Source organism: Felis catus, chromosome B2 (genome assembly GCF_018350175.1).
Source record: "Felis catus isolate Fca126 chromosome B2, F.catus_Fca126_mat1.0, whole genome shotgun sequence".
In the NCBI taxonomy this organism is placed as follows: Eukaryota; Metazoa; Chordata; class Mammalia; order Carnivora; family Felidae; genus Felis; species Felis catus.
Genome location: NC_058372.1, coordinates 48,362,866 through 48,434,954, shown reverse-complemented (window position 1 = coordinate 48,434,954; position 72,089 = coordinate 48,362,866). Strand labels below are relative to the sequence as shown.

Sequence of the window (72,089 nt, the reverse complement as noted above, 5' to 3'; positions counted from 1 at the left end):
ATATGGCCTCCTTGTTGATTCGAAGCCATTGTTCACACCATCACTCCACAAGTAGCTTACTGGGCACCTAAGTATGTGTTCCATGCTGAGTACTGTGGAAAATACCAAAACAACAGTGCCACAAACAAAAGGCCATATACATATGTATGCATACGTATACATATGCATACATCATATATATATGCACTGCACACCTCTATTGGCTGGTTCATGATTCTACCCTGGGCCCTCCCAAGTCCCTCTCACTCAAAGAGCACTCCCCAGTGACACACCCACATCTGTACATTCCTCATTATATCATCAATAACTCCCTCTGTACAGGGAGATGCTGCTTTGCAACACTTTATATTCTATCCAAATTCCTTTAATAGTATAATCTCTTTCAAAGTTGCCCCAGGGTTTCCAATGTCTTCATCTGAACTCCAAGATGAACCCCTAGAATTTATTCCTGCTGCTAAATCTGTCTGTATTTCCACAGATTCCTTGGAGGGTTATACTTTGGTTGTACAATCTCACTTAGAATAAGATCTTAACAGGAAAACACCACACACACACACACACACACACATACACACACACACAATCTTTGAATATCTGTTCAATGCAGAGAACATAAAAATATCCCCAAATCTAACATTTTAGAGCCAAGACAGGTCACAAGAAATTATCTAGAATAAACTTTTAAGAAAGTTATTAGCTCTATTTTACAGAAGAGGTTCTGGGGCTCAATGAGAATGGGGCTTGTCCAAGTTTATAGAACTCTAGGACATTTATAAGTAAATATACTTATTTTCTTTTATTTGCACTATGAACATATGTAATACTCTGGAGAAACTTTTACTATTTATACTTACCATATATTTATAAAAGTTAAAATAAAGGCATAATTTTCATCAGCCTACTTTTCCTTCCACACTTCATAACTATTTCCCTGCTGTTTCTTTCTAAACATAGAACTACTGATGTTTCACATCACTTCCGATAAATTCAATGTAGCCAATATTTAATGAAGCTCTACATTATGCTAAGTCCTACAAAATGCCCATTCTATAGATTTTAAATACCTAGGTCTGAAAGATTCTGGCAAATGAAAGAGCTGACGATTTGTGAGTGAATATGAAGATGCAAATAACTGTTGCAAGTAATGCAGGTCATGTCTCTACTGACCATCTGGTCCGAGATTGTATGGCCATTAATGCATTAAGAATGCTTTGGAGGGGCACATGGGTGGCTCAGTTGGTTAAGCGTCCGACTTGTGGTTTCGGCTCAGGTCATGATCTCACAGTTTGTGGGTTTAAGCCCCCACACTGGGCTCTGCACCGACATCGTGGAGTCTGCCTGGGATTCTCTCCACCCCCCTCTTTTTGCCCCCCCCCCCACTCATTCTCTCTAACTAAAAACAAACTTAATTTTTTTTATAAAAAAAAAGAATGCTTTTGAAGATTCTAGTATATGTAGGAATTACCAAAGAAATATAAACATTAATTGACCCAATCCGTCTTATCACTACCCTCTGGAAACTTACATTCCAATTATTGAGACAAGATCAAATTACTTTAAACATCAGCAAACAGTAATAGACAGTATATAATGAAATAATACATTGAGAACTACAGACTGTCAACTGCTACATAAATACCAAAAGAGTGAAATGGTCTAACGATTCTGAGAAGGCTTTAGGGAATCAAGAAACATGATTTTAACAACAGGATGGATAGAATTAGGATAGGTAGAAGGGAAAGTAACACACAAGAAAAACTGCATGGTTGAAATCAGAAAGTTTGGGAGGCTACATTTCTATGAATAGTGTCATCTGGAGAGGTTACTTTTCCATGAACAGTTCCTGGATCCATCCATGTTTCAAAACCTAGAACTTTCCATTACAGTGAAATAATTGTTTCAGTGCTTTACTTCTCCTACTGGGTCATGCATGGAGTACATATGGAAATCTCCATGGACTCAAAATCTAGTTAGGATGAGACTCTCTTAAAAAAGAAAAGAGAGAAGGGGAGCACTAGAATGAAAAGTCAACACAAGAGTCTACAAACTTTAAAGATTTCTTAAAAAGGCTTTTTTAGGGGGCACATAGTGGCTCAGTCAGTTAAGCATCCAACTCTTGGTTTTGGCTCAGGTCATGATCTCAAGCCTTATGTCAGGCTCTGTGCTGACAGTACGAAGTCTGCTTGGGATTTTCTCTCTTTCTCTCTCTCTCTCTCTCTCTGTCCGTCCCTCGCTCATGCATACACTCCCTTTCTCAAAAAAAATTTTTTTAAGTTTTGTTTTGTTTTTTTTAAAAAAGTGCAATTATTCTGTATGGTACTGTAATGGTGGATATATGTCATTACACATGTATCATTATACATGATACATTATAACTGTATCATTCTGTGTAATCCACAGCAGGTACAACACAAATAGCAAACCCTAATACAAACTACAGATCTTTGTTAATAACACTGTAGCAATACTGGCTCATCACTTGTAACAAAGGTATTATATAATGCAAGAAATTAAGAGGGGATACTGTATGTGTGGAGCCATGAGGGGTTATATAAGAATTCTCTGTACTTTTCACTCCCTTTTTCTCTAAATTTAAAGCTCCTCTAAAAAATAAAGATTATTAATAAATTATTTTAAGTGTTCATCATCAATAAGCATTAGTCAAAATTTTGGACTCCTTCCATATTCATTTCTAATGCATGAAAAGGTACAAGTCCCCTAGTTATTTTTAGTCTTCAAAACAGAGCAGTCCTGACAGGCAACAAAATTCCTTCTTACAAAGAGTTTGCACTAAAATGTCTATCCATTATTATACTGTTTCTCTTCAAGAGGTAAATAACTGGCCCAACAAGCTAACTTACTGGTAAATGATACTATGAATGGGGTAGTGGGCTCATAAATGCTATCAATATGGACAACCTAGCTGGATCTCTCCCATCCAAGAAAATTACTTCTACAGCACAGATATCTGTCTCTGCTCATTTTATTTTTCTGTATTATAAAAGCAATTCATATTCATGGTAGAAATTTTGGAAAGTAAAGAAGAGCTTCTTTTTAATTGTCCATTATTCCATGTTTTGATAGTTTTCACTCTAGATTTTCTTCCTATGCATTTTAATATATTAATATTTTTAATATTTTAGTATGTTTGTGATTATAGTTGGCAGTTGTGATGTTTTTTTCATTATAATAATCTAAATAAAGTGCCTAAAACTCCATTTCTCTTGACTGTGTCTTTAGTTTCCCTGATACTGCCTCCAAGTTTCACTTATGAGTAAAATAGCACAAGGCAAATCATAGGATATACTACAAGCTTTGTGTAAATATGACATCTCTCCAGAACTGCTTAAGTCAACCTTTCAGCAATATACAAACTCTACAGCTGAACCCATACCCATATTACAAGGAACTGGCTTCTCAGGGCACCTGGGTGGCTCCGGCGGTTGAGCATCCAACTTCAGCTCAGGTCATCATCTCACAGCTGTAGGTTTGAGCCCCACATTGGGCTCTGTGCTGACAGCTCAGAGTCTGGAGCCTGCTTCGGATTCTGTCTCCCTCTCTCTCTGCCCCTCCCCCACTCGTGCACTATTTCTCTCTGTCTCTCTCTCTCTCTGTCTCTCTCTAATATAAATAAACATTAAAAATTTTAAAGAAAAAAGGAAAAAACAAACAAGGAACTGGCTTCTTTTGTCAGCTGGAAAATATTGTTTTACGACTAGAACACTTCTATTTTTAGTATATGAAGGCAGTTTGGACCAGGGCACAAATTTGGAACATGTCACCTCATTATTAGTTATCACCATATATTTTAAACCTCTAGCAAAGTATATACCAGGCATATAAAAATACAATACAGTGAACAAGTTTTTGAATGAACCAATGCTATCATGTTACAGAAACTGAAAAGGAAATGCAACAAGATCACCATGGGCCACAGTGCATCAGGCTCCAGACTCCTGCAAGATTGCCTGCACTAAAGACCACAGGTGTGGACAACCCAGCCTGGAACAAGAATTCTCCACCAGCTAGGCTGCTTTTCACTATGGTGAAGGCCTAAAAAGCAAAACTCATAAATGTACAAAGAAACAAAAGAATCCAATCATCAAAAATGTTAAATAATACAAAATGCCATGGAAGACCAAAAAGAGTATAGATTAGATTATGTCCACACAGCCAAAATATTTTCCTCTGAATGGCTTCTGTCTGCAGAACATTCCCTCAGAAGGCTACTGTTTAGGAAAATAAATGCTCTTTCCCCCAAGAGTCTCTGGGTAAGGGGATGAACGGAATCAGTCTTTGCCTTTCTCTCTCCTTAATACTGGTAAAGAAGGCGCAAGCTGACTCTGAAGTGTGGCATGGTGTGAGCTCAACAAAGCAGGGAAGAGGCACAGTAGGACCGGGGTCTAGCTGTCCTACTCACATGACCACAGGAAAGGGATTTCGGTAAAACTCTGAGACTCCTTTTTTTTTTTTTTTTTTTTTTTTTTGAGAGAGAGAGAGAGAGAGAGAGAGAGAGAGAGAGAGAGCGCAAGCGAGTGTGCTAGCAGGGGAGGGGGGCAGAGGGAGTGAGAGAATCTTAAGCTCCATGCTCAGCACGGAGCTCGACCCCACGACCCTGGGATCATGACCTGAGACAAAATCAAGAGTCAGATGCTCACCCAATTGAACCACACAGGCACCCCTTCTTTATTTTTAAAGCTTGTGTCATGCCCTATTTCCATTCCTCTCCCTCAACTCTCTTCACTGTTCTTCTAGCCACAGTGAACTACTTGTAGTTCTCAGAAAGCACCATGCTCTACTTTGGTTTTGCATCTACTAGCTCCATTGCCAGAAAGGCATTCTGTACCCTTCCCACCCCACCTCACCCACTTAGCCAATGTCTTTTCAAGATTCATGTCTCAAATTATACATTACTTCATCCAGGAAGACATCCTAATGTCCTGGTATTGGCCAACATGCACCTCCTCTCTACCTCTATCACAGTGTTCCCTATACTAAAACCCCATCTCATCCTCGCTGAAAACCTTTGCAAACTTGGCAAGGACTAAGCACTCGAATAGATACATGCAGAAGAAAGAAAAAGAAAGGGTAGGGAAGGGGAACCAAGTGAAAGGAAAGTTGCATTTTTCATCACACCAGATGAGACAGTGTTTATGAAAGCACCACAAACACTTTGTATATCAAGATATTAAATGAGACTTTTCCTGTTCTCTAGGAATTTGGAAATTTCTGCTGAGGCTGTAAGCTGGAGGCAACGGATGACCTAACTGACCATGAATCATTCATTCAGATGTGAAGCACTGTTCACCACTCCAGATACATATGTGAACAAAACAAAGACCATGGCCCTTGCAGAGCTTCCATCCATAAGAAGACAGATAATAAAAATAAACATGATAAAAAAAATACATAATATATTACATGGGGTAAAAGCATTAGAGAAAAATAAAAGAAGAAAATGACAACAGCATTAAGATTAAGGAGTGACAGGAGTCCACAGGTTAGTAATTTTAAAGGGGTGACCAGAGCAGTCTTCATTGGGAAGATGGCCTTTTAGAAAACTCCTGAAAAGGGGTTTAGTCACATGGATAATTGGGGGTGGGGGCATGATCATCCCTGGCAGCGAAAAGCCAGTGCAAAGGTCCTAAGGAGGCTACTTGCCTGTCATGATTGATTCCACAAAAAGGAGGGATCAGGTGATTAAAGAAGTAGAAAGAGATGAATTCAGAAGGGCAAAGAAAGGGGAAGCCAACCATGTGCACATGACCCTTAAAAAAAACATGGGTTTGAACTGTGCAAGTTCACTTACATGCAGATTTGTTTTTAATAAACACAATACAGGGTGCCTGGGTGGCTCAGGTGGTTGAGCATCGGGTGGCTGAGCAGGTTACGATGCCAGGGTCATGGGACTGAGTCCCACATTTGCTTGGGATTGATATTCTCTCTCTCTCCCTCTCCCTCTCTCCCTCTCCCCATCCCTCTCCCACTCACACGCTCTCTTTCTCTGAAATAAATACTGTAAATATATTTTTCTCTTATGATTTTCTTAGTTACATTTTTCCCTAGATTACTTTATTGTAAGCATATAGTATATAATATACATAACATGTAAAACATGTGTTAATTGGCTGTTGTTGGTAAGGCTTCTTCTAGTCAACAGCAGACTATGAGTAGGTAGGCTCTGGGGAGGTCAAAAAGTCACACATGGATTTTTGAGCGTGCTGAGGGCTAGCACCCCCATCCCCATGTTGTTCAAAGGTCAACTGTAATGCTTTGCAAGCCACTCTAAGAATTTTGTCCTTCACTACGAAATAGAGCCACTGAAAAGTTTAGAGCAGAGAAGGATCATTATCTGACTTATATTTCAAAAGAGCCACTCTGACTGCTGTGCTGAAAACAAACCTTAGAGCAACAAGGGTAAATGTAGGCAGCCAGAGAAGGCCATTGCAGTAATTCAGGTAAAAGATGCTGTGCCTGGGACCAAAGTAATATCAGTAGTGGTGGTGAGAAAGATTCAATTCTAAATACATCTGGAAGTAGAAACTAATTCTAATTCCTAATCTAGCCAGAGTCTTTAATGCTGCTGAAAGTAAAAGACCTGAAACATCTTGAAAGAACTCTGCCCAAGATGGCTATCTAGTAGACTACAGAGGTATGTAGCTGTAGGGTAAGGTCAGTCTTAAAGGGGAACCAACAGAGTGACCCTGCAGGGACTCTTCAGTGGACCTACAGGCCCCCCATATGAGAATGACTGCATTAGACTCTTAAAGTGCCAGAGGGTATTCAGCAGCCAAGAGAGTCTGTAAACACACAAGTGAATTAAAAGACATTTGCCCCCTTCCTAGCATTTTTCTCGCTGCTCTGCAAAAGTCAGAAAGCAGCTTAATGAGAGGGGAACAGAAATGGGTAAGTAAGGTAGAGCAACAGTAGAAGAAAACTCAATTTCTGGTCTGTATACATGGATCAGGCCCTGAATTGGGAGGCAGGGAAAGTCTGAACTGGATGAGAGGCTGATGTTCTGGACTGGACTACACTCTTCAGTACCTGAATATTAGGATGCTTTAATATATGTGAATAACTGGGAAAGGAATGGGATCCACTGGAGATGCAGATAAGGTATAAAGGAGTGAGATTTATCAAAGCCTGTCTGAAGACAATGGTGGAGGGCGAAGAAACATTTTCTATTCATATTCCTACCAATTAAACTTGGTTTATGAAATTAGTTCATTATAGATGTATACATTAAGATCAATAACAACTAATGCATACCATGTGCCATGTTCTTTTTTGGAGAACTTTTATATGCCTTTTTTTTTTTCCCTATCAGGTTAGTACTACTGCTATTCCTAGTTTACAAATGAGAAAACTTAGGAATAGAGAAATGAAATAATTTACACAAGGTCACAGAGCTAGTAAGTCACATTCTCTATGTAAATATCTCTAATTGATACCTGTATTAATCAGCTCAGGCTGCAGTAATAAAATACCATTCAATAGATTCTGAGACTAATTTCACTGGGGGCAAAGCAGGGGGCGGGGTTCCACACCAACAAGCAATTCAACAGACAACAGTAGGGTGTCCAAGAACTCAACTCAATTCCACTCAGTTCTGACATTAGCATCAGATTCCACAGGTTATAGGCTCAGTCCTATAAGACTGCTCCCCCAAACCCCTACTTCAGATACCAGTCATAAGCCCAAGTTGTTACCTGTGCTTCTGACCAAACTGCTACAGAATGGAGGTTCCCACAACCTCCTCCTTGGGTTCAATTAATTTGCTAGAGCAGCTCACAGAACTCAGAGAAATATTTTACTTACTAGATTAGCATTTTATTATAGAATGATGTAACTCAGGAATAGCCAGATTGGAAGAGCTCCCCATAGGGCAAGGTACAGGGAAAGGGCACAGTCCTTCCATGCCCTCTCCAGGCACCCCACTTTGCCCACATCTTCATGTGTTCACCAACCAGGAAGCTCTCTGAACCCAGCCAGTCCTTTTGCGTTTTTATGGAGGCTTCATTACAGTGACTGATAAAATCCAAGGCCATTGGCAACTGATCTAGTCTCCAGCCCCTCTCTGGAAGTCAAAGGTAGGATTCCAAGTTTCAATCACAAGGCTGGTTCCCTTGGCAACCAGCCCCCATCTTTTGGTTACCAAAGGGACTTCCAAAAGTCACCTCATTAACATAACAAAGGACACATTTATTGCTCTTATGACAGGAAATTTCAAGAATTTTGAGAGCTGTGAACCCAGAACTGTGGACAAAGACCAAATATATATTAGAAATACACATCTGGTCATCTGAATGACCAGATATACATGTTTTATAAATCACAATATTTCAACCATAGACAGGGTGGCTTATAAACAACAGAAGTTTATTTCTCACAGTTCTGGAGGTTGGGAAGTCCAAGATCAAGGTACTGGCAAATTCAGTGTCTGGTGATAACTGGATTCCTGATACATAGATGGCTGTCTTCCAGCTGTAAGCTCCCAAGGCAGAAGAGGACAAGGGAGTTCTCCGGAGTCTCTTTTAGAAGAATGCTAATCCCACTCATTTAGGTTCCACCCTCATGACCAAAACACCTCTCAAAGGCTCCACTTCCAAATACCATCACACTGGGGAGTAGGTTTCAACATATGAATTTTGAGGGGAGTACAAGCTTCCACTCTATAGCAATGCTTCCAGTATATTTCAAACAGCATTTTTTAATGTTTGTTTTAATGTGAATAACTTTAAACTGGGCACAACTCTTCAAGTCAGTCCCACCACTCCTTGCATTCCTGCCAACTTCATTTATATCACCCATCTAGCTCATAGACATTTGAGTTTACAACTTCTGCCAGTTAGCCTAATCTCATTCCTGTCCCTTACTATCTGCCTGTACTTATCCTTCTCAATGTGAAACATTATCCATAGTCTCTTTTCCAGATCAACTAAGATACTCAAATCTAGCTCAAGACCTAGCTTGAAGCATTCCCAGATTAACTTCAGTAAACAATAAACTTTCAAATCCTCTGAATTCCAACAGCACTTGCAAGTTGGTAATTATCCTCTGGCTCAGTTGCCTCATTAATGCATACCTTATCTACCCTCCCCACCCCCAACTACACCCATCAAAGTCTAAAAGTCATGTGATTGCTTTCTGAGGTGTCAATTTTACTAGGCTACAGTTTCCAGTTATTCAAATGCTAATCTAGGAGTTGCTGTAAAGGGATTCTGCAGATGAATCTGGAGGCCCTAATCAATTGAGTTTAGGTACAGGAAAGTGTCCTGGATAATTGAGATGATCCTGAATTAACTCAACTGGGAGGGCTTAAAAGAAGAACTGGGGCACCTGCGTGGCTCAGTTGGTTAGGCAGCTGACTTTGGCTCAGGTCATGATGTCGCAGTCCGTGAGTTCAATCCCCACATCAGGTTCTGCACTAACAGCTTAGAGCCTGGAGCCTGCTTTGGATTCTGTCTTCCTCTCTGCCCCTCCCCCACTCGCACACTGTCTCACTCTCAAAAATAAAACAAAAACATTTTAAATTTAAAAAAAAAAAAGAAGAAATGAAGATTCAGAGAAAGAGTCAGAGGGATTCTGCCTGTGGACAACCACCTTGGCAGGTGCCCAGGAAAGGGAGTTCTAGCCTGCCCTGCAGATTTTGAACTTGCTTAAGACAACCCCTCACAATCAGGTCAGCCACAATCATGTCAGTCTTTGTTTTACACACATACACACATCTACCCATCCTACTAATTTTACTTCTCTGGTTGAACCTGACCAATTCACACAGTAAGTAGAAAGAACCATCTCTTCTTTTTGAAACTAGATCAGGTATAACATACCCACACATACATATAAACTCACATTTGGGTGCCTAGTTAATACCAATGAATAAACCTAAGACATTAAAACTAAGACAATGTATTATATGCATAGGAATATATGCAGGATAAACTGGATAAACAAATGCTGAATTATAGAGGTGAAAAAGTATAAAAGTAAGCCACTAGAAGTCATGGACTTGTGGAAAGAAAAAATTTTGAAATAACATCATTAAGTGAATTTTGAATGTAGACTGGTAGTGATAACAGTACAAAACAAATGAGAAAAATACTTCTGAAATAGTGGCAGGACAAGTAAACAGTGTACTACTATATGTATATCCACATATATATCTGAACAGAGTTCCAAATAATTAAAATGCTACAAAACATGCATCTGTCTAGGTTCCCAATCTTTTAGTTCACTCTTCCACACTGTCACAATGATAGCAATAATTGATGTTTACCATTTTAATATTAAAGTTTTCTCACTAATGGTATTAGATATAAATGACTTTGGTTTGTGATTTTCCCCCAACACTATGCTTTTAGAATGCATAGCATGATTATGTATGAAATGGGAATTGAAAATTCCCTTAATATCCATGAGCATGTATTTATGCAGTCTTTAAAATTTAGAATTATGTAGGTTGCCTAAGCACTAGATTCAAACATTCAAATATAAACGATTACATATATATGGTAATCATCCTATATATGAAAGAATTGCAAGGAGCAGGGAAAGAAGCAGTTGAGTACAGAAGTTCAAGGTTATAACACTCTGGACATCCCACCATCTACACAGCATGTACATTTTTGAAAAGAGTTGAAAGCTTCTGGTTAGCTATGCAATGACTCAGAATTGCATAGCTATTCTGAGGCCAACATCACTAAAACCAAAGGATATGCTTTTGGTTTGAAAATTGGTTTCTTGTGTCAGTTAAAATTCAGAAACATATTTGCTACTCCATGCCAACCTCATTCTACCCCCCCCCACACACACACACTATTACGTAAAATTATTTTAATCAAATTAAACTAGGTAGATCAAGTTTAACTTTTCACCAAATTATAAATCCTGAATGCAAGACGTTATAGAATGGAAATATTGATATTCCACCAGGAAAAGTGGAAGAAGTCATTTTTTTATTTTATTATTTTGAGAGAAAGAACTCCTGCCCGCAAAATATTAAATTTAGTTCAAATTCAATTCAGCAAATATACATGAAGTGCCTACTACTTACCAGGTGCTGAGTTGACAAATATGAATAAAACACAATTATTGCCCTCAAGACGATCACTATGTAATAGAAACAACAGCTACAAAACATTGTGATAAGTATAGCAATAGAGTTCTATACAGAACATTATAGGACCAGAAAAGAGGGTTTCCCAAACTTCTAGAAAGGACAAGAGTGTCAGGGGTGACTTCTTAAAGTGGTCATCCCTGAGCTGAGTCCCAAAGCATGAGCAGAAGACAATCCAGCAAAAGGGAGGACAGCCTTACAAAGGGGGCCTTGCAAGTAAAGCAAAAAGCAGAGCACGCATGCTGTGTTTAAGCTACTATAGATAACTCGAGGTTGTTGGAGAATAAGGAGACAAGGACGACAGAGTACCACCAACACATGGATTTAAGCCCATACCAAACTATACATATGATGGAATAACAAAGCCTTTCTTGACAGAATAGATGAACTTGATATCTCAGTGTGTGGAGAAAGGGAAAGCCAGCACCCAAAAAGAAGCTTAAGACATTAAAGACACACATTGCTCCTTTGTAATTTTGGTTAGGAGGGTCCTAACCAATTGTAGAGACAGATAAACAACTTCCCCACTAACATCAAAAAATACCATCTACAGATGATTAAGCTTGCCTGCAACATAAACAACGAAGCCACAGACACATTCGGACAAGTTCAAAAATATCAGCAAAGTTATGCCTGACCAAAATATTATTTTGACAGCTGTATTCATTCTCATTACCAAAAAAACATAAAGGTGTATAATATCTCATATGCTGGTAAGTTATTTTAGTGACACATATATCCCTAAGGAACAGATTCCCTGGTTGCTTTCAAAGCAAACAAATGAAAACAATGACAATGGGTATAACAAGTAATGCTTTCTTCAAAAGTCCTTAACTGTTAAATCTGATGTCTACTAGTCTGGGAATGACCAGTGGCAGGAAAATCTATTTCTCATCATCTTAAATTCTGGTAACAGTCTAATGATGGATAGAACTGAATAGACAGTGATATGATCATGTTTACAAAAAGTTCCGCCAGAGATCAAACCCATGTCTGACAACCAAGCACCTGTGATGATTTTGCTTTCACCTACCTTCTTCTATCTTCTAGATTGGTGGTTTTGAATAGGCATGAGACTATCGCAAAGAAAATATGCAATGTAGGCAAATACTACAGCCTGGTAGTTACGTAGAAGGCCTTGGGAATCACACAGACATGGATGAAAATCCATCTTTTGCCATTTATTGGCCCTGTGATCAAAAGAGATGTACTTAACTTCCCTAAGCCTAGGGGGCAATGAAACAGGCATGTTTCACACAGCTCCTGAAAAGTCTTGGCAGGATCAAGCCCCAGTCGCCCCCCCCCCCCCCCGTGGCCAAACAATACTGCGGCCCATTGCATCTTTGGCTGTCCCCGTTCCTAGTGTCAACCCCTCTCCCGAATTCCGGGTCCCTTAGATGAAAACTCCAAATAAACTACCTCCATCCAAACTGCCACTGGCTCTTCTCTCTGGGGAACCCAGCTAAGACAGCGCCCTAAAGTGGTTGAAGCCTGTGGACCCTAACTACAGAGTAAAGTAAAAAGTTTCCGGTTTCTCACCAAAGCAGACAGGTGGTCCCCAAGAAAACTAGGTCCTTCTTCCACAGACTGGAAGGGAAAAAGCACTTCTGGATTTGATACTTCTCATAACTTTGGGGACATGTTGTGACCTCCCGGCGCGCCCCAGGCGGCCAGAAGAGCCGCTTCCGCAGCATGCGCTCTGTTTCCTTTCCGCCAGGCCAGGCCAGGCGGCTTCCACCCCGGGGCGCCCGGGAGGCACGCAGCCACGCCCACGCCCACGCACGCGCACACCTGGAGGGACCAGGTGATAGCCTCTCAGGAACTGTGAGGTCGGGAGCAGGAGGATGCGCGCTCCCTGGCTCTTCTTCATTGTGCACATGTGTGATAGATTCCATAACGCACCTTTCCATTGGCCTTCCCTCCTTCCTGGTTTCGCACCTGCAGTTCCTCACTCCTTTTCCTTGGATTTGCTTCCTGGGATAAATGACCCAACCAAGCCCTTTTCTCACTCAGCCTCTTTATGGGGGAATCTAGACTAAGAAAATGCCTGTCAGCAGATTGGACTACAACAAACACAGGTCTTGGCCTCAGACTGTACCAGGGGGTCGGCCTGTTAGACAATTAGATGGAGCTCTAAAATGACCAGGCCCATCAAGTGTCACAATTCTTTTAAAATACATAGCAACATGCCACAGATAGCAAAAATCACACTTACATTCCAAGCACAGCATTGGTGCCACACTCAAACTGTTTCATTTTATAATCGAGTTACATAAGCCAGATGTATACTGAAGGCCTCCAGTTTTCAGTTATGTTAGGGGTAACCTGTTGACCAAAGTGAAAAGTCTTATCATAAGTGGCATTAGTTTGGCCTCAGTGAGGTGTCATCTTTCCTACCTATTATCAAACAAAATCCCTAGCCAGGGGCCTATGTGTAAATGGAGTAAACAAGATATGTAACTGGAAAAAAACTGATAGCAATATGATTCTATAAATATAATAGTTTGCATATAGTTTTATATTGTTATAATTAATATCAAAATTGTGTAAAAGACTAATAAAGTCTTTAATTAAATGAGTTAGACAACAGAGTGAAGAAGTAATCTTGAAGTTTAAATACAGAAAAAATACACAAAAGGATAAAGTTCAGCAGGTAGTGGGCTCTGTGTTACCTCTGAACCACTAACTGAAGGCCCCTTGGAAAAAGTATTTATAAGCCATAACCAACAGGAGTTGAATTAGTTTACACTGCTCAGGGCAGAGATCTGAGGGCTGAGGAAGAAAACCAGAAGGGGCAGGTGCTAAAAAGAAACAAAAAGGCTCCACAAATTGGAGCCCAATACAGTGCACTGCTAATACACTCCTCAACTCAACCATTGCTAAGCACATAATTCCTAGAACACATCTCCTTTAATGTGAGCGCAGTTTTTATTGGGAAGGATTGGAGTAGGGGGGATTTCCTAAACAAATATTGACTTGAATTATGTAACTTGCCAAGCATTGTGCTAAGTGATTTATACTCCCTAATCATCTGACCATTCAAAATACTGCTATAAATATTATAAACCCATTCTGCAGGTGAGAAAGCTGAGGCTTAGGTCTTAAGCAGCTTTCACCAGGACAAAGCAATTCGTAAGGCATAGAGCAAAATAGGCCTGTCTAGCTCTAGAGTTGCAGTTCTTTTTCACTGTACAAGGCTGCTCATCTTTCTTTTTGTTTGCATCAGAGCAAATTATTGCCAAACTTCTCAACTGCCTCACAATTTTCATCCATGGTGAAGTAAACTGTTTTCTGTACAAGAATGCCAGGCGTGTTACATGTGGCAGCTACCTAGCTCGCTAACTAGCTAGGTACCAAGAACAAATCTATGTTCCAATATTGACACCTACATTTAGAAATGTAGCTGTGTTTCTGAATTGAATTGAATTGTATAGAAATTGACTGGAACAGGCCTGACTTACCAATTTTTGAATACAAAGAATTTGGAATTAGAGAATTAAACTTTTAATTTTATAAATTAAATGCTTTGAAGAGGAAACAATAAGCAGGGCTGGTATGTTTGAAAGAAAGAAAGAAAGAAAGAAAGAAAGAAAGAAAGAAAGAAGAAAGAAAGAAAGAAAGAAAGAAAGAAAGAAAGAAAGAGAAAAAAAAGAAAAAAAAAGGAAGAGAGAGAGAAAGAGAGAAAGAAAGAAAGAAAGAAAGAAAGAAAGAAAGAAAGAAAGAAAGAAAAGGAAGAAAGAGAGAGAGAAAGAGAGAAAGAAAGAAAGAAAACACAAAAAGAAAAGCATCATTTCCAGACAGAGACTGAGCAGGGAATTAAATTTAAGCCCAAGGTTTTCAGTGATTCTTTCTAACTATAAGACCACTCTCGAGAGAGTGATCTGGAGGGCTCTCTACTCTGAGAAAATCTCTTTGGACACAGGTCTGCATCTTCCTGCTCAGCTTCTTCCCTTTCTAAAAATGTCTCAGCTTGTCTTTGAAATATTTGTGACATTAAAATGCAGTTCTGCCTTTCCCCTTTCCTTTTCTCTGAACAGTAGTCCATAACTGCTCCCTCAACCACCACCCACAAACCCCTAGAATGTCTGCATGTATAATGTATCATGCGTGTGCTCAACAGAATGTTTTTTCCGTATAGAGGAAAACTTGAAAATCTGACAAAGACTTCAAGTTTCTATAACAGAATTTTAAGCACAGAATCTTTTTTCCTGCATTTAATATTGACCCCAGGCATCTTCTGTGGCTTGAAAATCTACAAAATTATTATTCAATTTACATTCTTAGGGTTACATGAATGTCAGTTCCTCTTGGGCATTGTGGTTGGCTTGTCCTGGCATACATGAGTTGCTTTATCCCCATTCCTCTTGCAAACTTAGTCAAGACTTTCAAAGTTCATGATTTTTATTAGCCTTTTGGATGTTGTGTTTCACAGAGTACTCATTCTTGCTCTGGAGTTCTAGAATGTACATAGTTACCTGCCTCATTGACAGAAGCAACTTTGCTTAGGGTGTTACACCACTTGGGAAAACTCCAGATAGTGGAGAATTTATCACAATAATAATATAATATGAAGTTATTTGCAAAGAAATATATTACCAGATAAATACCCAGCGTGGATATCAGGGTGGATTAGCCCTGCATGCCATTTAAAGAAAGAAAACTACTTTGTAATAGGAAAATTATTTTTATATCTCTGATCTCACCTGCCGCATTTCCCTTCCATTCTGCTGATAATTTCATACACTTTTATGAAGAGCAATTCCAGACTCCATTATTGTTCCAAGCTCTGACATTCTCGTAGAAAATGAAAAACTGCCATAACCTTCCCTCCTGCTCATAAAGTCCTAGAAGAGGTGGATCAGACCAGAGAATCTTCTGACTTAGGGTAAATTTTTTATTCTTTTACATAAATCCCCCAGGCAGAAATAAGGAAGAAGTATTTCAAACCCAATTCCAAATATTTCACTTGGAATCACTCCCTGAGAAGATTGGAGCAGCTGCCAATTAGCATATCTGTAGATCTCCTGAACAAACTCAGTAATATTTTCATTAATAAGTTGACTGAACAGAGCCCCCAGCTGTCACCTGGGTACATACCCCAACAGGAGAATAAAAAAAATAAAAGAAGGCCAAATGATCATTATTTCTTAAAATGCCTTTGTAAGGCATAGAGTCAGAGAACTAAAAGGGCCTATGAAATCCAATTGGTCTACCTTAGCTCTCTCCTTTTACAGGTGGAGAAACTAAGGCCCACGGAAGTCAGGGGAGCTGTACAGGTCATGTGGCTACATAATAAGGGAGCCGGCACCGGTGCTCAAGTATCTTGACCACTGATCTAGGTTTCTTCTCACACTGACAAAAGTAATCTCTAATATGCTATTCCATTATTCTCATAGTTTTTAAATTTAACATAGTGGATTCTTTTTTCTCAAGAGCTTAGTTATGCCAGTTGATCACATATCATTGGTCTTTCAGATATCCACTGAAGCAACTGTAATGTCACTAAAATATTTGTGTATGGTCCCATTCCCTTTTTTTCTTTATTTATTTTCTTTTATTTTCTATTTATTTTCTTTATTTCATTTTCTTTACTTTATTTGAAAAGTACTTATTGGGATGGTTTCCCAGTCATCGTCATACAGGGGGCTTTTAGTGCTGCTTCTAGAAGTACTGTTCTTCTCTACATCTTGCATTTCCTTCTGTAGGCTGGCAGAGGATGGTGGGGCAGGAAACACACAAAACTGCTACTTGTGCATGGCTACGGAGTGGTGATTCTATGGCATTGCTGGTGTTTCACATCCATGAAGTAGGAGTCGGTGTTCTGTGCTAGGCACTTCCTGTGTTTCCTCTTCTTTTCTGAAAGAAGGTGAAGGAGATCCTCTGTGAGAAGGATATTCTCCTGGGTAGGTCATCACTGCCAGAAAGCGATGGGACAACTGGCCCATTTTCTTGATGAGGAAATGCTGGCATCATAATCATAAGGCTTAGTCTATGCTCTCTCCCAAATTTGCACATTAAGGAAATGAAACTACATATTGGACCATAACAGCACTAGTTTTCATTGCTTCATATTGCTCTTTTATTATCTCATGGATGCAGCGTGTTTCCTCTTTTATCATGTCTTCATTTTTGTGCATAATCCTTGACCTGTAACAGGCATTCCTTTCCTATTAAAATAAATTGAATTCTTATACAAGACTTCCTTGCTGAGCAACAAAAAATAAAGACTTATATCCAAGAATGTCTGAACATCTCTTGAATGTATGAACATCAGAATAGATAGGAGGGGGCAGACACAGTGCCATGAAAGTCTTTGGAGTAGCCATGAGAGTTCAGCAGCCTCTACATCAAGCCTCAGAGCAGGCCAAGTTGGGGAGCCCATTTCAGATGAACCAGGGAAAAAACAAAATGAAGATGGTTAAGTGAAAGGAAAACTACTATTTGGGACAAGTTATACTGTTTTGCACTGTCATTGAAAGCCCTTGCTAGGAAAAGGAAAGGGCTTGCAGCCAAATCAATGTATATTGCATCCCCAACATAAGTCAAAAATAACTTTTTACCCTAGATAAACAAAAAATGGCTTCTTACCCTGAGTTTTCCAGGGCACATTGAGTGGCCATTGCTCCCTACCTCCAGAAGGCCTGTGACCAGAGGGAGAAGCCAACAAACCCCAGTACTCACCTGACTCTGTCAAGTACCTTCAAAAATAGTACCAGTTGAAACTGGTTATATAGTTTTATAATAGTTTCTATTTTTATATAGTTTATACAGTTACATGGTTATTATCATTTCAGATGAAACTCAGGTTGAGATCACAGTAGGCCAGTACTCAACAGACACATGAAAAGATGTTCAACATCACTCCTCATCAGGGAAATACAAATCAAAATCACACTGAGATACCACCTCACACCAGTCAGAGTGGCTAAAGTGAACAAATCAGGAGACTCTAGATGCTGGCGAGAATGTGGAGAAACAGGAGCCCTCTTGCACTGTTGGTGTGAATGCAAACTTGTGCATTCACTCTGGAAAACAGTGTGGAGGTTCCTCAAAAAATTAAAAATAGATCTACCCTATGACCCAGCAATAGCACTGCTAGGAATTTACCCAAGGGATACGGGACTGCTGATGCACAGGGGCACTTGTACCCCAATGTTTATAGCAGCACTTTCAACAATAGTCAAATTATGGAAAGAGCCTAAATGTCCATCAACTGACAAATGGATAAAGAAGATGTGGTTTATATATACAATGGAACACTACTTGGCAATGAGAAAGAATGAAATCTGGCCATTTGCAGCAATGTGGATGGAACTGGAGGGTATTAGGCTAAGTGAAATAAGTCAGAGACAAATACGATACATTATCACTCATATGTGGATCTTGGGAAACTTAACAGAATACCATGGGGGACAGGAAGGCGGGGGGAAAAAGTTACAGAGAAGAAGGGAGGCAAACCATAAGAAACTCTTAAGAGAGAACAAACTGAGGGTTGATGGGGGGTGGGGGAGAGGGGAAAGTGGGTGATGGTCATGGAGGAGGGCACTTGTTGGGATGAGCACTCGGTGTTGTATGGAAACCAATTTGACAATAAATTATAATAAAAAACAAAACAAAACAAAATAGGCCAGTACTATAAGGGGTCTTTCTGAGACCCTTAACTGAGCAGGGGAGTTAGGTAGGGACTGGTGAGATACAATGTTCTAGGTGTAAATTTGCCCGTAGTAGAAGGAAACATCAATTTGCACTCTAGGTTTAAAAAGTAAAAGTAGGGTTATCTCAGGGACTGTGTTAGGTCGGCCTGCCATAACAAAAATAGCATGGGCTGCGTGGCTTACAAACAACAGAAATTCATGTCTCATAGTTCTGGAGACTGGAAATCCAAGATCATGATAGCAGCACAGTCAGGTTCTGGTGAGACTCTCTTCCAGGGTGCAGACTGCTGACGCTTCCTTATATCCTCACACGGCAGAGAGCAGAAAGGGAAAGCAACCTTTCTCATGACTCTCACAAGGGTGCTAATCCCCCAGTTCAAAAGGGCTCCACTCTCATGACCGCCTTGAATCCTAATTACCTCCCCAACACTCCACCTCCTGATAATATCATCTAGGGAGGCGGGTCATGTTTCAACTTATGAATCTGAAGGGAGAGTTCCCTCACTTATGCCTATGTCATATGAAGTTTAAAGTACTACAAATAAACATAACCTGAGTAGTCACTTAAGTTCTTTGAAAGGGGAATTTCAGGAAATAAATGATCACTCTTTGGGAAGAAAATGTACTATTTAGTATTTCTTTGGATTTCATTAAATGTTTGTTCATGCTGTTTACTTCTGTTTTAAAACATGGCCAGATACATCCTTATTAGCCACTTTAACCTTTTGACACTTCAGACGTTACCCATCATCTCTTCAATTTGAAATACTCTTACTCGTACATGTCAGTGTAGCTAGAACTCTTTATCAATAAAAGTTCTTCTTTCTCTCTTGTTTTACCTCATTTGTACCTCTAGGACAGAAATTCTAAAATATTCTATGAATACCATAGCAAAACAATAAAATTAAATATGATATGGCTAATATCATATTCCCAAAACCTAGAAAAAATATGTTGTACAAATTTTACCACAATATTTAAATTAAAAATGATATCTGTGAATTCTAATAGTTTGCAAATTACCCTTTGATGATAGACTTCAGAGACTGAATCAATTGGATTTTAGTAGCAGTAGGGAGTGAGATGCTGTGTTAATAGGAACAGTAAAGTGGTCCCTTCCTTTAACAACATCCTCTCCTTTTAACTTAGTGCCAAATAAACACAACTCCTGGGATGAAGATTTAATAGGAAAAAAAAAGGGAAAATTTCCCAGCAAATAATAACAGCAGCACTTAAAGCACATGAGGAATTAAGATACATCTCTGCCACCAGATTAGTAATGAATAAATAGGGCCCACTAATTTTTACTGTGCTTGCAGTAAAACAGACCACACAGGACTTCTCTTGTGGAATCTGGAAGTAATGCTTTAAAATCCTTACATGGCTCTGGCACCTGTAATGACTGAGGATGTTCAGCGATGTCTAAAGGAAAAGGTACTCAGCATTTTCTTATATACACAGTTAAAAATAATTTCTTGACTGTTAGCTACTGTGACCCAAAGGACAGCTTCAGGCCCAAACACCAGGGGTATTATTCTCTACTCACTTATTATCTACATTAGTTTTTTTTTTTTTTTAATGTGACTCATCAATTACCCCTATATTAATACATCCTCCAGCCCTGATGATTGATATAAATGTTCCCCATCCATGATAACATAATTTACAGTACTAACTTCCTTTCATCTACAATTCTGCATAGGTTTTTTGACTCATAATAAGATCCCACATCACTTTAATTTTTCATATTGAATTCATTTCAAGAGCTGCACCCCGGGATCCCCTCACATGACATCTCATTTTCAGGACAATCTGTAAACACTATAGCAATCTGTAAGCCAACCTGATAGGAGGTTATGTTTGTAGAGACCCCAAGGAACTGCTACTGCTAAAGGGAGAATCTCTCTCACTGTGTTGCTGCCCCCACATTTGTGACAGCTCCTGCTAATGGCTGTGTTCTGACTGATGCTGGTACAAAGCTAACTCATATACAGTGGAAATCATTCTTGGGTAGAGGCTTGGATACTTGTACAACCTTTAATTCCCCAGGTACAAAGCAGGGATTGGGATGGGTATACAGAAGCAGAAACACCCCATTTTCCCCTTTCCCAGACCCCAAATCCCCACTGTCATTGGACTATCCAGCTGTGTCCCATATTATGATGGAAATTTGACGGTAAAAAATTTACTGTGAGAGTCCCACAGATTCTGTGCATTTGCTACTTTTTTCCTATAGCTCAACTCAAAACCTCCTAGTTTTAAAAACAGCCATGTCTTTACAGATTTTAATCCAGACCTAGGACCTATGTCATGGGAAACCCACTGAAATCACTGGGAAGCATGTATATATGACATATTTAAGTAGCCATGAAACAGTTAAACAGCAAAAGCCTGTGAAGGCAGCCAGTGAACAGCTTTTAATCAAAGGCTGCTGATGTCATGGGGCGGGGGGGGGGGGGAATGGGGGGAGGGAGGGTGGTGGTCGTTGATAGCAAAACACAAGAAGCAACAATAAAGTAAATGACTTCTAAGTGGTGGTGGAGATGATTTTTTAACTAGTGCTCATCCTGCAGCTTGTTCTATTTCCCACCCCTCAAAACCTCTTCCTTGCTATTACAAAGGTTAGATATTTTTGCCCAGGCAGCTATGAAATAACTAAACAAGTACCAAACCAGAAGATAATCACATTTCCAGCATTAACATGAATCCATATAGTAAGAGATAGGAAGTAATTAGCTAAAGTCATGAAAATCAGTACACAAGGAGTTTGCACTTCAAATACTAAAACAAATAGTAATACAAAACTTTGTCGTGGCAGATTGAGAGACTAAGAATTTTCTATAATTTGTATATCAGCCCTGACACATATATATTGTGTCTATATTGGCAACTATAAAATGGAATGCATCACCGAGAATCAATGGGACAGCAGGTGATTAAAAAAATAAAACAAAACAAAACACAAAAACAAAAACAAAATAATGGCTGGACCTAAACCAGGTCAGAGATGTTTTCCTAGCATGTCTGCTGCTTCTCATGGATTTGGTGAGAAGAAATTGAGAGATAACACAAAAGTACAATATCTTTCCAAATATAACAGAGTTTGTTTTTATCTACAGGTCATATTTATATTCATGACTTAGTAAACACATCTATTTCATTCTATTATGAGCATTGAATTGCCTTAATTATTATAATCCTTACAAACAATCTTTATAAATACTTTGAATAGGGGTGCCAGGATGTCTTAGTCCGTCAAGTGTCCAACCTTGGCTCAGGTCATGATCTCACTGTTCGTGATTTCGAGCCCCGCATCAGGCTCTGTGCTGACAGTTCAGAGCCTGGAGCCTGCTTCAGATTCTGTCTCTGCCTCTGTGCCCCTCCCTGCTCACTCTCTGTCTCTCTGTCTCTCTTTCTCTCTCAAATATAAAAAATAAAACATAAAATATTTTAAAATACTTTAACTCCATTTGATCATATTTAATTTTTTTTAATTTTATTTAAATCCAAGTTAGCTAACATATAGTGTAATAATGGTTTCAGGAGTAGAATCTAGTGATTCATCAGTTACATATGACACCCAGTGCTCATCCCAACCAGTGCCCTCCTTAATGCGCATCACCCATTTAGCCCATCCCCACACCCAACTCCCCTCCAGCAACCCTCAGTTTGTTCTCTGTATTTAAGAGTCTCTTACGGTTTGCCTCACTCTCTGTGTTTATCTTTTTTTTCCTTCCCTTCTCCTATGTTCATCTGTTTTGTTTCTTAAATGCGACATATGAGTGAAATCGTATGATATTTATCTTTATCTGACTTATTTTGCTTAGTATAGTACACTCTAGTTCCATCCATGTTGTTGCAAATGGCAAGATTTCATGCTTTTTGATTGCTGAGTAATATTCCATTATATTATCACATCTTCTTTATTCATCTGTCAGTCAATGGACATTTGGGCTTTTTCCATAATTTGGCTATTGTAGATAGTGTTGCTATAAACATTGCATCATTTTAAAGAGAGTAAACTCTACTAAAATATCCCAAATTAGGTTTTCAATCAAGCTCTTTATATCCAGGTAACCATTTTAAACAAAATGATGTCTGATCCAGGTCTAGCTCTGTGTGAATATATCTTATAACTTTATGCAGAGGACATACTATTAGTTAACATATTACAAATGTGTGAGCTATGTTGTCTGACCAACCTGAATCTTCAAAATTGTCTATTTGAATTTAACGTGAAGAAATATGACATTATCTGCAGTCAAATGCTGTACCACTGAGCTTTGCCCCCAGAAATATGACAATATCTAAGTGTGTTGCTCTTATTCACCAGTGAGAGCTGCTGAGTTGTTAGTTGTAGAAACACAGCCCAAATGCAAAATTTAATTTCCTCACCAACAGAAGGAGCCTTCTCTGAAAAGAAAATGCCTTCTCTACTTTAAAAAATTTTATGTAGAAATACTATCAAACTTACACTAATATTGCAAAAGTAGAACAAAGAACTTCTGTATTCACCTAGATTCAGTTTTACTGCATTTGTTACTTCCTCCCTCCCTCTCTCCTTCTCTCTTTCTCTCCTGAACTATTCGAGAATGAGTTGCACATACCACAACCCAATCTCATAGTACAATTACAAAGTCACAAAACTTAACATTGATGCAATACTATTTTCTAATACAGTAACCATGTTTATATTTCATCAGTTTCCTCAATAAATCCTTGTAGCAAATTTTTCTTTGATCCACATCCTAATATGGGATCATAATTTGCATTTGGTTGCATGTCTCTTTAGTCTTCTCCAATCTGAAAGAGGTCCTTGGCCATTCCTTATCTTTCCTGACACTGATACTTTTGAAGAGCACATACCACTTCTTATACGCATGACCCCTACATTTGGATTTATACGATGTTTCCTTGTTATCAAATTCAGATTGTGCACATTTTTTTTTGCTGGATGACAAATGTAAGTGACATTTCTAAGTGTATCACATTAGGAGGCACATAGCACTGGTTTAAGATGGTGCTAACCAGGTTTCTCCACTGATATGTGATGAGTCTCCACTGACTTTCTCCATTTATTTTTCAGTTCAACGACAGCTCTATCTCATTGTCCAAGGCACAAAGAATATATTATTAAGAATACTTCTCCTAGGGGCATCTGGGTGGCTCAGTAGTTTAAGTGTCCGACTTCAGTTCAGGTCATGACCTCGTGGTTTCTGAGTTAGAGGCCCACATCGGGCTCTTGGCTCTCAGCATAGAGCTGCTTCAAATCCTCTGTCTCTCTGTCTCTGTCTCTGTCTCTGTCTCTCTCTCTCTCTCCCCCCGACCCTCCCTCACTCACACACTCTCTCTTTCTCCCCCAAAATAAATAAACATAAACAAAGAGAATACTCCTGTATCCAAACAGTAAAAAAGTTGAAATCATCCTTTATACTTTAATTAAAAACCATTCATGCTATGAACTGTTTTACCGGTGTATTTGTTTTAAAATCTTTAATTTATAATAGAGAATTGAAAAACTTTGTTAAGAAAATTTCTGGCAGGGGCGCCTGGGTGGCTCAGTCGGTTAAGCGGCAGACTTCAGCTCAGGTCATGATCTCGTGGTCCGTGAGTTCGAGCCCCGCGTCAGGCTCTGCGCTGACAGCTCAGAGCCTGGAGCCTGTTTCAGATTCTGTGTCTCTCTCTCTTTGACCCTCCCCCGTTCATGCTCTGTCTCTCTCTGTCTCAAAAATAGATAAACGTTAAAAAAATTTAAAAAAAAAAGAAAAAAGAACATTTCTGGCATCAAAAATCAAGTAGAAGACGTAGGAAGAAGGAAGGAAGGAGGAAGGAAGAAGGAAGAAGGAAGACTTCTCTCATGTCAGTCGTAATAAATGTCTGACTAATTCTAATGTACACATAACATTTTAGGGTCTTAAATATCCAGACTTTTGGTAAGAAAGAACAATGGCATTAGTAGCCATTTCACTTGCCCATTCCTTAATCCATTCTTTATTTCTTCTTTCTTTCTATCTTGCTTTCCTTTCTACCCATCATTCACTCCTTCCCTGGATAATCATTTAATCTACTCTTGTCTTCCTATGCTCCAAACTTGTAATGGTTACATGCCAAGAAGCAAAGATATTTCTCAAAAATCAGTGCCTCTCTTTCTCCTGTACTTCTACTCTTGACCCGACATACAATGACCGCCTTAGGAACTAGATAACTGCAAACACACACACACACACACACACACACACACACACACACACACACACTTACAAGTCATCTAATTCATTATTTCACTATTCACCTAAATTATTATAGTCAAATTTATGTGTGTATTTTCTGTTACAATTTAGAGGACTCTAGTGTAGCAGGATATCTGTTGCCAGTTAGGAGACTTCCAAAGAATCAGCTGAGAATCTCTTCATTCCTTGTTACTGGACAAACCTATTAACTTTCCAACCTCCCTTTATTCAACCAAGTCTATGAGTTCCATAATATTTCAGAGAAATTGGGTGAGATTGAGTAAAACATAATATGTGAAGGCCCACTATAAAGTGTAAAAAGCTAAACAAACATGACTATTGTTTTCATTATTCTTTTCAACAGAAGATTTGTCTTCGAGTTTGTTTAAAGTCCCAATCTAATAGCCATGGTTATGCATTGGTTCTGAAGGTTAGAAGAAAAAGTGTCTCAACTGGAATAATAAAATTTCAAGATACTAAGAGTACATTGGGTTTCCTCTGTGTATATCTTGGGATCCCTACAACTGAAAATGAAGATTTAGTTAGCTCAGTGATTCTATTTAAAGGAGAAGAGGAAGAATGAAATGGAGAAGAGCATTTTATATACCTGTGTCTATGTATCTATTTTCATGTATATTTATATCTATATATAAAGTTGGGGAGGAAGGGAAAGAAAGGGAGAGGGAGAGCACATCTTGGCTTTATTTACTAAGTCTCTCTCAAAGAAGAAGGAGGAGCAGGAGAGGGAGAAAAGAGGAGGAAGAGAAGGAGAAGGAGGAAGAGGAAGAGGAAGAACTATAATATAGAATACCCCTTGGTCACACAGTTCTGACTAAAAACTCTGAGGACTTCTTATGCAATGGACTCAACTCTCCTGCTACTTCAATAGTATACATGATGACCCAGTGTCTTTTAATGAATGTTAAGAGTTAAGTTGCTTGTTTTTCTTCCCAAAGAAAGAGCCAAATGCATTGCCTGTGCTTTGCTTTCCTTAATGCCACTATTGTGCAGGGATTCGCTCAGCAAGCTAGAGGAATAGCATGTGGATATTGAATACAAAGAGGCAGCAGGTTCCAAATGCAGCCTCTAAAAGATGAGGCTATCCCTGTACCCTGCATGGGACAGAATGAAACTGTGTTTTGTCCAAAATTAAAAAGCCTGACCTGCGGGTCCTTAGAGCAGAAAAAGATTTCCTATGAAGGTGACATCTGGATTCTCTCCCTGCTTCTGCTACTACTGCTGTTTTTACCACCATTTTCTATATTCTCATTTTTTTTTTTTGCTGCAAAATTTAAGTTTGAAGCTATTTTATCCAATCCTCGTGTACTAAATAGTTTGGATGAGGGAGAAGCTTATGATTTCCCAAGCAGATATATTTTTAAAGAGTTAAAAGGCACCACCATTTCTTCCAGAAATTTTAATAAGCATATAGAAATAGCCAGCTGGCTAATCCTGGGAATATCCCTCCTCCCTGTTCATTTTATAGAAAGATCCTGTGGTCAGGAAATATAAAGCTTTCAACACATTGACCACAGCTAGGATTATAGCCTCATATGGTAGAGCTTTTTCCCACTGTCTTTTTCTGGGTGTTGGCAACATCCCGCCAACTTCTCACAGGGTGTTGAAGTCACCTTCACCCCTCACTCACCGGGGAGAACTTCAAGATTGACTGCACTAATGAGGGCGTCTGGAATTGAGACATTACATGTAAATCCATCAGTATGATTAAACTTAGCATGCACACTGTGTGTGCTTGGTACTTTCAAAGAGGCTGGCTATTAAATGGCTTCATATTTTTATACCTTTTGGCACCCTCATAAAAGGACTTAAGGAAACAGAATTTTTCCTCCACTACTACAGATGGACTAAGGCAAATCTATACTAAGAAGCGATAAAATAATTTGAAACATCTCAGGTTCATTGATAAATCAAGTCATTAACTCCGAGAATATTTTTAAATGTATAAAAACATATTAATAAGGTTACACATGTATGTAAAGGCGGGTACGTGGTAGAAAACTTATTACATTGCAAATAAAGTAAAACCTCATTAATTCAGACTCACTTAAATCAGAATTTCTGATCTAACAAAGATCTGGCTGAGCGAAGTTTGTCTTTATCATATCAATAGAGAAAAGACTTGCTGAACAAATTGCTAGTGTAAATAAAGATTACAGAGAGAGTATATAAACTGTTTAAGAGAATACACTGTTTTCAGTATCCTCAAGCACTCGGGGAGCACCCATTTACATACAAATAATTGAGAGTATAATTACAAAGCAATCTTATGTATTAATCAAAGTTAGCACTCTAAGGACTTCTAAAAGGAAGATTTAATTATTACGGGTCCACTTCTATACACTTGAAAGAGGTAATGCTGCATCCTTTTAAAATATTCTGTAGTTCAAACTTCTTACAAATGTATGCACATTTTTGTCCAGTTGATGTAAATTAGTAAGCTATTAAAATATATATCATGCTATTATACATATATGCTAGCTTTATTGTTTTTGCATTTTAAATACTATGAAAAAGTATTTGTGCACTTCTGTTGCATGTATGGATACATGCTTACCTTAAGTATGGCAGTATGGAATGATAGAAAGAGCATGGAACTTACACTCTGCCACATTCCTGCAAGGTGAGCTTGGTTTCTCAACCTGAGCTTAAGTTTCCTACCTGTAAAACATAGAGAGGTGTTTTAGTACCTATCTTACAACTCAGACTTGTTGCAAACCCAAATTAAATGTTGTTACTTAAATTAATGAAAATACCTCATAAATGAATCATTTGCATAAATGCAAATACAAATATTTTATCTACATAATTATACTTATCTTTGATTTAGAAGGAAATGTTGATGAGGCATACCATATTAAGATATCCAGATATAAAGTTCAAATTCATTATTATCTGAAAAATATACTATGTCCTGGCTTGGAGCAAAACTACAGTAATGGAAATTGATGCAAACACCTACTCATTCTAATTACCATCTACAGTGCAGCATTAGGGATTGAAACCATAGGTATTTTAGCAATTTGTAGAATTCTTTTAGATTTTAAAAATCTGAGGTTCATTATATAGGTAAGTGAAAATCTTACAGGTATACAGAGTTTAGGACACACAAGACGGGCCAATATAAAGAGAATATACAACAGTGTGCCTAAACTAAGAGCCTCTGCAGCCTGGCTCATCTACTGTAATGTAGCCCGGACCTAGCATAACGGCTAGCACATAGGAGACACCCAACAATAACCTTCTGTACTAAGATGTCTCTTGGCCAGCTATCAGCTAATCCTAGAGAGATTCACAAATGTGGAATCAACATACTTGCCTTCAAGGACAAAAGACTGTAAATTTCACAAAGTAAAAGACCAGATCTATCTTGTTACTGATTTATCCTCAAATCCTACAACTTAATAACTGCCTAATAAAACCTATTGGATGATTTAGCAACTACTGTATACCATGTTTTATGTAAGTTGATTACATGGTCTTTACACTTAAAAGCTATAATATAAGGTGGGCAGAGAGAAACTTTTATAATAAGACAACGTGGTAGGTGCCATATTTTGAGGAAAGTTCTCTGAGAACATAAAGCATTGATTTGTTATCCTAATTGAACATTAGAATCACCTGGAGATCTTCTGAAGCAATGCCAGTATCTCAGATCAAATACATCAGGGGGTGGAGCTTGGACATCAATATTTTTAAAAACTCTCTCTAGGTGACTTTAATGTGCAGCCAGGGTCAACAACCATGGGAAGAGAAGCTGAAGACTATAACAGGAGGTAAAGGAGTTAGGAAAGAACTTTTTCTTAGATAAGGTGATATTCATACCAGGCCTGTTTATCCCTATGATCCAGTGAGCCCAGAAAAACGCTAAGATTTCTTCTGTTTCCAAATTTCAAACAGGGTCTCCTCTTCAGGGACTATGAAGACCAGCTCCTCCCATACACTGCTTTTCCATACCCTCTGAAGTTCTAAATGCCAAGGACCTAAAGGGGCATCAGTGAGTCTTAAGTGTCCTAAACACAATTCACTAGAGAGTAAGATTCAATATCTCAAGAAAGAAAAGGGAGAGGGGCGCCTGGGTGGCTTGGTCGGTTAAGCGTCCGACTTTGGCTCAGGTCATGATCTCACAGTCGTGAGTTCGAGCCCCACGTCGGGCTCTGTGCTGACAGCTCAGAGCCTGGAGCCTGTTTCAGATTCTGTGTCTCCCCTCTCTCTGCCCCTCCCCTGTTCATGCTCTGTCTCTCTCTGTCTCAAAAATAAATAAACGTTAAAAAAAAAAAAGAAAAGGGAGAACAGGAAACTTGTGATTCTCAAGTGGATGAATTGCCTGATATTGCCTAATTTCTTCACTTGGGGAGGCCTTTATATGTGGTCATACTCAAGGATGTGTGGTTTTATGATTTAACAAGAGCTGGTATGATCTGAGAAGTCAAGGCATTAACTTTGTCATAAGTTTCAATCATGTTCACACTTACGTCACTTTCATTTAAAAGTGAACAACCGGTCCACCACATTAGGAAGGAAAACAATGTCGTTCTTTATCTTATTATCCTGACCCTCCAATCCCAACTAAGTTGGAAGAACAATTTTCACCCTCTTCTTATAAATAATGGCAAAAATTGCAATACCAAAAGAACATCCATTGTAAGAGATGTGTTCTTCAAAATACCATATCTCAGTTGTATGGGATCAGAATGTTTTTAAGGCCTCTTCTTCAAAAGTACTAGAATACATGTAGAAAAAATTCAACAATCTCATCTAGAAAAAAACAAACAAACAAACAAACAAAGTCCTAAGACCTCCTATACCAGAAAAATACTTTGGAACTAATTGTGGTTCCACCAGGAGCTACATACATAAGATTGGATGAGTCATTCTCTAAACATCTGTAAAATGAATTGTTCAGGTTGATGATGTTAAAAGAACTTTTTCCATGTTAACATCCTGTCCTACTTTAAATCCAACACATTAACAACAGTTCCCAAATGCATCCCAGGCAGGCAAGAGAATATCCTGAGGAAAGAAAAAGCCAAGCCTCCCCCTAGTGTTTTCAAACTTTGTTTACTGATTCTAATATTAAAGAAGAAAAAAAATCTCTAGAAGTTTGACTCACCATCAACATCTTTGGATAGTCTTTTATGTGTCATCTTAGCACCATGGACTTTACGCATCTCAAGAAACTTTTTCCTACACAGCTATTGCTCATCTAAATGGAAAAGCCATACCCCCTGTGCTCTATTTCACTGCATAAGAATGGCTGTGTGTGGGTGAAGTGAAGGGGTTACTAGTCTACTATACCATACAAAAGTTACTATAATCATGACTGTTTTAGATCTCATCATGCTTTTCCAAAGACTATAAATCAATGAGTAAAAAGGATTACATGTATGACAGGACAGGTAGTAAGAGAGGCAGTCATACTTTTAAGCCACCACCAATGGATCCAACAAGTGCATTCAACTGTGCATTTACAGACCTAACAGAGCCTGAAAGAATTCTTGACCACTACTGCCTCTGTAAGCTCAAAAAGGGTGCTTCTGAGGGAGCATAAACTCTTCCTTTCATCCCTATATATTTCATAGGCCCTTCTCCCATATGAACAAGAATTTAGATATCACCTATAGGATCTCTAAAACCCTTGGTATGTGATCTTTGTGGCCAGGTACTCATGGAACCAAAGTCTTGTCAAGGAACCAGTTGGACAGAAAAGGAATTTAATATGTGTTTGATCAGCATCACGAATTATATTATTAAACTAACCAGGGTATGAATCATGGCAGGTCCAAAGGAGAATTAAAATCACCCAAATCTTCCCCATAGCTGGGAAAGGCCACAAAGGACTTAACTGATTATAAGGTTAGAAATTACATTTTCAAGTTCCCATCTGGAGGCATGTTTGTTTCTTGCTGTGTAAGTTTGCTCCTGAGTTCTTCAATGGTCTGTTTTGAAAGGGTGAGGCTGACTGAAACCAATGCCTCTGTCTTAAGGACTTAAAAAAAAAAAATCACTGAAAACAATGTAGGGATATAAATGTCTGTGCCCACAGCCAAGATAAAAAATGCAAAGTCTGGGCCACCTTGCCTTTAATTTTCTAACTGCTGTTTTGTAAGGCTGTGTCATGCTTCTCAGTTCAAACACGCTTTGGCTCTTTATTATTCATGGACCTTTTTCTCAGTCAGTGGTGTTGAATAATAAAACAGCCCAGGATCAAATGGGCCAATTCTCCACGCCTGACACCAACTGCTACTGTTCGCTGGGCTCTGCCAAGCGTTGCCTCTGATAATGAGTGGGATTTGGTTAAACAGTAAATTAATGAATAATGAAATATCCAGGTTGATCAGTTAGAGAGCACGCTTGCTTTGCCCTGGGCTAAATGCTTGGGGCAGAAATTACTCTCAAACGGCACTTGCCTGGCTGCTGGTCTGGATAACTATTTTACAGCCTATTGCTTGACAGAATGCTGGGGAGGGGTGAAACCAGTGGGGGAGAGAAAAGGAAGAAGGACGGAGTTATTAACGGCAAAAAAAAAAGAGAGAGGAAGAATAACCTAGTTATCACCTTGTAGGTTTCTAAACTGCATGTGTAAGAACAAAGTCACAAATACGATCTAGAGAAGCCAGAGTTCCAAAATTCCCAACACATGTTTAACATCAAGGAGAAATGGTGAATGAAAACAGTCTTCTGTGTGTGCCTATGCACATATGTGATTAAATGTAGAACAATTCAACCACAAAGTCATGTTTCTGCGTACACATCAGAGTGATGATATGCAGAGAAGCCATGCAGGAAAACTCTACCCTCATTTTAAAGTTCCATGTTCCGGTTCTTAAATACACACCCTTTTACAAATTTTAGAACATTAAAAATGTTTCCAAATGATCTCCATTTAAAAAAAGTTTCACTGAACTGAGCTTCCAGGAGACACGTATATGACATATAATATATAATAGTCTATATATAATATACTCTATAATATAGTCACTCTTGAACTTCAACTTCACCCAAGAGTTTTAAACTGTGATGTAGTTTCACGCATGGATGCTATAAAAGGTTTGCTCCTTCAAGATCAGATATATGTCTTTCATAGGAAGCATAGGTTTTAGATCATCAAAAACCCACAGCAGAATGCCAAGAGAACAGCTCATACAAAGAAAACCAACACCTGCTTTCACCGCTGACATCTGTTTGGAGATAAATTTCTCTAACTGATTATCTCTAGAATACCTTATTCTCTCAGAACTTTCTGACCCTGTCTAATGGCCTCAAGATTGGTGGATTTCACAGTTTTACACACCAAAAGCTAAAATGCTTTTCAACTAATTAACATGCGGCAGGTGTTCGTATTCTGTCGAGTTGTTTGGGTTTGGCTTTATGCTAGTTTGTTCTTAGGTGGAAGAGAGAGAAGAGTCTTCACAAAAAGGGTGGGAGAGGGAGCATGTATACATTCAGGAACCTAACTGAACTGTGCTCACAACTGGAAGTAAACTCAGAACAAGGCTAGAGACAGGTGGACATTATTTTCTTTTCATGTTAAGTCGACAAACGATAGGGTTATCTTTAAAAATTGCCCACAGGGGCACCTGGGTGCCTCAGTCAGTTAATTGTCTGATTCTTGGTTTCGGCTCAGGTCACGATCTCTTGGCTCGTGGGTTTGAGCCCCGCATCGGGCCCTGCGCTGGCATTGTGGAGCCTGCTTGAGATTCTCTTTTCTCTCTCTCTGCCCCTCCCTGACTCACACTGTTTCTGTCTCTCTCAAACTAAATAAACTTTAAAAATTTTTAAAAATAAATTGCCCACAGACTGAGAAACAAAGGAGAAATATGAATTACCTATAACTTCAGTTTCGGTAATCACTATGCTCACTTCCTCAGGGCCTATCGAGCAGTAAGGCCTAGTGGCTGATATTTTCCCTTGTTTTATCCTGCAAAACAGTGTCATAGACAAGGTTTTTACCTCTTCACACTGACAACCAAACCCCTCTCCCCCAAGAAAAAATAAAATGTTCTAATTGTCTTTATTACTTTCAGACATTGGCCGCCAAACACAGATGTTCACTATTGAGGATTAGAAGAAGGGTAAAAGGTCACAGAGACCCAGATCAGCTTGATCCTTCTTTGTATTAATTGGCCCTATTGTCTTGAAGGGGCCTTATTTTTTCTTTTTTTTCATTTTTTTTATTTTTGAGAGAGAGATCCCAAGTAGGGGAGGGGTAGAGAGACGGGGACAGAGGATCAGAAGCAGTCTGTGCTCTGACAGGAGAGAGTCCAATGCAAGGCTCAAACTGTGAGATCATGACCTGAGCCAAAGTCGGAGACTCAACTGACTGAGCCACCCAGGTGCCCCAAAGGCCCTTATTTTTTGAAAAAGAAAAGAATATTTACATTGAACATAAAAGTGAATGAATCACTCAGTGGGCCCATCTTGTTGATGGGGCTTGGGCCTGTGCCCCCTGCTTCTTAAAGACAACAAAAGGGTAAGTGTGTGAAGCAACACATTGAAAATAAATTGGCTTCTGCCTTAACTTTTGGAAGTGTCCTATCTTTAGGAATCTCTGACCAAAAAATTCTATCTTGAAAACAACATCCCTAAAACCTAAGACATGAGATTAAATCTTTCCAACACATGGGACTCTCATGGCAAAGAAAATTCACATTGGTAAATGTTGTTTTGTTTAGGCTGTTTTCTTTAGTCCAGTTCTTGGGAAATTCCCATATTGTAATAGTGTGTGTGTCTATAAATAGTCTTAACTGTAACCCACCCTACCCTCCCCCCACCCAAGAAAGGTCTCTCACCTAGTTTCCTTGCAGAATCATTTATAAAGTTAGCTAACATTTACACAAAATCCATCCTGGTCCAAGATTAATACTTTGATCTCAAAGCGCTGGCTGCTGATGATTCTTCTTCTGTTTCTCCTTCTCCTTCATTTTGGGGGGGGGGGGGTTGTGGTAGTGGTGCTGATAGAACACTGAGGTTTGGATGAGTTTTATGCTTGTTTTCTTTGTCTTGACTGTGATTTTCCCAGCCATTTTGTATAACCCCTCCTGGCCCCTCTCCAAACCTAGAATGGTCGACATTTCAGCAGTAAAAACCACCGCTGTGTAGAAACTCTCTAAAATCCTATCCTTGGAAACTCAGATTAGGGTCGCACTTGCTTTTCCCACTTGAACAGCCACCAGCCCTTCTGTAATCAGGTGTTCCCAAGCTGCCCAGGCTCTAACTGAGCAGCTGGATGCCAGGTTCTAGCGCTCAGGACTCGATGGTTCACATAGTGAGCACTAGAACTCATTAGGTTGACTTGATCCTCCTTCACTTCAGTCTACATAGTATACAGGTCTGACCTGGGTCAAGTTTCCACCCCAGAAAGATTCTCAGGCCCAGTCTCCTTCCCAAAGAAGCTCCCCTTCCCATGTCTCTATACCCCACTGTTTTTGTGCCAGCTTTTCTCTGGTCATTTGATAAATTTCCCTACAAGAAGCAACATTTGACTGTTACAGAGAGCATACTGATCTCCCAAAAGTTTTCTACACTTATAAGCCGTGGCCATGCACACACACACACACCCCTTCCAGCTAAGTGCATTGGCTAATGACATCCGACAGCCACATCCTAGAAATGTTGGCTAATATCTCCACTAACAGGCACGTCCAGGACGTTAGCTGGTGGGTGAGTCACAGATGACTGCTGGAGCTGCCCTCCGTGCGGTCTGGGCAAGTCACGCTTTGCTAAGTCCATTGGCTATTGTACTGCTTTTTAAAATTTTTAAAGAGCATTTTTATGCAGAGGCCTCTCCCAGCAGCAGGTGTGACCCCTACTCGGGTCTGGACGCCTCTCGCCTGAATCAGTTCCAGAAGGATGCAGCCCTTCAGACAGCAGAGAAAAAGCGAAAAGAAGCAGGGTGGTGAGAACCAGGTGGGCAAAAATCGCTGCCTGACCTTGATAGCTTGTGACCAACGTGGAACGTATTGAACTTCTGTGACAAAACTGCTCCCTCCATATGAACGTAAACACACACACACACACACACCGTTGCCCACACTGCAGCCGATTTTGCAAACTCAGTGCCTCGGTTCCAAAGGATCACAGCAAAAACCTCTTCAAGCTTGTGCCCTGTCCCGGGCAGAAGCTGGGGCTGGAGTCGCACCTTGGGGCGCCGCGGCGCGTGCGCGTGCAACCGCGCGTGCGCGCTTCTTGACGCGCTGCCCTGCCACCGGGAGAGCGTGCCTAGACTCGGCCAGCCGCTCTGTGTCCGTGGGCTCGGCGGAGGCAGGAGCGGCGCACGCGTGGTACAGGCTTACGCAGACACCTTGCTGGGGTGTCAGTGTCACCGCGCTGGTGGTGCCCAGCCTCCACGTTGCTGTGCGCGGCTGCGTTCTGCAAACGTGCCTGAAAGGCGGTGGGAGTGTGCCAACTAGAGTGAGCTGGGGGAGGGCACGGAGGGATCCAAGCAAGAAAGTGGACCGGAGGAGACGTTTGACTGACCTCATCCTAAAGAAGCGACGGGGTTATTTATGAGCCCTGATTTAAAAGTAGTGGCTGCTAGGGAAGTGAAAAAGGAGCTCACCCCAAGCTATAAAAGAAGCTATAGTCTCAAGAATGCTGTTTATGACGATATAAATCAACGTGGAGCTTGTGATGGGAAATATGGAGAGCGTGAATTTGGGATAGAAACAAGGAAACAAAGTCAAGAAGGAAAAATGAGTTTTCGCCGTCCTTTTTCCACCCCACCCCCTCCGTCTCCATGCATTTCCTTCCTTCCCCGGGAGCCCACAATTCCAGCGAGGAAGCTGGGGCGGGCGGAGAAGCACACCCCATCGCGGGTCAAGTCAGCCTGAATCTTCCCCCAGTTTAAACGAGGCTCGTTAGATGGCGAGGGAATACATGTAAATAAACAACTTGGAAGATTTATGGGAAGGAGTTCAATTTTATAGGACTGTATTTATAGAGCCAGCGCTGGCTCACTTATAAATAGATTAATGGGAAGCTAAAATTAATGGACTTGTGAGCTGCGCGTTTAATTTCTGAGGCTTCTACATGACAGACAACCGCCCTCAAAGTCCAAGCATGGAAGGCAGCTTGCGTCGGGAGTCGTGAGCAGCCTCGGGAAGGGACACGTCCCTTCGGGCCGGCATCTCTCTAGTGGCTCTAAGCTCTGGCTGCCCCCGGGTCCCAGGGCAGGGACCCCACGGGGCTGTTATTTGCAAACGAAGGAAAAGAATGTGGCCTCATAAAAAAGTAATCGTCTTCCTCCTAGCATTATTTTTAATCAGGGCCCTTAAGCCTCTAATACCGGCGGGCAGGTGGGCTTCTGGGGCACTCTAAGCCGCTCAAATGGGCTGGCTGCCTCCTGGCAGGCAGGGAGGGGTGGGGTGGACAGGGACACTTTCTCCAAGTTACCTAGGGTCCCTGTGCTGGGCTTGTGGTCAGGATCCAGGACCTAGCGGTTCCAGCTGCGGCTTTCCATACTCCCTCCGCAGCTTGGTAAAACAGTAACAAAGGGAGTGGGAAGCTGTGACAAGGCCATTTTGTTAGACAAGGCCGTCTCAGGCTTCCTACTCCTTTCCTTCTCTTTCCAGTTCTTCTTTCCATGCCTTCTAATTCTTTTCTCGCATTTGAGACATTCAAGATCCTGGGTTTCACCTAGCAAAGATGATTGTCTGGGATACATACTCTCCTTGTCAAATGGTAGGAAGGGGGGGCGGGGTTTGGAATTTACCTATAGGCTAATAGATGGCAGGCAGGTCTGTTTCTCCAGAGTTGGAGGTAACACTTCTGTAGGAAAATTTGCTATAGGAAAGGGAAATTACTCACCACCCACTTTGTATAATCCCAGTGGTAACCAAGCTCTCACTCTCCAAAAAGCAAATGAAAAGGAAACTCTGTAATATAGTTGAGCCAGAGACAAATACATACACCTATTTTCATTATAGATAAATGGATTGCATGCCCTCTTAATCACATTTCCCTTGCAATTCTTTCCATCCTTCTACTTCCCTTCCTTTTTTGGGGGGGGCGGGGTGGGGTCTTGATTTAGTCATTTATAGTTCTAGCCATGATACCCTCCCCACCTTTCTTTAGTTAATAAGGAAGGCAAGAAGTGGAAAATCTCACATAAAGCAGATCCATTGTCCCTTCTGTCTTTCCCTATAGGGAAGTCCAACTGGGAATGATTCACCTGAAAAACAGAAAATTGATATGGGAGGCATATTATTAATTAATTAACTGAGCACCAACTATATGCTAAGTACTCTTATAATCTGGAGTTACCACGATTTGACTTTGCTGATTATCCTTAAATGTATATACACATTACTGTTTCTGCTTTTTGTAATTAAACTAGGCAATATTGATGTTGGAAAGGACCCTAGGAGACCCACATTTTTCAGATAAAGACCTTGAGGTCCAAAGAGAAACACTGACTTGTCCAGACTGTGTAACATCTTGGATGACTTTACGTTCCTTGCCTGAGGGAAGACACCCTAGCCTTGGGATGAAATACAGATTGAGAAGATGTTTGATCACTGCAGCCCATTAGGGCTGGGCTGCAGCCCATTAACCCAAATGAGAAAAACTCTGGCTTCTCTAGGCAGCCTCTGAGCCCAAGGTAAGAACTAACTTCCTAAGACAACTATGCCTTTTTCCTCCTCTGGGTCAAAGGAGCCGTTCCTCATTTGTTTATGGAGGGCTTTGCACAGCTGGTGAGGTCAGGGTTGGGTTCAATCCTGAAATAAGACAGTTAACTCCTCCAAATCCCAAGGTGTCGGGTGCAGGAGCCCATACCTGGCCCTGTGGGCATCTCCTGCGCCATTTCCTCCAAGGAACACCATGCCAGAATGCTATCCCATTAGCAGTGGGAGGGGAGCATCATCTTTGACTTGTAACCAGAGCCCTTTAGTTACTGGGACACAGAGTGTTTTAGTTGCCTGGGAAGTAAATTTGACGCCTCATTTTTTAAAGGGCAAAATAAACCAAGAGATGCAGTTAACATGAGCTTTTATTGCAAATCTAGTTCGAAATAAGAGAGAAGAGTGTCAACTTGGAATTAAGAAAATAAAAAACACCTCCTAGTGAAAACAAAGTGTCAGTTTTTCTAAGAAGCAAAATTTATTGTATTTATGCTGTAACGAAAACATTGCCTGTGTTTCAAGTGAGAGGGGACAAAAAGAAAAAAAAATTCTTGGCTATATTTTTTCTGTCTGTAGAATTAAACAATGTCCATATTCAAGAAACTGAAGATGAAAACACAACAAAAACACAACAGTCTTTTTATTTGTGTAAATCAGATCAACACTGGACAATAAACCAATTTCTACCCATTACCATAACAGCTCGTCTATAAAGAACAGAAAAATTCAGATAGGATTCTACCTAGGGGCAAGCTATTTTTTTGGGTTTTTTTTTTTTTTTACTTTTTTTTTAACCACCCATTCACAGAGGTATAGATTCACAGATAAATAATTCCAAACTACTTGCCATATTTACACATTCCCATTAAATTAAGCATAAATAAATATATACAAACTTAACATGGATACCCTCCAGAGCTCTTCTTCTGAAGAGCCAATAGATTGATATTTCTCGATTGTGTGGCAAAAACAATGTTAGTGAATTAGAGACCAACTCAACAGTGGAGTCAATTTTGGCATTTAAAGAATAGTGTTCATTCCACCTTTTGAAAGAAAACAAAAATGAATTTTGATATTTCTTCTTACTCTTCTTTCTTTCTTTCTTTCTTTCTTTCTCTTTTTTACCCCGATAATTTAACATATATTGGCACAGGAGGGGAAACACTGTTTGGGCTCTTGAGGCAACATCAGATGGTTTAAGGTTATTATTTCCTTTCCACATAATGTATTACGCATACAGGATATCAGATGTGATGACAAATTCTCTATAAACACTCTAAGTAAGAAGGAGTTGCCCTTTTAAGTAAGGCTTTGTACCAGAGGAACAGTGTGTAGATAAGTCCGAGGCTTCAGGTTTTCCATTCAACCAAAGTTTTCATAGGATATGAAATAATTGCTTGAGAGAAAGTGGTTTCCTTGGCCAAAGAAAATAAAACAGCCAGGTCTTTGAAAGCCTCTTCGGTTCTTTATGTGGGGGTGGAGAAAGCTAAGGATGTGGAGCCAGAGAGAAGGAAAGAAAATGGAAGATAATTTTGGGGGTGGGGGTGGTGAGAGAAAGTTACTTTCCCAGTTTAGAGGAAAAATTAAAGATCGTTTTGATGGTGGAATACTTTCCTGGACAGCTCCCCCGCCGTTTTTTTGTTTTGTTTTTGTTTTTGTTTGTTTTGTTTTGTTTCTCTCCTGAGACCCATAATACCTGTAAGGGGAGGCCGGGTCGGACAGAGAATGGTCAGGCGACCTCTGGAACCTCCAAAGGAACTTGCAGAGTGGAAAGTGTGAAGGCAACGCTGCCACATCCTGACTCCTTTTTTCTATCTTTAGCTATGTTGGTTTGGGACTGAGCGTTTGGGAGGGGGGCACGCGGCTGTCTAAAGAGTGCAGGGGTGGAGGAAGAGCTGCAACTCACCTGTTTGGTTTGAAAACAAAGCTCAGAAGAGCTTGTTTTAAACGTTTCCCTTGACTTAAAAGGCAAACTCTTGCGTTAATCCTACTGTTTATTGATTTATGGGCCCAAGGAAACCAAATCTTTTAATAACTCAATTATCAGATAAACGTAGCGGGCCTGGCTAACGAAAGCAAAGGGGTGGGGGTCGTACCTAAAAAGGAGAAGGGAGGGAGGGAGAGGGGGCAGTGAGCTCTCTCCACGCGGGGAGGGGGGCAGGGGAGGCGCGCAAGGGGCTCTACTTAGCGGGGGCGCGGAGGAACACACGAATGAGGGTGAAGGGAGTTGAAGGGGGCCTGCATAGCCAAATAGCACAATTCCTATCCCATCACCCGCCTTTAGGAGCGTGAGGAGGGGGAGAGTTTTCATCCTGGCAAAGGCGGGGGAAGCTTCCGATTCCCTGGACATTTCTAGGCCACTTGCCTCCGGGGAGCAAGTGCCCGGAGCGGCCGCTGGTAGCAAAGGGCAAAGGCAGCGCTGAGACCCCTCCCCGCCTGCTGCCCGCGTGGCGCCGCCCCATTACCTACTGGAGAATGGGGCTTTCTCGGTCGCCTTAGCCCTTAGGGTGAGACCGAGAGCGAAAAGGGCCCGCGCGGCCCGCGGCCCCTCCAGCGGCTGATTCTATGTCCTCAACACGACTGGGCGTCAGTGGCCCACACGCTCTCAGGACCTGCACAGTAAGAGCAAGGCGCGTCCATCGCGTCTCTCGAACGTCACACGCGTGGGGCGCGTTGCCCTGCAAGGAAAGGAGACGATGGTTTTCAGTGTGGTTTCTCCTGGCCTTTTGCAACCAGAATACATATAATGCAAGCGGCCAGGCCCTCGGACAAAGGCGCAGGCTTCTGAGCTGGGGAGAGATGGAACGTCTACACCCTCCAGAGGGGTTAGTTCCCGGCCTTTGTATTTCACCCGGTCTGGGGCTGAGCCCTGCATACCCAGAAGTCCCCAAAGGAGCTAGCGGCAGTTGGGCTGGGGAGTGACAGTAACCGTTGCTTGGACCTTCCAGGTGACCTAAAACCTGCTCCCTAACTCCCTTCCCCATGAAAGTGTCAGCGCAAAGCTCTCAGCAGGTGCCTAAAGCCCAATCCTCCAACCTACCCCCCCCCCCCACACACACAGGCCAAAGCCCTTTGGGGCGGCAGAACTGAGAGTCCCAGAGGATTCTGTGAATCCTGAAGAACAGACATCTGGATCTTTAACTTCCAGGGATGTTGCAAAGGTCCTAAGGTCTACTTTGTATAAAGAGGTGCGTGTATCAACACTAAATTTAGACTACTGGGGGTGGATTTCCCCACTGCTTTTGGGAGAGTGGGGACAATAGGTTCCAGATTTATTTTCACGATAAGGCCCAGATGAAGCCCAAGAAAGGGGCTGGGCTGCCAGAATGAGACACAGTAAATGCATGAAACTTCATCCACTGGGAATAATAGTCCCAGGGTATACAGACGGTAAAATTCAAAGCTGAAATCCATCTCCTTTCACTTTGCATTCATTATTTTGCCATCATATGCCAAAACGAGTGCACGTCTTGGGGGGGGGGGCGGTGATGCCTCATTCAGAAAGCATCTTGTAGAAAACAATTGTTGCTGAAACACGGAAGCTTGCACCACCCTCTTGCCCAGGACCACTCGAAAAGCTGCTTCCTTACCCGCTAAAACAGCAATCACCAAAGAGCCCAAGGAAATGGAATCTATTTCAAAGGCAGGGCAATATTGCTAAAATATTGGACTCCACGAATCCTTACTTTTCTCCCCTAAAACTCATTTTCAGCTCCCCCCCCCCTCCCCTGGAATTCCGTGTTGAGGTATCTGTTAGCAACTAGACTCAAAGCTGCTTCAATTTCTTATTGGCCACTTTCTAAATTATTCCCTTTGAGCTTCTTTAAAGAAGTGCACCTGCAGAATTCTGACACACAGGCTTTGATTAAAAAAGGATCGGATTTTTTTTTTCTCTGTACCTTATAGATTGTGTAGGAAGCCCAAGTCCTCTTTGAAGAAGCTCATAAACCATGCGGGCAAAGCTTTGGAAAACAGAAGAGAATGAAATGGTACATACCCCTCCGAAGGAATTACATACTAATCAACGTATTCATATTGTGCTTTTTTTTTTTTTTTTTACTATTGTTCTTAAAATTGGTAGATGACACAAACATAACAAATGCAAGATTCTCTGTATGCAGGTGCTGGCAAGGCTGGGAATTAGTAACATTTCTGAAAGGAACTGATGATGAGTCTGAATCAACTTATTGATCCGGATTTTCCTCAGCCGCAGGAGCCTCTCTGCTCGGCGGGCCCGCACAAGCGGCAGCCACCGCCGGCACCACGGCGGGCCTCCCGCCCCGCCCGCCCTCGCCCTCCCCGAAGGGTGCCAACGGGAGCTGGGCACCGGTGAGTTAACAACGCAGGGCGCAGGGCGGGGCGGGGGTAACCGAGGGGCAAACGCAAAGGGGCTAACCACACTCATGTTCATCCCGGAAAATTCCCGTGACAGCTTGAGGGAGGGAGGGCAACATAGAAAAGGGTGGTTGGGAGAGGGGTGAGGTGAGGGGGAAGGGCGGGGACTGCGAGAGTTTCCTAAAAAAATATTAAAAATTAAAAAGTTCGTGCGTCTCAGTCAACCAACTCTCAAAGCACTGACACCAACAATGTTTCTCCGATTTTCTTCCAATAAGTTAGCGTTTTCTCATGTTTAGTCTTATGTTTATTTTTCCAAAGGGGGAAAATCATGGTTTTCTTTTATTATCAGTATTACTAAGCTCGAAAGAACCGAAGTGGAAAATCCGGACGTTTGTCTCCAAGTGTATCTTGAAATAGACACTGAGAACCGATATTGTTGCTCCGTTGTAAGCCTCAGTTTTTTTTTTTAAGTTATTTAGCTCTTTTTTTAAAATTTGATTGTATGTGTATTCTACCTAATATAATTAATTCTTCCAAAGCCAATCCAACATTTTAAAGCTAAAATTAAATTTTTTTCTGTTTTCCTTTTGTATTTAAAACATTTTTCTTTCTTTCTTTCTTTCTTTTTTTTTTTTTTTTTAATTTTTCATTTCCTGTGTTTCTCCTCCTTGTCGCCAGTTTTACTACCTGGGCCTTCCCCAGACGTGTGCCTGTTAGTGGTGGTGTTGTTCAAGAACATCTTGTCCATGCCTTTGAGCGCCTCGGTGAGATAGTTCTGCAGGGCCGTGAGTGCGGCGCAAATGGCCGGGGCTCCGAAGCCGTGCGTGATGAGGCTGAAGTGCGTGAGGCAGCTCTGGATCCCCGGCTCCAGGATAGGGCTAGGTCTGCTGTTCCCGATTGGCGTCCGGTCCTGCGCCAGCAGATCCGTAAATTCTTTACAAAGTTGCCTGCAAAGAGGTGGGAGAGGAATAAAAAATCACTATCGGTGTCGTTGTCATTGGCATTAGAAAGGAGACGCGCACACTAGCCCAGAGGCGCCGGGTCACCATAGAGCCGGAGAGCGAGGCTAATGCGGACGATTCCGCTCTGTTTCCCTTCACGGCACTCTCCCTTCTAGAGCAGCTGGGACGAGAAGGAAAGCGGGGGTGGGGAAGTTATGCACCCCTTACAGCCCAAAGCCTTGCCTTTCTCCCCACATCCAGTCTTTCCTCCTTCATTCCAGGACCGCCTAAACCCTGCTTGGGAAATCCGCTAGGCTTTAGCGTTTGATCTTTACTATTCATTTTTGGCTCTTACCTGGCAGATTTTTTTTTAAAGCCCTTTCCCCCTTCTCTCCTCTGCCTCTCTAACCTCTTGATGATCAGACTCAAAAAGCCCTGAAAGATTTAGGCCCCTAAACCACAAGCCCGTCCCTGGCACAGAAGCAGATTGCCAGAGACTTGCATGGCCCAGGGCAAGCAACTGTTTATTCCAGGACAGAATGCTGATTCCATTCAAAGCAAAAATCTGTTTACCTGCAGTATTTGGGAAGGAAGGTATTTTCCCCCCTTTCCCTTTCTTTTAAGTACAGGCTACTGAAAATCTTTGTACAACAGGATTGTTGTCAATATAAAAGGATTCCTACATTGTTTAAATAAAACCTACAGGTAGATGGGTAAGACACTGGGGAGGGTAGACTTTTATTTGTTGAAGGTTTTTATTTCCTCAGGGCAACTACAATTTAGAGGAAACTCTCAGCCTTAGAAATACTGTGTGCCTACGAATTGAGCTTATTTGAGAAATTTTTAATATAGGAGATGGACAAGAGGCTTAATATAGGATGGTTTTAGCCCAGAAGGTCCAATGGCATGGCATCCCAAAGGCTACGACCTTTCACAGACTGGCAAACTTCTCCTGTCAACCTGCTTCCACCAGTCCATGGGTCTATACAACTCCAGTCCCAGTCCCTCCCCACCCCCCACCCTCACCTCCAGTGTGGCCTGACGCTTGGCAACACGTGGCCTGGCCAACAGGTAAACAAGGCAGTTACCAAGAGGCCCTTATCAGTGACCCTGGGGCATCCTTTGCCAGGGGGATTACTCTCAGGAAGAGTAATGGCTAAACAAGACAGAGACTACATCCCCCACCCCCACCTGCAGCAGGTGAAAAGGTTTTAGTTTTAAGGCTGGTGGTTAGATAATACTGACAGGCATCTCTCTACCCTCTCTCTACTGGTTACTCCATTCAAAATGCACACCTACATCCTCACAACCAGGAAGAAATAGGTTACGGTGGTGCTGACGGTGCTGAAGTAAATAGGGCAGTTCTTAGGCACCTCAGAAGCACCTGTGGGGCTCAGATGCATGTATCCATGCCTCTATCCCACGATTCCAATTCAGAGGGCCTGGGGCTAGGTCCACAAGTAAATACCTTGGAAAAGCTCCCCAGATGATTCTGATACTCACCCCAGGTTAAGAAGTGCTGTCCTAAGTGAAGCCACAGGGCTTCAAGGAGTGATGGGGTGGAGGAAGTTACAAGGATTCCTTCGGGAAATAAGAGTTGGTGGGTGAAATCCTATTATCTAATTTATACACTTTAGTTTTATTTTCCCCCAAAGTACATTTACTCTTTTATAAAGCACCAACAGGTCCCCCACCACCAGACAGCAGGGCAAGGGGTAGGAGGGCAACAGATCCATTATACTGCTAGCTGGTACATCAGAAGAAAAACTTTGAAAAACAGGACGAGAGCCAAGTTTTGATCATAGAAAGAGATGGTTAAAGTCTGTCCTTAAGTTTGTACTCATTACCAAAGTGCCAAAAAAGAAATTCTGAACTGGGGGGAACAAATGCTCAGAGTCAAACATTCTAAATCTTCAAAGCCCAAAGCAGGGTCTGTAAGCAATTAAAGTTCTGGGACATTAATATTTTTTGACCCTGCGGAAAGGGGCAATCAAATTCCAATCACGTCTCAAAAACATCTGGACAAATTTGAGCAAATGATTTTTCAGCCTTCCATATATTTCTTTAAATTACGCTGTCAACGGAACAAACTGCGTCCTCCAGCACTAAATAAATGAGCGCCGCTGTTTGGGCCGAGCCTTGGAGAGAAACGTGCGGACGCGCACAGCGCCGCCCACTGCAGTCCTGAGCCGGCCATAAAACACCAACAATATGACACCGAAGCCAAAGACAGGAGTAAATCAAATAAATAGAAAACCCACTGTAAAAGTTCAAATGAGCTCTAGACCTAAATTTAGCCAGAGATTTACTATTTTCCCCTCTGGAATTGTAGTAAATTTTACGTCTGTGGAAGATGCCAAACAGCAACGTTGGAAAGAGAATAATTAGAGCTGCGGGTGGAGATGGGTACACGTGGGTGACATATAGACATCCTGAGTGTGCCTGTGACGGGAGATGTGAAACCAGGAAGAAATGTGCACCTAGGGATCCAGGGAAGATCTGGATCCAGGAAAGACCCAGAAAAGTCCTGCCTGGGATCCCCAGGGTTGGGGATAAGAACTGTAAAAAGCCTGGATTCATAATAATAAAGCCATTCTCCCCAAGAAACTTGGTAATAGAGGAGATCAAGACAAACCCACAGCCCTTAATCAACCTGCGTGGGGGGGGGGGGGGGAGGAGAGAAGAGAGAGGGTGGAGCTGGGAGCGCATCCTAGCCAGCAATCCACAGGCTGCAAAAGCTACTTGGACCACTGAGTTGCTTCCCAGCCCCACAAATGAGGTCTGCATTGTCCTCCCAAGCGAGGGGAAGCAGCAGGGTGGGAGTCAGAGAGGAGGGCTGAGGGTCTGGGATACTCACTTTGTAGCGAGCAGCATATTCTTTCGGGAGTGCAGGTCACTGGGGTCCGTGTGCTGCCGGTTCAAATACTCAGAAACAGCTTTAGCAGGAAACTCTGTTTCGCAAATATACCCAAAATCCCGAGCTAAGTGAACAGCTTCTCCTGAAAAGACGAGAGTAGAGGTAATAATCAGCACCTAGTCCCTGATCATCTAGGACAGGAGACAGTCCCTGGTCAACTGTTGTTATTTATAGAAGAGGCCAGCTGTTGGGGGCAAAAGCAAGGGTGAGACTGATGCCCAGATAAAAAGGATTCTCAAGCCATAAAGTTGATGGAAAAAACTTTGCTCCTGCTGCTCTTTCCAGCCTCTATCTGATGATCCTTTTAGCCAAGTCCTAGCTAGACATCCCCTGAAAAGCTTTGGGTCTCCTACACACCATGCTTTCACTTAAGGGCAGATATATTCAGGAGCCACCTTACAATTGCACCTAGACAGTTGGCTAGACATTCAAGCCAGATTTTCCCCTTCCCTTTTTAAAAAGCACCCGTTATACCTGCTTTAAATAAAGTTTAAAAGTATTCCTATCTTTTGTGTTATCTTTTGTATTTCCTATAATTGCATTAGGAAAAAATATCTTATTAATAACAAATATATACAAACAATTCCACGTGTGAACATGTCCACATATATTAAAGAAACATATAAGGAATGAGTGTTTCTGTCCAACAATGAAATATGTATTCTTTGTCAGTTCCCTGATAGATTTCAGGTCTCTCCTCAGAGGTTCCTGTCATCATTCTCCTACTCAAGAACTTTCTACTGCAGAGAGATGACATAACAACTATAGAAAACCTGGACATCTGAGTCCTCAGCTTATGTGGAAGACCTTTCAAATAAAACACGAATAGCCCTTCATGCACAGCCTTAGGTGTTCCAGGGAAGATCCTGAATATGGTAAAGAGATATGGTGAATTATCCCATAGCTATGTGATTTTTAAGGAGCATGACTTACTTTTAATCATCATTATCATAGTAACAACAAAAGACTTCAGGCATGGTGCTTACAACGATCCAGATCCATAAAACTGAAAATTGCCAACTAACTATTGTAACTTCAGTAGTTTTACAGTTTCCTTCCTTCTACACCCAAATTCAAGTCTTAGGCAGAGATAACCTTGACTGCTTTTTAAAATGAGGATTGTGATACTAACAAATCCCTGAAGGGCAAAAACTAAACCCCCCAGGCTGAGAATCAATGCTAATCAGTGTGATCTGGAAATTTGGTGACTGCTTCCCCAGAGGGTAAGTTTGGGCCAGGCAACTCTGCCTTAAAGATGGCAAAGTGCAATGCCTGTAAATGTGATGACTTTATGGTTGCTGCTTACATATTCTAAGATCTCCTCCAAAAACCAATTCCCCACAGGAGTGTCATAATATCACATCCATAAAAATAGAAAAAAAAAAAACAAGACCAACATGTTAGACTCTAGAGAAAATTCTATAACTTCCTTCATTAAGACCATCTGGCTGTATTTCCTATCCCTTCCCCGTCCCACAAATTAACTGCAGATCCTCTTGTTCTCAACTGTGTAGAAGTTCCTGTTTATTACATACCATAAATATCATCCCCAACCCCAAAATGATGAGCAAATTAGAATGTGCCTGTCATAATTATGGCTCTTTAATTCACAATTGATGAATCTACACTGAAGATCATACGTGACTCCCCTCCATGTTTCCTCAGCACCACCCTGCACCCTGTTTTCTCCTAGGCGTCATTGGCCTTATTAAGCCATATTTCAATAATAATAATAAGTCCCAGGTAATCAGCAGGAGATAGAACCCTGGGAGTGGCATGAGTCTTAAAATAACCATTAGGGGTCAGGAGTGCAATAAGTTTCCTTATGAAAAAAGACAATGTGCTTTCTACTACTGACGATTCAGAGGTAGAACCTGGGAAGGAGAGGAATATAAAATGGATTGCTGCTTACAGAGTTACTCTTGCGAGAATTCATACAGAGGGAGTTTCACACACTGTCTCCTGCACATGGTGGTACAAGTAACCTCTGCACTGCCTTAGAGTCTGGACCTGAGCACTCTCCAGAGCTTAGGCACTCTTGCACATGTCCTTTGGCCTCTCTACAATTGCCAGTTCCCTCTAAGTAAAAGGACCTTTGAACTTCTCTCAGGCAGCCTCTTGACATTCGACTCATAAGGGCACAACAATTGCAGTGATTTCCAGTTAATCATGAAACGTGTAAAATGTCAGCCTTCAGCCAACAGTTAAACTCAGCCACTTCGTGAAATGGCCACACGTCTTGCTTACCTTCCACCAGGGAGGTGAGTAACGTGACATTTGCTGCTTTGCGCCTGCCCGCGGGTAAATTCAAACCGATTTTTTCTAGCCTTTCTCGCAAAGATCTCCCCCCATTTTTCGATTTGGCTCTGAAATTGCAAGAATTAACATTCTGATTAACCTCAGAGTATTCCTGAAACAAAGTTTAGACTTAGCAATCTAAAGCCCAGTGGAGCTTGAAGAGGTTTTAACTTGAGGTTAGCACATTTTCCCCCTTTCCTTGTGGTTATTTGCTGATAGTCTGCTGAGGTTTGCTTAATTTCTGCAATACAGAGCATAAAAAAATTGAGTCTTTTTTTTTATCTCATGAGAAAATAAAATGATACCAGATGGGAATAATTAGGATGTAGGTTGTGGGTCCAGAAAAGGTAGAAGTTGCACATGCAAACACACAAGCTCTTTCCTTGTAATGGAGCCAGTTGGTAAGCAGAAACTGGGCAAGCGCTACCTTGCGGGAAAGAAGGAAAGAACTGGGTGGTTCAGAGAGAAGGCACTAGCTGAAACAGGTGGGCCTTTCGAGGAAGGAAGGGGTCAAGAATTGCTGTAAGATGGAGTTGGGTTAAAAGGGGAAGGAAGACTGAAACATGAAACCAACATGATGATGGTAATCGCAATAACAGTTAAACTAACACTTTAGGGAGTTTAGTTATGCGATAAGCACTGTATATTGATTATCTCACTTAATCTCATAGCAAGTTTTATACACACACACTCAATGCCCAGGGGGTGAATGAAAGAAACTTCCACACTCCAGGACTCAAAGGACTCACTTGGAGAGCAAGGCAAAAGGATTCAAAGTGAGAAAAATCCATGAGTCACCCCCTTACTTCCTCCCTCTTCTCTCCCTGTATGTGCTAAAGTCTTGGCAAAAATACAAGAAAAAACCCAGTTACTCTGACCTCTCTGGTGGTACAGTTCACACAGCCACTTTTAGGAAAGAAAGGGACTTTCAACCCCCCAAATAGGCCAGCTTGAAAAGTTCGTCTCCTACAGCGTCACCTTCCTATCAGAGACACTACCAAAGTGTCCTCTGTCCAGGCACTGGCAGAGAATCTGGGGAGAGGTTTTAAAATCTTAAAATAAAAGCCACCCCTTCCTCCATTTTTCACAAGGAATCCATGAAATGTCTTCCTCCAATATTGAGGACCATTTGAATGCCCCCACGGGATAACTGTTAATATTCCACTGTTATTATTGGCGGTGTTCTTACTGAAGACAAGAGGTCGCAAGTCTAGTGCAGAATTTTTCAAGCCGAGGGAACAATGCTTTGGTGGCTAGTGACCGATTTAGTCGGCCGCCAAACATACTTTAAAACAAAACAGAGAAGTATCACAGTACGTTACTGGTACAAAGTGGATTATTCCATGAAACGTCTGTTTTAGATAAGTGTGTGTCGGTTCTGAGTTTCACTCAGGCTACAGAACGCCCTCGGAGTGTCCCGGGGCTGGGAAGGAGTCCCGCGCCAGGCACAGGGCAGGGAAAGTGGGAGGCTCCCGCCACCGATCGCAGCGGGAGGGCGAGGCGGCGCGCGCTGGCGGCGCGTGGGTCCCGGGGCGGCGGCGTTTGCGCGCGCTGCCCTCAGCACGTGGCGGCCGTAGCTCTCCGCACGCGCAGCTGGGGGCGGGGAGGGGGCCGCGCTCTGGACGCCCAGTTGCTAGGCAACTGCGCCGGGCTGTATGTTGGCTTCCGGGAGAGCCCTCTTCCTTCACCCCATAATAACCGATTTGGGGGTTTTACCTTCTGAGGACGCCGCCGAGGAGAGACGCATTGAGGCATTCGGGGGGCGAAAGCCGTCTCTGAACTTCTCCCACAGTTACTTTGTACTTTGAAGTTGAACTGAGCAGAGACAAACGGCCCGGGACCGAGCAAAATACCTCGCCGGTGTTGACGGACATGCCTCCCAGGAAGCCATCTTTATTCATCATCAGAGAAGTCACAGATTTGGGAGGAACCGGAACTAGGGAGAAAAAAAATATGCCATAAAGGTGACCGGGTTTCGATCCTGGTGACCGGCTGATAGAATGTGTCGGTGCGTGCGCAGGGGCGAGGCCACAGGACAGGCGCCAAGTGGAAAGCTGGAGGAGGAAGTGTTTGTTCCAGTGGGGCTGCGGTGCGTTCAGAGCACTGTGTACAAACAAATGGAAAAGCCATCACTCCTCTGGAAACTTACCCCATGTGTGTAGCTATGAGTGCCCCCTTGCCACAGTCCCGCTTACTATACAAAATCAAAACAGACAGCCCAGAGTTTGAATTATGCTGTGAAACCCGGCAAATCCTATTCCACCATGTGCTAGCTTGTGACCTGAGATAGCTCAGTGAACCTCTCTGAATCCTAGATTCCTCATCCATCCCCTAAGGATAATAATCATATTTGGTGCTGAAGCCTGGGAGTGATTACATTATCAATGATATAAAATGGTAATACCAATGTTCTGTATGAGAACCCCTCCCTCCTTTCTTATTGGACTCAAATCTATGGTCATCACTGGAGAGCATTGGAGAGTGGGCTCTTTCAGACACTGTGCTCAAGAACAGCCAAGTAATACCATTAAGCTTGGGCTCGAAAGAGCTGCTCATTTCTGTAAAAGTGGGTCTCATTCTTTCCTACATCATAACAACATATTCATTTAGAAATGAACCCAAATGCTCCTCTCCAGTGAAAGCAATTCCACAGTGACATGAATTTTGTTTACAAATTAACTAAAGCACCGGCTGGTGATTGTTTGGAGCAGTTATGATTTACAACAGGTGCCCTGATCAATCAACCAATCACTCTAATTCATGTGAGCGGAGGTCTTGCCTTGCCCCAGTTGTTTCATTTCGGCAAGTAATTGATAACAAACCGCACTCAAGGTATGTTTTATGCAGAAGTTAATAAGAGCTGACAGCTGGTTGCCACTGCTACCCAGGCGCATTCAGTCTCTCCAGCCTGTATTTCTGTTTAATTGTGTTTCAGTGTCATCTGCACCTCAGGAAGAGGCGGGGCTCAGTAGAACCAAAGGGCTGGGAATGAGGAACAATGAATGGTCAATCTCCCAATTCCCGGGCAGTCTTGCTCCCTTGGACTTCTACACTGCTGAAGCTCATTTTCTTTCTGCAGGCTCTAGAAGCCACAGGGCAGGTGACTTTTCCTGGCTTGCCTTACACCTTAGCTTCTTCCAATGGGATATGAAGCCCCCAAATCTTCAAACAATATTTGTTGATCACCAGTTCAGGGGATTTATTGAAACATGCATCTGGCATGAAAAAGAATGCTCCCATTCCTTCTCTTTAATAAAGATTATGTCTTATCCTATCATCCTGGTAGGGGAAGACATGCTCTTTCCACCATCCAGAGCCTAAAACTCTACATGTCAAACAAGTTGTACAACTTCTCTTGTATAGAATAACCAACAGTGAGTATTTTTGTAACAGCTTATTCTCTCTACTACAGATTCCAGCATTCAGACTTCCATGATTGTTTGGAGACTCCTGAAAGCCAGGTTGGTCCCAAATCTCTTATTTATTAGGAATTGCAGTTTGGCCCTTTACAAACATCTCATGGAAAAGGATTTTCCTAGGAGAATGGATGGAGGTCCTGGAGTATTTCCTTTTGCTACTCCTTAGATGTTTTAGTATTTCTGGATCTGCAGAGTTCAAGGCCCTGTCTCAGAACAGGTGAGTGATGTTAGGTAACAGAGTGGATCTTCTGCACTGTCCTGGTTGGGGGGGGGGGGAGGGCTACAGACCATGTTTTCTTCTTTCTGATTCCCCTCATCACATTCTCATATTCCCTTTTGAGAGTGAACCAATGAAAAGTCACAGTGTGAGTATTAATTACATTTGAGTAAAATACGGAGTTAAAGTCATTTAAAAGACAGTGATTTTGGTGAGAACACCCTGTCATTTAATTCCCTTACACAACATCCACATCTAATTTAATCTGTCTTATTCTTCACAGCACTCTTGATTTCCATATTTCAGATTTGTATTCAAGAACTATAAACAAATAATTTACGATCATGGGAATTAGCTTCAAGTAACCTTGGAGAAACTTTTCTCCAAAATATAGATATAATTTTGTAATTTTAACATGGTATGAACTATAGAAATAAGTTGTAAAAAAAAATCTCATCCTTGACATCAGCAATATTTTCATATTTAAATACTATTTGGAAAGAATATTTTAACAGAAAATAAACCTCACTATAGAATATTTTAACAGAAGAAAAAACCTTACTAAGTTGAAAATACTAAGTTCATTTCCCGTTTCCCATACTGAACAACCAATACCCTTTAGGATTGGAATTTTACCTGCTTCTCAGAGTCCCAGTTTTAGATGTCTCTAAAAACCAAGCCTTTAGAGACACTTTATAACCTGCCCTCTAATTTCACTATTGTTAATTGCCTGATTTACCTGACAAGAGCCATTTCCTTTGGGGAATGTATAGTGTTCTCTTCCGTTCCATGGACTGTACCTTTCCTCAAATGCATTATCACCTAAATATCACCAATCCAGTCAGCTTCTGTCAACACATTGTTGTCCTCTTTTGTTGTTGTTCCCCCCCCCCCCCCCGTCCCCCAAAGATGCAAGCCATTTGAGCAGATATGCTTCAGGTTATATTTCCATTTTCTAATTTATTTTTTTATGTTTATTTATTTTTGAGAGAGAGACAGACAGAGTAGGAGTGGGAGAAGGGCAGAGAGAGAGGGAGACACAGAATCTGAAGCAGGCTCCAGGCTCTGAGCTGTCAGCATAGAGCCCAACACAGGGCTTGAACTCAGGAACCTTGAGATCATAACTTGAGCTGAAGTCGGACACTTAACTAACTGAACCACCCAGGTGCCCTTCCATTTTCTAATTTAAGTATAAATCATGTTCCTACCCTCTACTCTCTTATCTTCAGGTTCTAACCCTCTCCCACTCTGACCTTAATCTTGGTATCTTAGACTATACCCTACACATTTCTTGTCCTAACTTTCCTTTGAATCCCTAGCAGTGTTATCTAACTTCCCCTCCACTTTCACACCTGCTTAGCTCAGCTGATTAACCCCATATTTTATTCTCTTTGTCTTTTCCCTTCTGCTTTCCTCCAGCTTATCAATAAACCCAGAGAGCAACAGGACCCGGTTGATTTGTTAGTAATTATGAGCACACTGTTCCTGCTCATGGAACCCAGAGATGACTAAGATAGGTTTAAAGCGACAGCAGGAAATGGTAAGGAAATGGAGCATAGCAAAACTCAGCGTGAAGCTTTCAGTTCTTTACATGTTTACAATTTTCTGTGCATACATTAAAACTGGTTGGGTTTTTTTTTTTTTTTCCTATTCAGTTCTCAGTTGCATATCATGGCCAACTTCTGCATGTAACATCCACAAAACTTGCTCCATTCCTTTTTTCCTGGCATTATATTAGGGAGAAGAAAAAAGGTTTAAACCCAATCAGTATTTCATTAGAGTGACTGGAGTTTTATTTAAGGAGAGAGGAAGGAAAACTGATTACAGAAAATATTATTCATTAGTGGACTATAGAGAACCAAAGTGTTAATAGACTAGCTCTTAATGTGTATTTTTTAAACTTAACTATGAAACCGTAGCCTTGAGATCTCTGTGTTTGACTGCAAACAGACCCTTTGTGGGTCTGATCTGCTGGTGGGGAAGAAAGGAAGAAATGAACCCATCTAATGGATTCAAAGGTAAGTCCCTCTGAAAGGTACTCAGACTTAAATATGTAAGCTACACCAGGAAGCCAACAAGAGGTTGAATACTGCTTGAAATAAGTACTTCTTACCAGCAGAGCACCCTTTTCTTTTTATACTTGCATTGTCTCTCATCTACCTGAGGGCTAAATATTATTTCACATGGATATACAGCACATCTATAAATGTGAGCACTGAAATCCTGGAAAGAAAAATAAAAGGATTCTCACAAAGAAAGGTGGCATATAAAGAACTACGAACATCCAGTGTTAGCATCCTTTAGGGGCAAAGTCTAAGAAGCCATAAACTGAATGGGTCCCATCACTTACTTGGTGTGTGGGACCTTGGGAAAGTCATTTATCTTCTCTTGATCTCAGTTCCCCCCTCCTCCCCACTGGGGGTGGAGGGTGGGAGTTGGAGAAGAGTGTCTGAGCTTTCCAACTTTGAAATTCTGTGAACTCTTGGGGCACCTGGATGGTTCAGTCAGTTAAGCATCTGACTTTGGCTCAGGTCGTGATCTCACGGGTTTGTGAGTTCGAGCCCCGCATCAGGCTCTGTGCTAATAACTCAGAGCCTGGAGCTTGCTTCGGATTCTGTACCTCCCTCTCTCTCTGCCCTTCCCCTACTCCTCTCTCTCTCTCTCTCTCTCTCTCTCTCTCTCTCTCTCTCTCTCTCAAAAATAAATAAAAATTTTAAAAAATTCTGTGAACTCTGATTACTCCCTGGGTGGCTGGAATGTATCTCAGAGTCTTGAGTTGAATAAATACCTATTGGGATCCAAGTCAGCTCTGGAAATGTGAACCTCTTCCTTTGAGGGGAAACTCAAACCCTTTCAGAGGCTCTGACATAACTCTCGGTGCTTTTTTACCTTCTAGGTCAGAAGGAAGAATCCCAACATTGTAATTGAAATTGGCAATTTCTTCCTACCTCCCCCCCAAAGAAAATCCACACCAAATCAAAGTGTTTATATGGGGAAGGGGCCAGAACTAATGGGGAAAAAAGTGGGAAAGAACTGAGGTTGAACTGAAACTAACCAAACAGGATATCCCCAAGACCAATGAAAATGCCCCACAGTCACATTTGAACCTTGGACTCCAGCCACACTAGCCTTTCCAAGAAATCCCAGCATATTTTCTGCTCTCTAAGGTGTCAAACCTATTGCATTTTGGCCTCTGAATGCACCAAACACTTCTTCTTAAAGCCTAGGTGAGCCTTTTTTAGTTAGGCTATAGGATGGTGGCAGGGATCATTTATATTAGCTGGGCACCAACGCAGCCCCTCCCCGGCCCAGAATCCTAATCTTAATGGAACTGAGAGTTAAGAATGATTTTTTAATGTCTCGTTGGATTTTTAGACTGTTAATGTACCGAATCCTTCTCATTATTACTTTATTGATTGCTCATTGACCAGCCCCCTTCAAATCGTATTAACCACCCTCTGCCGGTTTAGATTAGGAGAGTTTAAAAAGCACCTTTCATTACTCCCTCCACTCCTGCCACGGAGTTGAGACTCGGCAGCTTAATGGGAGCTCTAATGGGGCAGCTAAGAGGAGAGGGGCCACGGTCCCTGCCGATTGCATTAATAGCTCAAAGGGGGCCAATACAGAAAATTAGCCGTAAACGAGCTCTGGAGATCTTCAAATGAAAGAGCCATTTATCACGCTGGCTACCTTCACTCTACTCGTTTGCTCTCTCTACTGGGAACAACTCATTTCCTCTTAACTAAATTACTTCAGAAATGTCAGCTAAGCCCAGATAGCAAACATAACAGGAGAGCTAGCCTATAATCTATGAGGTGATATCAACACGGGTGAAAAATTGGTTAAATTTTAGGAGAGAGTCCCTCCATAATTAGAGACAGTGAGAGACATAGAGACCTTTATCTTTTATGCCTAGGTCTTCTGGCTTCAGTATATATAATAGCAGAGACACCGAAACCTGGGCCAGTGGCTGCACTTTTATTAGTGAGGTAGACTTTTAAAAATCCCTCTACAAAAAATAAAAATTAAAGCTCTCTCTAAAAACCCATTAGAAAATAAAGTAAGCAACCAAGTCCCTTGCCCATTGTTGAGATGTAGAAAACTTAGTTCTGAAAACTGTCTCACCTCCTCTTTTATGAAATTAATCTCTGGGAGATATCCTTCATATGGGTTGGGGAGGGGACAAAAATGAGAGACCAGAGGGCCAGGAAGAAGCAGGTAAATCCATACCCTTATTTTAAATGATTCACAGTTACCTAGAAAAGTAAATCAACCACTTATTTCTATTTTACCCATGACTCTACAGATAAATATATGATACTCAGATCTTTTCTTCATGTAATAAAGGAAATACCTGAAGTATTAAATAATGGAGTTGACCTAACACTTCATATTCATACCATGCCCCCTAAATCAATAAAGTGACTGGAGTGCCACTTAGATGTTTTAAACTATACATTAAAAAAAAAAAATAAAAAAAGGCTTTAGAGGCCATAAAAAGTATTGCATGTTTTTGAACAGAACCAGCCACTTTAGTCAATATTCTCCTTATTCCTGGAGATACCCTTATACATAAATATTCATATTTTGCTGACAAACATATACTAGCCCTGAAACCAAAGCAGCCTACATCTAAGAATATTTTCAGGTCCATTTTGTTAAGCAAGCTAAATTCCAAATATTTTTATTGGCCTGCCTATTAATAACATTTCTGATTGGTCATCTGTTGGGCATGACCCACTGACAGCCCAAATGTTGTTTCTAGGATACAGAACCCTGAGATAAGGGGTTCTAGCCTCCGGTGAAAAGGGAGGGGGGGCTAAAACAAAAAAGAAACAGAAAAGCCAATGGGGAAGTACCTCCCCACTCTCCCTGCCTTGCCCCCATCAACTAGCAGTTATCCAAAAGAGAAGACCCTAGAGGAAATGGTGAAAGTGAGCTGTCAGCACAGTTGCAAATCTAAGCACCAAGCCTGGGTGTCCGAGCAAACCGGAAAGCTGGCATTAAAAACTGAAATGACACTATCTAAAGAAGATAGGGAGAGATGTTTGGAGCAACACTCAACATAAATAGTTTTGCCCCAAATCTCACCATTCTTCTTTAGGATATTACATTCCAAAGCCAAATGGCATTATTCAAGTACAGCTCCCCCCACCCCTGTCCCAGCTCCCATCCTTCACCTCCAAAGCCACTTTTTCTGTCTTTGTAAAGGAAGATAATTTAGAATACCCCACCCTGTTTGGAATCCTTACTTCACAACCCTTCTACTGTACCAGGCTTGATTTTGCATTCCTTTCCAAAGCACCTTTTCTTTAATTGTTTTTGTGACTGTCATGTGGTTCAAATTAATCATAACTGACGGAAGCTAGGGATTGTTGACATCAAATATAAGGACGGGCCTTCTCCAGAATCGATAAGAAAGGGTTACAGTAGTTAAAACTGTATCTCCAAATACCAGCTCTAGCGATAATTAAAGATTGCACTGTTTACACATTCAAGCTCCTAAATTGGTGGCATGTGAGTGACATTCGGGCCTTTCGGCAGCCACACTAATCGCCAGGCATTCTCTCAGTGACTGTCAGAAGAGAGGGGGAAAAATTAAGCAGCTGCAATACGCCCGAAATGAGTTATTGTAATTACATTTAATTAGTTTAATTAGTTAATTATTTTGCTTACAGCTGTACAAGAGACTGCAAACATTTGTTAATATCACATGCCCTTTAACAGTATGGGGTGATTCCACAGTCACACTAAATCATGAATGCATATGTAGGAAGATTTAGAAATGTGCATAGGCTGTCTCAACTTCTCAGGATGTGCATATTTAGCAACACATTTCGCAGGATTTTTTTTTAAAAATAATAAAGAACTCATAAAAGATAGAGAACTGGGAACAGAATTACCACACACAAAAATCAAATACAAAAACAAGAGAAGGACCTGTCTCAATGACTTAGGTTAGGGTTTAGCTCAGCAAACTCCAGTCATAAATGAAATAATTATAGCACATTTTTGAAAGTAGTGTTTCCTAACCAGTTCCACACACGATGGTAGTTTGGTTATTTAAGATGTATCTACAATTGCTGCCAAATGTACCATGAGAAAGTGGCAACAGTCTCTGTCCCTCTGTCTCTCATCTGGGTTTCTGTCTTTGCCCCTCCCCATTTCCTTCTTCCCAACATGCCTTTTACACCCAGGCCTTTTACACCTTTGTCCTGTGATTGTGCACAAACATTTCTCTCTTATAAAAGAACGAATTCCCCCAAAGCGAAAACTCATAAAGACATGACTGCACAGGAAAACTTTGCTTACTTTTGGGAGGAATAATCCATACCTTTTTTTATGACAGACTGGTCCAATAGATTCATGCCGCTGTTATTGGCATCTTCAACTGACTGTGAATATAAAAACATCACTATTCAAATTGACTGGATATTAAAGAATTGCACACATAAATCATGTCATTCCAAACTGGAGTTTCTGTTATTTCCATTTATATTAATTCACAAAGGGAGGTTTTATTATTATCATTATTACCTCCAAATCAACATAGAAATGAAAGTCACCCAAATTATAAATTCTTCCAATGGAAGAGGAGGAAAAAGGAAACTGCGAGAGACATCTGGGATGCAGTATTGGTTTAGTTATTATATTAAACATAGATGTTACACAGACATATAAACTTTCATATTACTTGCTCTTATGAATTGTGAAAATTTGGCAACAGCTGAAAGATTTTCACCAATATAAGTACGGATAATTCCTGTTTTCAGTTCTATCCCAGCACATCTTAACCCCAGAGTCACTTTACAAATACATAATAGTTTACATTATGGGATTTTAATTAAAGTCTGAGCAATTTGGAATGGAATGCAAACAGCAACACATAGGAACACGTTTGCAAGCTGGCAGGACCGCACACACTCTTCAGTCCGTACACGTCCTTGTGTGCTATGAATTTCTTGCTGCCTGACAATCCCTCAGAAGAACCTGCACAGTTTGCTTCCCCTCCCAATCCTGCTGCTGCTACTTCCCAGCAAGAAGCACACCTGTTAGGGCCACAGTAACCACAGACACACAGAGAGCCCCCGATCCTCCCAGTGAGCACCTAGGTTCTGGCAAAGAGCATTTATCTTCTGTGCCACAGTCTTATCCTAAAGGGGAGTTTCAACCCTGGGTGTTGGCAGCACTTCTGAGGGGAAATGGCTGTTGGGATGAGTTTCTTACTGTCAGGATGCACAAATACAGAAGTTCTGGCTGTGCGTCCCAGGGCATCCAAAAGCACTGTATTCCCTCCTCTCCCCACCCCACCCCCCAAATGAAAAATAAATGCTAGGTCTTTCTGAAATGTACCGCTGCTTTCCTTGATTCTTAGAAACCTACGTTCGGACCAATCTGTCCCCCACTCGACAGAGAAGTAAAAAGCAAACGGCTTGGGAGTGAGGTTGTGTTTTCACAGCACCTCCCACCCACTCACACCTCATCCCCAGACAGGGTGTGTGTTCATCACAAGGAAGAGACTGTCTACCCCAAACAAGCAGCACATTAGACACGAGATGATCTAATCACGAGGAGCGGGGGAGGAGCATGTTAATTTGTTTCTTTACGTTTTTAAGAGTCACTCTTCAGTTGTCGGAAAGGTGAGGAAAATTGTTATTCCCCGTAAGACCCGTTTTCCATGTTGCAACATGCCATGTCCATATTAAGAGACAGTAAAACGCTTTAACAAATACTTCATACAACTTGCTCGGAACTCCTCAGGACACCCCCACCTTGCACACCCGCGTGCGCGCGCGCACACACACACACACGATTCACGCCTTGCATGCTCACGTGTCTACACTGCGAGGCGTCCACTCAAGACCAAAATAGTCGTCGGTGACTGTGGGCGGGCAGGCCCCGGATCTCGGGGGCCGGGACCCAGGGCGCCCCCACACCTCACCCTCACGCCGATACGTAAATATGTATATACGCCTCATCAGCGACGTGGGGTAGTTGTGGTAGTTAATGAGAAGGCTCTTGTCTGATTTTCTATCTAATTACGGCCGCCTGCTGGGTTTTTGTACAGGATATTCACGCAGCATGCTGGCGCTTAATCGTCACAGGGAGGATCGTAAAGATTTAATTAGGACTGCATGCGGAAGCGCAGAAAAACAACTCAGACTCGTAATTACTAGACTTCTTTAGTTAAAAGTGATACCAGGGGTTGCTTTAAGACACTGGTGTGTGTGTGTGTGTGTGTGTGTGTGTGTGTGTGTGTGTGTGTGGTGGGGTTTGACAACGTCCTTATATGCTTATACTCAGGGGTAGTAGAGGTGACGCGAGGTTAGGGAGCAAAGACTGGAAGAAGAAAAGAGGGGTTCACGACAACTAAACTCCAAAGTAGGTGTCATCTCACTCCATCTTTCTCTCTGATGCTGTTTTTCCGGAGTTTTTTTTTCTTAACAGTGCACACCCCCCAACACACATACACGCAAATGGGTGAAATGTAGCATACCCAGAGCCCAAACTGCGATTTGCTAGTTTAATAGCCCCTGTGAGTAAATTGAAATAGAAATTGACAGGGTTTTATAGTTTCATTTAAAAAAATATTAGAAGCATTTGGTTAATTAGCTCCCCTCCTCTTCTCTCACGGTCGGTCGGGGCGGTGGCCCTCCGCGTGTGTCTGGGTCACACGACATACCCACAAACCAACCCTCGGCCAGGTGAGTACCCCTCGCGGTGAGGCCCTCTGGCCCAGCGGCGCCCTGGGGACCTGTCAGGTCCGCGGCTGGGAGGGGGCAGGGAGAGGGATCCGGAACACACACTAGGTCTTCGAGTTCGTACAAGTGACTGAGGTCCAGGCCGAGGCACCCTCTGGTCCCTTTTTAAAGACTGGTCAGGCGCAGCCAACCCAATCCGTAGCTGCAGGAAACGGTGAAATCCCCACCGGCTCGGGTAACTTCACCTCCCCCGTCTCCCCACCCCTACCCGCTCCCCCCCCCCCCCCCCCCAGCAACTCGGAGTGGATCCTCCGGGATGGAGCAGCTGAGGCGAAGCCCCTGCATTCGGGGCCCGGTCCTAGGTACATCTCTCCCCCGTCTTTCTTTGTCACCTGCCCCCTGTCGTGTCAAGCGCATCCTTGCCTCTGAAGGCCTGTCATCGCCGCCGCGGAGACAGAGATCCTCCCTGCAGCCTGGGACAAGCGCAGGATGTATCCCTCGTGACCCCGTGCACTGAAGGTCGTCCAGAGAAAGTCCCGCGAGCCACCCCACCCCGCCAGATGACGGGTTTGGAAGCCTCTGGGGGAGGAACTGGGTAGAGGTGGGGAGCATGCGTGGGCCGGGGCCTGCACCTTCTCTCCTCTGGGCTCTCTGCACCTCCGCCGTCCTTGTTTCGACGCAACAACTCAGCCTGCCGGGCGACGCTTTGATGCGGGTGTTCTCCCCAGTACACCCTGAACTGGTCCTGTGCTTCCCTCGTCCTTTGCATTTGACCAAACACTCAAAACCCCTCACAATTCTATCTTAAAAAAACAAAACAAAACAAAACAAAAAACCTAAAAAACTAAACTAAACTAAAACCAAACTAAACTGAGACCAAAGAAATCTATTCCCTGTTTTGAGAGAATTCCTGGGTTCGACTGACTGAGTCACTGGGCCTGCAGGGTGGTGGTGACACGGCCAGTGCGTTAGCATTGCCAACAGCAGCGGTGATGAGTTGGTCCACTTTCATTATCTAGCACTTTGAGCCGTACTCAGAAAGGTTAATTTAAAAACTTGCCCCCTCCCAGACACATATTACCTCAATACATTTTTTAAAAAGCTATTAAATATTTCCTTCTTGTATGGTATTCTGAAATGAGCAGTATCTCCAGACAGGGATCATCAAGCTTGATTAAACCAACAAAACTATCGTTCATGTTACTATGGGCAAATCCAGCCACAAATCATGTGATCCCATTATTTTGGGAAATAATAAATAACTGAATTTCTTCTAAAACAATAAACCATCACAGGCTACACACAGGCAGCATCTGATGCTGTCACCACATTTTAGCTGTCCGAAATAAATGTATATTTTCCCCAGTAAGGTAAAACAGAAGGACTTTTCCCTTTCCCATTTCATTTTCCTTTGCTTTAGAGGTACGTCTAAAACGATGCATAATATATACAACTATGCCAATGAGACCAAAGTGTCAAATACCTTTCAACCGTATTTATCCTTTCTGCAGACTATTTAAATTAGGGAGCAAAAGGAGACCTGCTCAGAATCACCCAGACAGTTTTTCGAAATCATTTCTTTGATGTTTCTTTGTTTAGTTTAACCAAGTATTCTCAACCAAATCAGGCTCCATTGTGTAGGTTGCAGATGGGTTAGGGAGTGGGTGGGGGGAGTGTTTTGAGCCTTTTGTTTTAAGAAACAAACACGTGATGCCTGTCTAACTGGGATGGTGGCTTTGGGGAGAGGAGAGTATTAATGGAGGGGAGAACTGAGGAGGGATGTGGAGAATACTGCTCCATAGTCGTCTGATGCACCAAGAGGTGAAAACAATTCTCCAAAATGGTATGTGTCCTCTTGGACTCCCAAGCAGAATTATGGCTTTCTGGGTCACCCCAACCCTACAATTATTCCATTTCTCCAGAGATGACTTTGGAACTCATTTATCTTCAAAAAGGGCTCAGCAGCTTATGGGACATTCAAAGTAGGACCTGGTTTGGATGATCATAGCATATGTTTTTCTGCCCCATGTGCATTGTCATGCTTAACATCCAGCAGGAACCTCTGGAGCCCAAGAGGCCCTTGCACCTCTATGCTGAAGCCCCAGACTCTAAGCAGCCCAAGCTTTCACCTGCCTTGTCAGGGGCCAGGCCCACTATGGAACGTGCATGGCGGGGGGCAGTGGTGGTTGGGAGGGTACCTAGCTTGCCAGCACAAAGTACAAGAGAAAAAGGAAGTAGCTAAGGCAAGAGGAAAAACAACTAGCCTTGATTGTGATGACCCTAAACTATCAGCCCGTGCATGCATCTCTTTCTCCTTCAAGATTTCATTTCTAGTGGTTCCAGCTTTCATAACTGGACCTCCAGAAATCGCCACTACACGCATAACACATAAACAGTTATATAAGTCGTGTCCAGCTAGTCCTGTTTTAAAGATGGAAACTCTCTCCCCCTACCAGGATGCAGAGTGCCCCTCCCCCACCCCTCCCATCTCCCGGGGCACTCACTATTTATTTATTGTCCTTCTCATTTGTTTGTTTGTGGTTACCTGGACGTCTTCCATTCCGGGATGGCCGAGGCCGTGCAGCGAGAGGCTGTCACCCATGCCCGCGTCCAGGCCGTGGTGCGCCGAATGCAGCAGCACGTCTGGCCGGCGGACCGAGTGGTAGTCCCTCCGGGGGTCGAGGCCCGAGAGCTGGGGCAAGGCGGCCCGAGGCTGGGGCAGGAGAGAGCCGGCTTCTGAACCCACTTCTTGCCGCTGCCGTTGCCCCCAGGGATGCTGCTGGGGCTGGTGCAGTGGGTTCAGGGAGTAGGGGTCGTTGACGTGGGAGTAGGGGTCCTGGCTCTGGTGGTAGGGGAGCGGCTGGTAGGGAGGCGGGAAGTAGGGCGGCTGGAAGTCTGACGACGGGGTGTGGGACAGCGGCGGGGCGCTGGAGTAAGGTCCTTGAGACACCGAGCCCAGCTGTGAGAGCCTGGAACTGTGGCTCGGGACGCCATCGTGCCGGTCCTGGGAGCGGAGAGAAGGAGAGAGAGACAGAAGCAGAGAGACAGAGAGAGAGAGAGAGAGAGAGAGAGAGAGAGAGAGAGAGAGAGAGAGAGAGACAGAAAGAGAAAGAGAGAGAGAGAGAGAGAGAGAGAGAGAGAGAAAGAAAAAAAAATACAAGCGACTAATGGAGAAGCCCCGCTTCTGTACATTCTTCCCAGGACAGGGGAAGCAAGAGTCTGAAACTTATACTCCCAGGTTGACTCAGAGGGCACATGATTTCAGCAATTCCAAACGCGAGGCTTTGAGGGGAAAAGTGGGTAGAATCACCACCCACTTAACCAACATCTGAGCCTTCTGTTGGGAGTGCAAAGCAGGCAAAAGGGGTAAGGGTCAAGTAACTGAATGTATGGGGGGAATTCTAAATTCCTTAATTAAAAATATAGGAGCCTCCCGTACAGTGTTTCCTCTTCTGGGTGTTTTAAACTATCTTTTCTAACTCCTCCAGAGGTGCAAAGCATAACAAATAAAACTTCATACTGTTTGCTCTGCTGCTGCTCCTGTTCCAAACCAACTTCTGCCTTCACTGGCAACCCAGCCAGCTGACCAAGTGCTCCCCACACAACCTGATAATTCCAGGAGCTCTGAGAAATCTGCCTACTCTGAGTTCCCAGTCACCCCTCCCTCCCCAAGAGGAATTAAATCATTTAAATACTGTTTGATTGAAATGGATCTCATTTGAAATTACATCCTGAACCCACGTTCCTTTAAGTTGAGTCGTGGTTCGAAGCAGTTATTTCTATGGTGGCTTTTCTGTATCTAATGCTATGATACTCCAGGGTGTGAAAATTAAGGACCTGGGGAGGGAAAAACAAGTAAAAGCCCAGACAACTTACTGTTGGTTCTGTCTGGAGTGGCAAACTGAGTGGAAGGAGAAGGGGGAGGTGTGTGTGTGAGAGGGGTGTTGAAGTTTCTCCCTGTCCTTTGTGGAAGTGCCTTGGTAAAGTCCCCGTGGTTCTTTTCTGGAGAAATTGTCACCTAAATTTCCAAACTGCAGTGGCAAATAAAAAGTTTTTCTCTGCGGCCTCCCCCCTCCCCAGCTGACTCATGGAGCTCAGACGGAGAACACACAATGCAGAGAGAAGCAGCTGCAGCCTCCTCCAATTATGGTGCTAAATTACCAAGCCAAAGGCGCTCAAAGGAAGACAGAGACAGAGAGAGTGAGACGCACGCACAGAGACGGAGAGACAGAGAGACAGTGAGAGGGGGGAGCATGCAATTCTGGTACAACGTGAATCCAAACTCACCATGGATGAATAGGTGTGGACTAACATCTGGAAAAAAAAGCCTGGTTACTGCTCAAAATCAAACAGTGATTTAAAAAAAAAAAAAAATCAAGGAGTCCAGCAGAGAAACGAGCTGGACACAGGAGCCGAGCTTGAGGGGTTTCCAGGACAAGCCATCAAAAAAAAAAAAAAAAATCCCCCCCCACCCCCAAACAAGATTGGCGATGCCTGTCACACACAGACAGAGCTGTTCATCGGGTCTCTTGCTGTCTTTTTGGCCTCTTTTCTTCTGCCGCTCTTCGGGGCTCCAGATACAGTCCTCTTCCACCCGAAGCTGGGCTCAGACTGCTCCAGCGCCCCTTCCTCCCTCCGCTTGCCTACACCGCCTCATAATAATTGATATTCATGACTATTAATATTACACGAGTACTTTAAAGGGAGAATGGAGGACAAATGGAGCGTGAAGCAGCAGCGAGCGCAGAGCTCCCCTACTATTGTAAATGACGTTCATTCAGTGGAGAATTACTAGATGTAATCAGACGAGGGGGCTGGCAAAGGCAGACTGGGGAAAAAGTTTAGCAGGAAAGAGGCAGAACTTCAATTAACTGAGCCGGGGACACACGTAAGGCAGCCCCTGCTACTTTGGACAAGGCAGTGAGGGAGAGCATCGCTGGGGGCTTGTACAGAATGTAGGTGTCCTTGTTCCTGGAGAGGGACTTTCCTAATGGGAAGAACTGATCGCCCTAGGTGCTTTGTGTGCAGATTAGAAAAACAAAATAGAAAGGCGTTGCCTCATCATTTGGAGGGGAGAGAAAAGTAAACCGGTGGGCCTGGTTGTTTACAAGTGACGTTTGCAGATTTGCACCGAAGATTGGAGATTATGCTGATTTATTAAAGGACTGGAGAGAGATGGGGCTTTTTTTTCATCCCTTGTGTGACCAGTCCCTTTTCACTGCTCAGTCTGTGATTTTTACCTCAATTTAAAATATATGCAATCAATCTCCAAGTACACTAAATGTATCCTTTCCAGGCAAAGCCAGGGGCAACAGAAAACCTTCTGGGATGTTTCAGGAACCCGTTCAACTGGCCTGACTGCCATTTCTGTTAAAGTTCAACCTTCCTCCGGACTTAAAAAGGTTCCTTCCACAGGGCTGCTGGTTCTCCCATAGTTTTGATCAGGAAATTTAGCCAGATAAGGGTACCTGCAATGTTCTCTCTCCTCCCTCTCTTTCCCCTCTCTTCTCTCTCTTCCCTCCTCCTTCCCATTTTGGTCTCCTCTCTCTACCCCTCTTGCACTCCACTCCTCCCTCTTCCTCTTTCCCTCTATTCTTTCTGCTCTCCCTCCCTCCTATCTCATTTAGCCAGTTTACTTCTCGTAAGCAAAGAACAAGTTTTATCCTGCTTACTTTTGGGAATCCACTGAAATCCCTCTATGTATATTCCGAGCTGTTCACACACACCGTGACCCCATCTCCGTGAGTGTCATGCTCACTTCGGGCGCTCACATTCTTTAAGATAGTTCTAGCGCCTTCGACTTTACCATTATCCCGCCTGTTAAAGAAAGAAAAGGAGGCCGAACCGAAACAAGCCCCACCAGGCGGAGGCGCGGCTCTACGTTACAGTCGATATACCGCCACAAAGAGGAAAGGAAAACCCTCATCATCTCTCTGTCTCTGTCTCTCTCTGTCTCTCTGTCTCACACACACACACACACACACACACACACACACACACACACTCTTAGGGTTCCGGCCCGGCCGGAGCTGGGGGCACTGGCTGCCTGCGGGACGGGACGCGGCGGCCGGGCGGCGGTGGGGCCGCGGAGCCCCAGTCCGCGGGGGTGAGGCTGGGCCCGCGGCGTCAGTCGGGGCTTAGCGGCCGCTTCTGTGCGCGGCCGGTTCCCTGTATCCGCCAGGCGCCTCCCGGCCGGGCTTTCCAGAATCTTCCCGGAGTGCCGAGGTCGCATTTTCTCCCCCACCGGCTCGGGGCACCTCTGTGCGTCCCACCGCGACCTTTCCGTACGACCGAGCGAGCGCTGCTTGGCGCCGGTCGCCCAGGACTTGGCTTCCCGTCCTCCTCCTCTCTCCAACTTTTCCGCTTTACGGTCTCGGTCGCCCGGCTCGCCAGCTTCCCCCTGCCCCCTTCCCTAACTCTGCGGCGCCCTCCCTCCAAGCGCTTCTTCCCGTCCTCCCTCCCTCGACGTCTCCTCTAGTCTGCGCTGCCCTCTTCCCCACGGCTCCCAAGTCGGGGTCTGCGAGGCCATTCCGCTCGGAGCGGAGCTCCGCGGGCCTTCGCCGCCGTCCCCTCCCCGTCCCGCCGCGCGCGCCCCGCCCGACCGCCCGCCCGCCTCGCCCGCCAGCCCCGGAGCCGCCCCGCCGCCGCGTCAGCCGGCGCCGGAGGCCGACCAGGGCAGCGGCGAGCGCGGCCCCTGCCCCGGCCGCGCCGGGCTCCGGGCAACTTCCCCCGCCCCAGAAGAGTTGCGCCAACCCCAGCGCTGGAGAGCCGTGCGCGCTCAACAAGGGCAGAACACTGCGTTAAAAATACCCCCAAACGGGGTGTTGGACGCACTGACTCTCAAAAAAGCAAAACACAAGGAAAAAGATTTTTAAAAAAAGAAAAAAAGGTCTGCTAGGACTCCTTAGCTTCTGCTCTATCGACACCCATCTAGCTATCTACCTCCCTCCTTCTAATTTTCCGTCCTCTACTTGGATCCGTTTGTTATCGATTTCAGAAATATTATTGAAAATAAAAATTAAAAGCCCGAGTCTGTTACGAATGAGGCTTGAACATCTAATTCTCTCCTATACTCAAACCCAGGAGAGCCTCTGCCTTGATCAGTCTCTATTTTCTCTGCCCACATTGAGTAGCACCACATTCCCCATCAAAGCCTAAGGGGGGGGGGGGCGAAGAAGAAGGAAAGAAAAATAAAAAATAAAAAAAAGAACGAAAAGAGAGAAATTTCCTAACTTTAAAGTAGCCAGATTTCAACCTTAAAGTCCCTTTTTCCGAATAGTGAAGTCTCTCCCCCAGCCAGCTTTTCTAAAAGTTAGAGAAAGCTGAGAAAACCGACCGGAAATCTACGACTAAATAGCTGAAAAATATATATCAGTTGGGGTGTCAAGAAGCTCAAATTCTGTATCTGCAAAGCTCTAAGATGCATCTGGGGGTGTCGGCTCACCTCATAGATATCCTCGTACTTGACATTCTCCACGAGCTTCCAGAGCATGATGGCAGCCTGGTCTCTAGGAGGTGAGTGCATTCATGTGAGGAGCAGATGTCTGGCTTCTCAGGACTCCGCTGTCTGTAATGATCCATCTATAATTGGAAATGGGGGATACACACCAAATCCGACGCTCCTCTCCCATCGCAACTTATATCTGTTGTCTCAAACAATAGGCTGGAGAAGTAAGCCTCAGCAGAGGGAAAAACATTATTACACACACAGGAGTTAGATGCAACCCACAGACATATATATTATAAAAATCATAAACACGTATTTACACCCAGACACCCACATTGAGTTATATAAGCACCCCTGGGTCACGCAGAGTCTACAGACTCTAAACATGCATTTAAAGGAGAGATAGGCGTGCAGTGTGATTAATAGAAACATACACATTTAAAAACCTCTATATGGAAAATGATGAATCATTGTAGCCACTGACTAAAGTCTTTACAATTCATAATGAGAAACCAGGGGACCAGCAGTCCCCCATTTTCTATGTAGATTTTAAAAGGGGGACCATTACTGAGATTTTTAAACACAAAAGCTCCTATTCATGTGTGTTCAGCAGGAGGGTATTTTGAAAGCTGGATTTGGGGATTTTTTAGGGCAATTTCTCTGTATTGATGTCTACAAACTTTTTTTTTTTTAAACTGTATCTCTGTCCGAATAGAACCAAAAAAGCCAGCTCACCACAGTGACCATTTCTAATATTTTTTGGTCATTTTGTCCTACATGTTTGGAAGCTTAAATACTGTATGAACACCTCAATCTGTCTTGTTTGTCATTTTAAGGGTTATTTGTGTGCATTTTCAACGAATTCCATGTGCCATTCTTTTCTTGGCTAGAGTCTCCACATTATGAAGTTTTGGTTTTTTTTTCAGATGTTGGGAACAACACATGCAGACATTCACACAATCTTAATTTCGAGCCTTCTTTGTAGAGACATAGGACATTATATCTGCATCTGTTGTCTGTAACTTTTAAGTGGTTTTAATCATGGACAGTCAACAAATGGTCACCTGAACCTTTGGAAGATTTAAGCAGGATGTTCTTAAAAGAAATAGTGAAAAATATTTTAGTATGTATGGATTTTGTTTGTTTTTGTTCTGAGTGTTTTTTTTTTCCTTAGGTGAATTGTCTAGTTTTTTTTTTTTCCAGAAGGAAAACATAAACAACAACAATAACAAAGTTAACCAAACCTTGAAAACGGGAGCCCTAAAAAGGCACAAGGTTTACGAATTTCATCCCGAAGCGAATACTCACCTCGTTCCTTTTTCCCACCCCCTCTATTTTTCTACTCCCTCTCAGGGTACGGAAGGATTCCCACAGCCAGAAGGGAAATCCAGTGGAGGATCCCTGCCCCCGGGCAGAAAATAAATGACAGGAGGGAATGAGGAGGGACGGGGCAATTTGGGGTGGAAGTTATTAAACCTGATAAGAGTGAATCTGCAAAGGGCGATTGTCTGTAAATCTCACGACTGCTGAGCGCTACCGTGTGCGCGCGGGGAAGGACGCTCTTCCAGGAGAGGGCTCCGGACAACCGCGGTGGATTCGATAAAAACCAAGGACAAGCTGCATACAATCCAGACCCAACAATTCTGCAGGTTTTAAATTTAATTTCTTAATGATAAGTCAAATGAAAGGAACACCAAAAAAAGGTGCTTCAGAAAGAACTTCAGGAAATAAACCCTTTCTTCATTTCCAGTTGTAATTTTCATGTTTGGTCTTTCCTTTTCTCCCTCCTTCCTTTCCTCCCTCCCTCCTCCCTCCTCTCTTCCTTCCACCCTGTTACTCTTCCTTCCGTCCCTCCTTCCTTCTTCTTTTCCTCTACTTTAAATATTAACACCTTAAACCATACAAAATCTATACCGATTTCCCGCTGGGAGCATGAGCCAAGATTTTCTTCTTTGCCCCCAGAGCTGGTTTGGACATGGGAAGGCATTCTTTCTAATTTTATTGTGTGGTAGGACTTGAAACAGGTTTGACCATTCCTTCCCACCCTTTCCATAACTAAATCAGTCCCAGATCAATATTTTGCAAGACAAATATTATAGATTTGGAAATTCAGGTGCTTTAGACACAAATTTATTAATGAGAATAATTGTCTTCTTCCTTCAAGTCAGTAACTCTATTATCTGTTTAAGTCTAAAGATCATTTCAACCCAAATAGAAAGCATTTGAAAAAAATCTTAAGTTTTTCCTCTGAAACCTTTTAAATATTTTTTTGGTATGTCATTGATTAGTCTAAAGTAAATAAACTCTATAGCTTAAAACAAAACAAAACAAAAACCCAAGAAAGATACTTTATATGCAAAACTACTAAAAATATATGTTAGTGTATTTCATAGCCTTATGTATGTCTAATTTCAACATTTGCATATGTAATTTTATTTTATGCTAATATTAGATATTTTTAAGATTAGGAACATCTTTAAATATTTGGTTAAAATTTATATAAATTCTTTAGGAAAACTGAAAGAAACCAAATCTGGTTTATTAAGAATGAAGCATAAATTTAATAAATAATAAAGAATGAAGCATAAATATAAAGGGATACGCAAAGAAGTACATAACGATAATTAAAACCCGAGTCAATTTTTCAACATGGGCATTATTCAAAAAATACTAGAAATTGCAAGGGAAATTTTTCCTTCGGAGTCTTCCGTAGGTCATCGAACGGGCAACAGCGCCCTCTGTCGGGATTTTATACAAGCAAATCCTGCGCGGCGGCTCGATTTCTTTTTCAGCGATTTCTTTCCATTCTTGAAAACCTGTTATCGCTTAAAGCATTTTTAAAGTTCAACTCTTAATATACCTACTAATTTTTGAAACCACTGTTTCAGGATCTAAAAAGTTGAAACGTCTCAAAAAATGTACAACTGAAAGCTCGATCACTGCTGAGACAATTTTCCTTACTTGAGCTTGCTTTTCTTGCTCTTAACTGTCTGTTGCATTTCGCTTTAACTTCCAGTCACATGGTGTAGGAAAAGATCTCCTTTTAATAAATGCAAAACAAAGCAAACGTAAAAGCAAAACACTCTGTTTTGGAATGGGAGATAAACGAGTAAAATATGCACTTTCATCATTTCACTTTTCATTTCGTCTTGCCTTATGCCTATATTTCTTTTTCAGGGCGCGCACACGCTCGCTTAGGTAAAAAGCTTGCTGGAGACATCCAAAATAGCTACATTCGTATTTTACCCTTTCACTTATATTTATTTCCGTTTATAACAGCGGAAAGGACAGTTAATAACGCCCTCCTCTTCTCAGCCTCAAACGGAGGGAGTATTATCCATAAATGTAGGAGGCGCTAAGGGAAAGCTAATGCACCTAGGATAGAGCCCTCTGCTGGCGGTTTTCGGAGTAGGTTTAAAACTTTTTTTTTTTTAATGTTGTTACCTAAAAACATCATTATATTAAATCAAGATCAACTATTAGTACTCTCATATTTTCTTTTTTCTAAAAACATAATTATGTATTATCTAATTTTCATAGACTTCCTTCTTTCCCTTATTCCTCACCTTGGCACCTACAGTTTAAGGTTCATAAACTATCTCCCTTTGCAGCTACCTGATGGGCTACTTTTTCTTTTACACATTACATGGGCTGCCTGGGTTTCCTTTATTTTTATCTTCCACAAACACAAAAAATAATAAAATGGAAAAAGCAAAGACGTAGAATTAGGATTATTGTTTCAAGTCAAGATGCTGACCCTTCTCATTCTAGGTGGTGGGGCCTTGCATAAGCTCCCTGTTGGAAAGCGGAGGTGGGAATCCCAATTCAGGTCTTCAACTATGTCCTCAGCACTTTCCTAACAGCACCATGATGCTGTCTTCCTTCCTTCCAACATTCCTTCTGAAATTAAGAAGACTTTATTTTTGGATTAAGTTTTTGCAGTTATTCTTGTCCTGGATTTACAAACAAGCAAAGGAAGAGAAAAGGGAGCATTGACTTACTCTGACATACCAGATTCTACCCCCACTTATTACCCATCAGAACCATTATTGTCCACTGAGTGGATTAATACGACATGACAGTTGCACTGTTCATTAGTGACAGTCTGACTCTATTTTTCTAACATGTTTCTAGAAGTTTTTTCATGATCATATTCTTTCAAGAA

General features: G+C 42.2%; 1 protein-coding gene across 8 annotated transcripts; it reads right to left on the bottom strand.

The window, feature by feature from the left end:
* Positions 1–37,995: 37,995 nt before the first annotated feature.
* Positions 37,996–68,252, bottom strand: TFAP2B (transcription factor AP-2 beta). 8 transcript variants are annotated; one of them, XM_019830707.3, is made up of 10 exons: positions 67,922–68,252; positions 64,765–64,791; positions 63,023–63,481; positions 58,110–58,170; positions 49,856–50,075; positions 48,089–48,207; positions 45,782–45,923; positions 42,671–42,930; positions 41,545–41,607; positions 37,996–40,323 (listed from the first exon to the last, which is right to left on the bottom strand). In XM_019830707.3, exons 1-9 carry the CDS (start codon positions 68,000–68,002, stop codon positions 41,546–41,548), a joined length of 1,431 nt encoding a protein of 476 aa, XP_019686266.1. In that variant the 5' UTR covers positions 68,003–68,252; the 3' UTR covers positions 37,996–40,323; position 41,545. The 8 variants fall into 8 exon arrangements, 7 of the variants coding, with proteins under 7 accessions (XP_019686266.1, XP_019686268.1, XP_019686270.1 ...); XM_019830709.3 differs by lacking the exon at positions 41,545–41,607 and having other exon boundaries at positions 67,922–68,250; XM_019830711.3 differs by lacking the exon at positions 67,922–68,252 and adding an exon at positions 66,150–66,431 and having other exon boundaries at positions 37,996–41,607.
* Positions 68,253–72,089: the final 3,837 nt, after the last annotated feature.

Excerpts from the sequence above, each read along its gene's own strand:
- TFAP2B (XM_019830707.3), bottom strand. The coding sequence starts at position 68,002 with ATGCACTCACCTCCTAGAGACCAGGCTGCCATCATGCTCTGGAAGCTC. Across the intron at positions 45,924-48,088 it reads ACTCACCTCCCTGGTGGAAG|GAGAAGCTGTTCACTTAGCT; the intron begins GTAAGCAAGACG and ends TCGTCTTTTCAG. Across the intron at positions 41,608-42,670 it reads CACGTCTGGGGAAGGCCCAG|CTTTGCCCGCATGGTTTATG; the intron begins GTAGTAAAACTG and ends TGTTTTCCAAAG.